We start from the raw sequence: 65,019 nt of genomic DNA, 5'->3' as shown, positions 1-65,019 counted from the left end.
GATGTTAGCCTATTATAAAATGTTTGTCTAAATGTAGGCTTATCTGATTTAGAACATGCCGTTGCACAAACAACATGCTGACCTACACCACCACTGGTAACAACCTGTATTAAAGTTAACGTTTGCTTTGCCTTAGCTAGTGCATTTAGCTAAATGGCATTTAGTTAGACAGCTAGCTAGTTAGTGATTTGCTTTAGCGATTTGCATTATTTTAGGCACATGCCAGCTTCCTTAGACTAACTAACTTGTGTTTTTCAGAGAGCAAGATACACAAACTAATAGTATAATAGAGAAAACATGTTGATTTGTATTTAGAAGCAACGTGGAAAGGACCATCGTTCTTGTTTTGGAAGAATCTGTTCAGTGAATTGACAACATAATGAGATACTAAACAGCATGGAGGAACTGTGTGCTAGAGGGCTTCACGGATCTACACAAACCCGATTACCAGAGACCTGACGGGCTCTGCAGATCCTCTCAAGCTCTGTCAGGTTGGATGGGGAGCGTCGCTGCACAGCTATTTTCATGTCTCTCCAGAGATGTTAAATCGGGTTCAAGTCCGGGCTCTGGCCGGGCCACTCAAGGACATTCAGAGACTTGTCCTGAAGCCACTCCTGCATTGTCTTGGCTGTGTGCTTAGGGTTGTTGTCCTGTTGGAAAGTGAACCTTCGCCCCAGTGTGAGGTCCTGAGTGCTCTGGAGCAGGTTTTCATCAAGGATCTCTCTTTACTTTTCTCCGTTCATCTTTCCCTCGATCCTGACTAGTCTCCCAGTCCCTGCCGCTGAAAAACATCCCCACAGCATGATGCTGCTAACCACCATGCTTCACCGTAGGGATGGTGCCAGGTTTCCTTCAGACGTGAGGCTTGGCATTCAGGCCAAAGAGTTCAATCTTGGTTTCATCAGACCAGAGAATCTTGTTTCTCATGGTCTGAGAATCCTTTAGGTGCCTTTTGGCAAACTCCAAGTGGGCTGTCATGTTCCTTTTACTGAGGAGTGGCTTCTGTCTGGCCACTCTACCATAAAGGCCTGATTGGTGGAGTGCTGCAGAGATGGTTGTTCTTCTGAAAGGTTCTCCCATCTCCACAGAGGAGCTCTGGAGCTCTGTCAGAGTGACCATCGGATTCTTGGTCACCTCCCTGACAAAGGCCCTTCTCCCCCGATTGCCCAGTTTGGCCGGGCGGCCAGCTCTAGAAAGAGTCTTGGTGGTTCAAACTTCTTCCATTTAAGAATGATGGAGGCCACTGTGTTCTTGGGGACCTTCAATGCTGCAGAAATTTTTTGGTGCCCTTCCCCAGATCTGTGCCTTGACACAATCCTATCTTGGAGCTCTACGGACAATTCCTTCGACCTTGGCTTTTGCTCTGACATGCACTGTCAATTGTGGGACCTTATATAGACAGGTGTGTGCCTTTCCAAATCATGTCTAATCAATTGAATTTACCACAGGTGGACTCAAATCAAGTTGTAGAAACATCTCAAGGATGATCAATCTAAACAGGACGCACCTGAGCTCAATTTCGAGTCTCATAGCAAAGGGTCTGAATACTTATGTAAATAAGGTATTTCTGTTTTTTATTTTTAATACATTTACTAAAATTTCGAAAAACCTGTTTTCGCTTTGCATTACGGGGTATTGTGTGAAGATTAATGAGGAATAAAAGTATTTAATCCAATAAGGCTGTAACGTAATAAAATGTTGAAAAAGTGAAGGGGTCTGAATACTTTCCGAATGCACTGTATATATATGTATATATATATATATATATATATATATATATATATATATATATATGTTTAGTTGCACTGGTGCTCCCAAAATAAAAACCCAGGTCGAACAGGAAAATATTTGGTTGCATGTGAGCGGTGAGTCGTTCAAAACTAACAACGTTGCATAGTGCTGAGTAATGTTGAATAGTGTTCAGTAATGTTAGGTAGTACTTAGTCATGTTGAGTAATGTTAGGTATTATTTGGTCATGTTAGGTATTATTGAGTAATGTTAGGTAGTATTGAGTAATGTTAGATAGTATTGGGTAATTTTAAGTAGTATTGAGTAATGTTAGATAGTATTGGGTAATATTAAGTAGTATTGCATAATGTTAGGTAGTATTGAGTAATGTTAAGTCGTTTTGGATAATGTTGAGTAATGTTAGGTAGTATTGAGTACGGTAATGTTAGGTAGTATTGGATAATGTTGAGTAATGATAGGTAGTATTGAGTAATGTTAGGTAGTATTGAGTAATGTTAGATAGTATTGTGTAATTTTAAGTAGTATTGAGTAATGTTAGGTAGTATTGGGTAATGTTGAGAAATGTTAGGTAGTATTGGGTAATGTTGAGTAGTAGTACTCACAGCGTTGTTGCTGAACTTATCCTGGGCATTGTTGCTGAGCTCATTCTGCTGGTCCAGGTGGGAGGGGCGAGAGGGCGGGGGATAAGTGCTCTCCACTGGCCGAGGGGGGGAGCTACCCATGGTACTGATGGAGTTCTCTGTGAGACAGACAGATAGACACATTACATTACATAATGTGTGTGTGTGTGTTCACATCCGTGCATGAGAGCGAGTGTGTGTCTGAGTGTTTAACTATTTGACAGATTGATGGATTTAAGTGTCAAGTAGTAAATTGATTGCTTGCCTTATGTAAAGTGCATTGATTGATTGGTCTGACAGTTGATTGATTGACATATGTACTCATATGGGTGACGAACAGACTAACCCAGACATGCGTTGTTGGTGAACATGTGCTGGATCCTCAAGCAGTCCTGCCATTGGTTGCCACTGCCCTTGCAGTTGCACCACAGGGCCACGTCCACAGTGCTGTTGCTAACGTAGTTGGGGGTCATGATGGTGCCTGGAGGAAGGGGTCAAAGGTTACCAAAATCAACTCCTACTGTTTAAGATCCTAAGGCTGGCACACTGACACACCCCTGACACGACCCGCTAACATCCTCTCTGTCATCTTAATCACTCTCTATTCTCTTTATTCTCTCAAGGCCTCCCTCATCTCACCCCTCTCCATCGTTCATATTTCGCTGCATCCCCCTTTCTCCTCAAGCCTTGTGAAACCAGACTGACTTCTGCATTTAAGGCTATTTCACCCCTCCTCTCCCCTCCCTCTCTCACTCTCTCTCTTACCGATGAGTCCGGCGTAGGATTTGAGGCACACAGCTCCACTCTCTCTGATACAGACGGAAGTGGAATGGCCGGAGGGCTGGCAGTTATGCTGGAAATCAGCCAGTCTGGACCTGAGACACAGACACACACACACGAATGAGAGTGCTTCTAAGAGCAAAAAGGTGTGTGTGTGTTTTGTGTGTGTACATATTGTGTGTCTGACCTGCAGAGTTCATCCCTCCTGCAGAAGCTCTGCAGATGCAGACAGTTGGGCTGTATCATGTCTCTCTCCTGGTAGGAACAGGAGGGGACGATGGTCTTCCTGCGTCTCTCCCCACACAGTTTGTCAGTACAGGGGCAGAACAGCAACCCCAGGCTGTACTCCTCCGGGACGCGCTCCAGGAAGCGCCGCAGCGCCCGGTGGCACTTCTGCCTGTTGCAGTGGTCCAAGCCTGGGGCACGCTTGGTGCAGGCAAGGACGTACTCAGACCTCAGGGAACCACATTTCTCATACAGACCACAGTCCTGGGCTGCCTTCAGACATACGTTATGTCCATCTAGAAGAAGAGAGGAGGCTGAGAGAGAGGGGGATGGGGAAAGAAAGAGATAGATAGATATAGAGACAGGTATGGGGACAGAGAGAGAGAGAAGGGGAGAGGGAGAGAGAGAAAGGGGAGAGAAAGTGAACACCTGGTCACTTGAGGGCTGTAGAGATGAGTTGATTGATTGGTGATAGGGTTTAGTAGTGTTTTGATCAGGAGTGCCTGAGGGTGTTAATGTAATAAATGATTGTGCTGTAGGCTACCTGCTGCCACTAAGGAGGCCATTCGAGAAGTCTCCACTGGCGATTCCTCATAGGGAGACTCCTCAAAGTCATCATAACCTTCATGATCACAGAGGAGAACATCACATTACAACCTAATCATAATAACATGGGAGATTACGTCATATTACAACCAAACATCCTGATATCACATCGCAACCTAACAATAACAAATGCAGGAGAGATCACCACATAATCTGAAAATAACATGACAGTAGACCGAATCGCATCATAATCTCCCAACACCACAGGAGACAGAATCACAACATAACCAAACACACAGGGAAGCATCACATCATAACAGAGACTCAAAGCACTCAGCCAACATTTCATTAAAACATCACATCACACACCTGCTACCAACATCATAATAACACCTAGTCTAAATTCCATCATGGGTATATTTACTGTTCATGAGGGTCAGGTGACCCATCAGGTGACCAATTACCTGACCATATAAAGATGGCTGTGCTCCCCATACTGTACTGCAGGGTTCCCCAACTGGCGGTGGTTTTATTTGGCCCCCCAAGTTTTCTGAGCAATTAGTTTATATTGTTGGACATAAATGACTGTAAAAACACCAGGAAATGAGCGCCAAGTTATTTTATTTTAAGAAATCTGCTCCCAAGTATTCCCATGCACAATATACACATGATTGTATACAAATGTAAGCAAGGTTTGAAATGATTATGTTTTAGTCAAACATTATATCTGTTTGGGCTTCTTGCAGTCAACAATTTTTTTCTAATTATAAACTGCGTGGTTTGAGCCCTGAATGCTGATTGGCTGACAGCCGTGGTATATCAGACCATATACCACGGATATGACAAAACATTTATTTTTACAGTTCTAATTACGTTGGTAACCAGTTTATAATAGCAATATGGCACCTCAGGGGTTTGTGGTATATTGGCCATATACCACACCCCCTCGGGCCTTATTGCTTGATTATATTCCGGCACCCCCGACCATCCACTTAGAAAAAAAACAGCCCACGGCTGAATCTAGTTGATGATCCCTGCTGTACTGCCTTTAGTCATCCTTTTAGCTAGCCTGCCTAAGTATGCTGCAGAGCTGTCTGACAATAATTTGACTAGTTCTTCAAAGTAGATAAGGTATACTTTCACAAATGGTCTCTGTCCCTCTCATCATTGTGTACATCCCTCTCTCATGCAGTCTGTGTATCTAACCTAACGTGGCAGGCGTAAAAGTGTATCCATCCAGAGATCTGTATATAATGACGAGATGCTCATGTCTCTGCCCTAACAATGGGAGTCATTGTCCCAAACGCGGGAAGATAGGCGACAAGCATAGGTCCAAAATATGCCTATAGAAACACATTGGGCTTATTTTGGACTGATTTTGGCGAGTGAAACATCTCGCTTCAACTTTTCCTCTCTGAGCCAGAAAAAACTGATGCAATGGATTTTGGTAATTATAGTTAACCCACTACAGTCTAAGCCCTGTCTAAGCAATATGGAATTGTTTTAAGAAGGCCATACCAAGGATCAATTAGCTCTTTGATTTTGAATTGTAAGAAAATAAAAAATAAATAATATCGGACCTAGGCAGCTACATGCCTATAGCACAGCAGGGCTAAAGGCCAGCAGACAGCACACAACTAATCACTAGTGCAGGCAAGCGAATCTATGTGCCCAGTCCAGAAACCCCCGCTCAGCCCGATAGCACTAACAATGCTACCCAGGGAGAAAGGGATGGACAAGAACTGCCATTGGCTTTCCAAGACAAAGTACCTTACAAACTCAGTAGCCAAGGTGACCCCTTCGATTCAGACACCCAGTCTCAAGCCTCATTGCAATGTCTGAAACCACCAAGAGACTCCGAGCTCAGCACGGAAGCTGAGCCCCTCAACCCAAGCGACGAAGACAAGCTTCAATCTCAACAAGTGAGAACCTCTGCTCCAGGTTCCCTTAAGGCAGCAGCAGACCAACTGAAGTCTAGGGCAGCTATCTCTGCAAGTCAAGTACAAGCCTATTCACGCAGCTCCAACCAGTCATCCCCAGAAGGAGATATAACTGCGGACCAGCTGTGACTGCTACCACAACCCTTGAGCTCAGTATGCAGGCCAGCAGCTCAGCTAGTTTGCCCTCAGCTCTTTCCAGGTCTAGCACCGGCCTACTCCCAGTCCCTGGGTGCTCAGGGTCCAGCGGCTACAGGTCTAGATCAACCGGCCTACTCCCAGTTCCTAGGAGCTCCCAGTACCTTTCAGACCTCAACTGCTCTGGACTCGGCTCAGGCAATCTACCCCCCGCTAATACCTGACCTGTATCCAGCTCTACCTACCCAACCATGGCCCCCAGAAAAGGAGCCAACAGTCCCTTACTCCAGCCATCAAAGATCTTCTCATGGGGCGGCCAGAGCCGTTCATGCCCCAAGGAGCATGAGTTCGGGAGTGGACGGGGCGGCCAAGATGGTCACTTTCTCTGCCAACCAGTAACCGTGGTCAACTCCTGCCTCCCCGAGCTGCAACAGTCAGCCACAAGAGCTCAGCCAGGACATGGCCTTAGAGCAAGTCATCTGTCCATACAGCCCCAGGAAGTGCTACAGATTACTCAAATCCGATGGGAATAATTCATTAGCTGCACTACTGCGTGGGCGGCTGTTCATGAATTATTCGAAGTGAGCACTCTAGATGGCCAAGATTGCCTCCTATAAAGATGGCTGCCGAGCACACAAAATAGTCTTTGTTTGGCAGCCATCAGAGGACTCTCATCCAGTATGCGTTCATTACCAAGTGAGTGTATTACCTGTGCCATTTGACATGTTATGCTATTGTTTTTTGTTTTTTTATTGTTTTCTTTATGGGGTAGATCACCTTTAATATTGTAGATAGATTGTAACTTCTATCAATGTAATTGTCTGCATCACTTCCAATCCCCCATATGTTTTTTTTCTCTCGCAAATATATATACATACATACATACATACATACATACATACATACATACAGTATACAGTTGAAGTCGGAAGTTTACATACACTTAGGTTGGAGTCATTAAAACTAGTTTTTCAACCACTCCACAAATGTCTTGTTAACAAACTATAGTTTTGGCAAGTCGGTTAGGACATCTACTTTGTGCATGACACAAGTAATTTTTCCAACAATTGTTTACAGACAGATTATTTCACTTATAATTCACTGTATCACAATTCCAGTGGGTCAGAAGTTTACACACACTAAATTGACTGTGCCTTTAAACAGCTTGGAAAATTCCAGAAAATGATGTCATGGCTTTAGAAGCTTCTGATAGTCTAATTGACATCATTTGAGTCAATTGGAGGTGTACCTGTGGATGTATTTCAAGGCCTACCTTCAAACTCAGTGCCTCTTTGCTTGACATCATGGGAAAATCAAAAGAAATCAGCCAAGACATCAGAAAAAAAATGGTAGAGCTCTACAAGTCTTGTTGATCCTTTGGAGCAATTTCCAAACGCCTGAAGGTACCACGTTCATCTGTACAAACAGTAGTACGCAGGTATAAACACCATGGGACCACGCAGTCGTCATACCGCTCAGGAAGGAGACGCGTTCTGTCTCCTAGAGATTAACGTACTTTGGTGTGAAAAGTGCAAATCAATCCCAGAACAACAGCAAAGGACCTTGTGAAGATGCTGGAGGAAACAGGTACAAAAGTATCTATATCCACAGTAAAACGAGTCCTATATCGACATAACCTGAAAGGCCGTTCAGCAAAGAAGAAGCCACTGCTCCAAAACTGCCATAAAAAAGCCAGACTACGGTTTGCAACTGCACATGGGGACAAAGATTGTACTTTTTGGAGCAATGTCCTCTGGTCTGATGAAACAAAAATAGAACTGTTTGGCCATAATGACCATTGTTATGTTTGGAGGAAAAAGGGGGATGCTTGCATCATCCCAACCAACACCATCCCAACCGTGAAGCACGGGGGTGGCAGCATCATGCTGTGGGGGTGCTTTGCTGCAGGAGGGATTCGTGCACTTCACAAAATAGATGGCATCATGAGGAAGGAAAATGATGTGGATATATTGAAGCAACATCTCAAGACATCAGTCAGGAAGTTAAAGCTTGGTCGCAAATGGGTCTTCCAAATGGACAATGACCCCAAGCATACTTCCAAAGTTGTGGCAAATTGGCTTAAGGACAACAAAATCAAGGTATCGGAGTGGCCATCACAAAGCCCTGACCTCAATCCTATAGAAAATGTGTGGGCAGAACTGAAAAAGCGTGTGCGAGCAAGGAGGCCTACAAACCTGACTCAGTTACACCAGCTCTGTCATGAGGAATGGGCCAAAATTCACCCAACTTATTGTGGAAAGCTTGTGGAAGGCTACCCGAAACGTTTAACCCAAATGAAACAATTTAAAGGCAATGCTACCAAATACTAATTGAGTGTATGTAAACTTCTGACCCATTGGGAATGTGATGAAAGAAATAAAAGCTGAAATAAATCATTCTCTCTACTATTATTCTGACATTTCACATTCTTAAAATAAAGTGGTGATCCTAACTGACCTAAGACAGGGAATTTTTACTAGGATTAAATGTCAAGAATTGTGAAAAACTTAGTTTAAATGTATTTTTGCTAAGGTGTATGTAAACTTCCGACTTCAACTGTATATACATACATATATACATACACATACATACACATATACATATCCTTTAAAAAATATATATTTCCCTTTATTACTTTCCAACCCCACCACCCCTTCCCTAATTGGAGTAAACTAGTGAACAACAATGCTTAGGCCTCTACTTCCAGCTTATACATACTATATACATTTTATGGACACGGTCAATTTTACAATAATTATATTTTGTTTGTTTTTACTCCTGAACCTTCTCTACCCTCAACCTCTCCGATCATTTTCATAATGTCCATCCGGTTTGCTTCTATATGACATATCTTTCTAACTGTGCTCTTTCACAAAAGCTCTCAACCTATAACCTATATACAGTGAGGGAAAAAAGTATTTGATCCCCTGCTGATTGTGTACGTTTGCCCACTGACAAAGAAATGATCAGTCTATAATTTTAATGGTAGGTTTATTTGAACAGTGAGAGACAGAATAACAACAAAAAAATCCAGAAAAACGCATGTCAAAAATGTTCTAAATTGATTTGCATTTTAATTAGGGAAATAAGTATTTGACCCCTCTGCAAAACATGACTTAGTACTTGGTGGCAAAACCCTTGTTGGCAATCACAGAGGTCAGACGTTTCTTGTAGTTGGCCACCAGGTTTGTACACATCTCAGGAGGGATTTTTTTCCACTCCTCTTTGCAGATCTTCTCCAAGTCATTAAGGTTTCGAGGCTGACATTTGGCAACTCGAACCTTCAGCTCCCTCCACAGATTTTCTATGGGATTAAGGTCTGGAGACTGGCTAGGCCACTCCAGGACCTTAATGTGCTTCTTCTTGAGCCACTCCTTTGTTGCCTTGGCCGTGTGTTTTGGGTCATTGTCATGCTGGAATATCCATCCATGAACAATTTTCAATGCCCTGGCTGAGGGAAGGAGGTTCTCACCCAAGATTTGACGGTACATGGCCCTGTCCATCGTCCCTTTGATGCGGTGAAGTTGTCCTGTCCCCTTAGCAGAAAAACACCCCCAAAGCATAATGTCTCTCAATGTTCAAATAAACCTACCATTACAATTATAGACTGATCATGTCTTTGTCAGTGGGCAAACGTACAAAATCAGCAGGGGATCAAATACTTTTTTCCCTCACTGTACTTATTATGGACACAGTATGCTTACATTATTAGTTATCTTGTTGTTATTAGTTGTTGTTAGTTGTTATTAGTCCCATCCTTCAACTCCATTCAACACCACCCATCTATCTCTTAACACCATCCATATTGGATTTCTATTTGCCATGTATTTTTCAACTGTACTGTGATGTTTTACAAAAGTTCTGTACCTTTCTATTCTCATTGTTTCTACAGATTGTACATTGAAAATAAACATTTTTGCTAAAAGTATTATTATATTATTTATCGATTGACTATGACTTTTCAGATCACCCAGTAATGCTATCTGCAGGGTTAGCTCCAGGTAAATATTGTAATCCTTTAGCCATTCCTGGACCTGTGTCCAAAAAAAAGCTACAAATGGTCAGTACCAAAACAAATTATCTAATGATTCTGTCTCTTCGCAGCAAAATCTGCAGAGCTGGGAAGATTGTATCCCCCATATAAATAACATTCTATTGGTAGCAAGAATTGTATATAATAATTTAAATTGAAAAATTATAGGTTTTGAATCCGGCGTCGTTTTGCGTATCAGTTCATAAACACTATGCCATGGAATCGGTACGTCAAAAATCTCTTTCCAACTATTTTGCAATCTATATGGGACGGCTGTCAATCCTTTGGTACTTAAATTAAACTGGTATACTTTTTTATTTATCATAGTTTTCTTTAACCAATTATGTTCTTTAATGCAAGGCCGACAGACAAGTTCCTTACTTTTTCCCCCTTCCACTTTCCTCTTCCATTTTTGTGGTAATGCTGCAATTATTTGGTTGTAATTTTGGGTAGAGCAGACATTTCCATATGTTTTTGTTAGCTGCATGTGTGACATAACTCCACCAGTCCTACCGATGATATCATTTACGAAGATTATACCTTTTTCAAAAAAAACATTTTGTCAAAAAAAATGGTTTTTATCAATTTGTATATTTGAGTTTAACCACAATATTTGTTGAATTATTTGTTCTGTCGTTTCTGGAGGATTAAATTGAAATTAAACATGTTATGCTATTGTTTACTTTGTAAATTCACAGTATGTAATCATTTATTATTTTATGCTAATTAGGTTCCATTGATGTTTGTGAACACTAATACTTGTCTCTGTCTGTTGCAGAAACCATACTTTTACCAGTCCTCATTCATGCGTTTGCCATCTGTGCTAGAACGGTTTTGGTGCTACAATAAATGGTAAAATGTTAATTGGAGTCTTGTCCACCTCAATCTCTAACGGGAAGTGCTAACCGCTGAATTGGCTGTTAGCATCCACCCACAACTTAGTCTTTAGTCTCGCTACACTACAACTCTACTCTAGTGTGGTCTTACAAGCCACTTCAGCAGCGTATTTCTTTCATTTACCTAATTATAGGCATGCTCCAGATTTGAACTAATTACATGGTATGAGTACAACCTAACTACACTGAACAAAAATATGAACGCAACATGTAAAGTGTTGGTCCTATGTTTCATGAGCTGAAATAAAAGATCCCAGAAATGTTCCATATGCACAAAAAGCTTATTTCTCTCAAATTTTGTGCACAAATTTGTTTACATCCCTGTTAGTGAGCATTTCTCATTTGCCAAGATAATCCATCCACCTGACAGGTGTGGCATATCAAGAAGCGGATTGAACAGCATGATCATTACACAGGTGCACCTTGTGCTGGGGCCAATAAAAGGCCACTCTAAAATGTGCAGTTTTGTCACACAACACAATGCCACAGATGTCTCAAGCTTTGAGGGAGTGTGCAATTGGCAAGCTGACTGTAGCAATGTCCACCAGAGCTGTTGCCAGAGTATTTAATGTTAATTTCTCTACCATAAGCCTCCTCCAACGTCATTTTAGAGTATTTGGCAGAACGTCCAACCGGCCTCACAACCTCAGACCACGTGTAAAATGAAACGGAGGAATATTTTTGTCTGTAATAAAGCCCTTTTGTGGGGAAAAACTCCTTCTGATTGGCTGCGTCCTTGCCCAGTCATGTGAAATCCGTAGATTAGGGCCTAATTTATTTATTTCAATTGACTGATTTCCTTATATGAACTGTAACACAGTAAAAATCATTAAAATGGTTGCATGTTGCGTTTATATATTTGTTCAGTATTTAAATCTACTAATCTGTTCATGTAAATCCCTGTGTACTGTTTTCCTTAATGACACAGTAAGGGAGAGCACTCTCTGTTCTGTGTTAGAGTAGAGTGCTGTGTAATTACCGTATGCATGGTGACTAACAGAGCATGGGGGATAGCTCCATTAGCTGTCATTAATTCTCACTGACGGTGAGTCCAAAATGGCACCCAATTCCATATATATATATATATATATATATATATTAGTGCACTACTTTTGACCAGGACCTATGGAGAATAGCGTGCACATTATGTAGGGAATAGGGTGCCATTTGGGACGCAACCTGATAGTCAGATGCGGCAAAACACGGTGGCTATAGGGATGTGTCACAGAGGATGGCCAGGGGTCTAACGTAGTGTTGGCCAAATGGTGGGTCAAGAACCAATGGTACTAGAAATCCACACTGCCCCCTTCCCTCTATAAGCTAGTAATCAAACATACACACTTTGTCACAAGCACTACACCTACCACATTTTTTTATAAACTCATACACACGCGTGCGGACACACACTCACCCTGCAGGATCCTGATGCTCCAGTAGACGCGGAGGCAGTGCTCTTCTCTGCGTGCGCCGCGCTGACACTTGCAGGCCAACAGGGGGAGGTAGTGCAGGGCGCTCAGGGCCTCCAGGCACTCTATCCCGGCCTTTTCCCCCGGAGCCACCGCCTCCTCGGATGCACAGTACTCCAGGGTCATGTACAGCTCCTTACACTGGGTGTCTTCCTTACACCCCCTCTCTGCCTCCACACAATCTACAAAGCCCAAGGGGAGGGGCGGCAAGGAGGGGACCACACCTTCAGAAATGAGGGCGGAGAAGACAGAGAGGAGGGGGAGAATAGTCAGCCATCGTATCGGGATGATTCTAAATGGTCCACTCAATATGGCGGCCAGGGGGAACCCACCACGGAATGTTGCTTTGAAAGAGCATGTCCATTCTAGTATCTCTTATGACTCCCATACAAGTACTATCACTCTGTGCACCCATTGATTTGTATTTGGGCTGAATGCACTGACATTAAATATTAAAAGCCAATACTGGATGTGTGAGTCCTTCTCTACAGTATCTCATTTCCATGGACGTGAAGGCATTTTCATTGAGTGAATCAAAAGCCAGAGCTTACAGTGTGAGGTTTCATATTTGGGAAATACCTTCTATTTTACCCAGAAATGTTCTGCGTGATATTTTGGCTGCTCTCGACTGTTATTTGTAAACCAATACAAAATTCTCCCTTGGTAAAATTCAATGGTTCACGCACAGACCTACAGACACACTAACGTTTTCCGATTACAGTCATTTAAAAACTAATCGGAGAGAGAGAGCGAGCGAGAGAGAGAGAAACACCGTTTGGCGACACACACCAATCAGAACCTTGCTGGCTAGGACACACTCACAGTATGAGCTGCAATCAGCATACCCTGAAAACACACGCACACACCCTGAGAGGGAGCCTTTTATGTCGGACTCATGCTGTGAGGGGGACTGTGGGGCACGGAGTCTATCATTATTACAAAAACACAATACCACACATCCACAGGAGGGGGTAGAGCAATCTGTCTATGACACACACACACACCCCGCCACACACTAGATCAGGGTTTCCCAAACTCGGTCCTAGGGCCCCACCTGGGTGCACGTTTTTTTTTTTGCCCTAGCACTACACAGCGGAGTTGGTTATTTGAATCAGCTGTGTTTGGGAAACCCTGCACCAGATGGCTGAAGTGGTAGAGCAAAAAAGAGCTTAATATTCATCAGAGCAGCATATTTTAATCGAATATGTTGAGTTTCATGAAATAGACTACCCGAGACTCTAGGCACAACATAGATCAATGGGAGAACGCAAATTGACTAAATAAGGCACAGTTGGGTGTATGTACACTTAAAGGGGCAATCAGCATTTGCTGCATCCATTTTTGGACTTATAAATTAATGATATGTACCCGTTGATTCTTGAAGAATATAACTTATAAATGCCTCATGAGCTTAGTTCAACTGTCGTACCCCATCAGAACCCAAAATATAAGCTTGTTTTACTCCAAAGTTTGTAAACAAAGAAAATGTCAACAAACACTATATAGCCTTAAAACATGGTTAGCACTATAATTTTGATATCATGGTTGGTCAATCCTTGCATCCATAGCTATGTCTATAACTTTGAGAGTGATTACATTTCTCCAGCCTTCAGCTTTTTACTGAACCAGGGGCGGGGAGGCCGCTTTGTTATTGTTTCTACTGCTGATTGACACTTTAAACACCAGAGTACCAACTAGAGGTAAAGGAAGAAGACAAATTACCCATGTCACATAAAAACCAGGAAGCTCAGACTTTCCCCCTAAACTAGTGACACGTTGCCATACACATACCAGGCGAATCCCTCACTATCACATGATGTCACATTTACCTTATCACCTTTTGAAAGGAGAATCTGAGGGGGCCAGTATGTATGTGGTTTATAGGACATTATAAATGGTCAAAAACATTTTTACAGCAAGTTATAAAGCATTACACCTGTAAGTAAAGTGTTACCATTTTACATGTAACTGATCCTGGGCCAGTTCTGATGTGTTGTTCATTAATGGTTAGGGATATGTCAAGGATTGGGAGAGCTGGCTCAAGATCAGTGGTTATGGGTGCAGTGCAGTGGAGCGCAATCTCACAGTTCATATGAGGGAGCAGTGAGGTTTGATGTCATGCAGTCCCCATGGGTACAGCAGAATGGGCATATGAAAGAGTTTCAGTGAAGACACACACACACACACACACACACACACACACACACAAACAGGGTGAATCTCCCAGCCAAGGAGGCAAAAGCCCAACACACCATCTGTTCCTCTTGTGTTTGAGTTCCAAATCCTAGTTATCAACAAAAACACACATACGACCCCTAGCTACCCCTGGTGGCACACAACCCCTAGACGCTCACACACACACACACACACACCTTCTTGACTTGCCCTGTCCCCATCTGCACACACAATCCGTATTCCAAACAAATCCTATGTACTATCAACCCTATCACCAAATCAAAGTTGATTGGTCACGTACACAGTTTAGCAGATGTTATAGCGGGTGCAGTGAAATGCTTGTGTTACCAGCTCCTAACGGTGCAATAAAATGTCAAACAAGTACACAAATAATAAATAATCAAAAACTAGAAAGAAAAAATCAAGAATGTCAGAATTAATCCAGTTAATAACACAAATAATACTATCAGTAATCCAAATGCAATCTATGTGTATATACACCAAAAATATATAGTAAGAATGATACACTACATGACCAAAAGTATGTGGACACCTGCTTGTCAAACATCTCATTCCAAAATCATGGGCATTAATATGGAGTTGGTCCCCACTTTGCTGCTATAACAGCCTCCACTCTTCTGGGAAGGCTTTCCACTAGATGTTGGAACATTGCCGCGGGGACTTGCTTCCATTCAGCCAAAAGAGCATTAGTGAGGTCAGGCACTGATGTTGGGCAATTAGGCCTGGCTCGTAGTCGGCCTTCTAATTCAACCTAAAGGTGTTCGATGGGGTTGAGATCAGGCCTCAGTGCAGGCCAGTCAAGTTCTTCCACACCAATCTCGACAAATCATTTCTGTATGGACCTCGCTTTGTGCATGGGGGAATTGTCATGCTGAAACAAGAAAGGGCCTTCCCTAAACTGTTGCCACAAAGTTGGAAGCACAGAATCGTCTAGAATGTCATTGTATGCTGTAGCGTTATGATTTCCCTTCACTGGAACTAAGGGGCCTAGCCCTAACCATGAAAAACAGCCCCAGACCATTATTCCTCCTCCACCAAACTTTACAGTTGACACTATACACTGGGGCAGGTAGCGTTCTCCTGTCCTCCTGGCACCCAGATTCGTCCGTCGGACTGCCAGATGGGGAAGCGGGATTTGTCACTCCAGAGAACGCGTTTCCACTGCTCCAGAGTCCAATGGCGGCATGCTTGGCATTGTGCATGGTGATCTTAGGCTTGTGTGCGGCTGCTCGGCCATGGAAACCCAAACAGTTATTGTGCTGACGTTGCTTCCAGAGGAGGTTTGGAATTTGGCAGTGAGTGTTGCAACCGAGGACAGACAAATTTTACTTACAGTTGATCGGGGCAGCTCTAGTAGGGCAGAAATTTGACGAACTGACTTGTTGGATGCCACATTGAAAGTCCCTGAGCTTTTCAGTAAGGCCATTCTACAGCCAATGTTTGTCTATGGAGATTGCATGGCTGTGTGCTCGATTTTAGACACCTGTCAGCAATGGTGTGGCTGAAATAGCTGAATCCACTAATTTGGAGGGTTGTCCACATACTTTTGTATATATAGTGTATGTTCATGTTAGTGTCACTGATTCTTTTTTTTTATATCGCCTACTGTAGTTGCTAGTAGAATAACGTTACAATTCAAATGTCATATGTAAAATAGTTTGTCATTTTGGAACTAAACCTCCCTTCCACTGCTTTGTAACACCTTTGCATAGTTGTTTCGGTGGCCTGGCCCTCATCATCTGCTCTGTAAGCAAAGTATTCCCATAGTTCGCTTCTGAGCCAGTTTTGTCAATAAACTGCGGTCTGGAGGTATGATGTTTTCGTTAGAAGAAGCCATGCTGTCGGCATTTTAACTCTCTTGCTTGCTTCTCAAAATTGTCTTGCGCTGTGTCAGCAGCATGCTGCAAGTAGCCTGGCTAATTTACTACTGCCCCCTTGAGAACATTCAGACAAATTACTAGACAGACTCGTCATCTCAATCCGTAGGCTATGACATGAGACACATTTGACAGAAGTAGGCCTACCGAAATTAACAAAAATTCTAGTACCGAACCATTTTTCATGTTATAGTATCGAAAGAGTAGCCTAGCCTACCGAAGTTTCGTTATAGGCCTTCCGTGCAATTCGAAACGGGCAGAGAATGTGTTAAATTTGTCTAGGAGTGAAGCATCGGTGTCGTGAAGCACGAGATGCATGCGGCATCGGTGGCTGCTTTTCCCTTCATAATCCGTGATTGTCTGGAGTCCCTGCCACATGCATCTCGTGTCTGAGCCGTTGAATTACGACTCCACTTTGTCCCTGTCTGTTTGCCTATTTGATTAATTTACGGGGGTCGTAGTTGGTCAAATCTTTACATTGATGTGTACCTTTTCATTTCTCATGCATGTTCTTTTCTTTCCCTTGCCGTCATCTTTTTCCATGAGGAAATTATAAAGGAGTTTACAGCTAGCTCTCTGTTTATCTCTCGTTGACCTTTTCCAAAGCCCTGCTGTTCAACCCCAGCCTCTCGATGTGCAGTAAAATCACCTCTGATGGAGACACCTGTCACCTGTGTGTGTGTGTGACCCAGGGGGCTGTCAAAACATAATGCGCACCCCGCCGTGTGGCGCCCCCTTCCCCGTGTCTGTCTCCGCGGCTACTCAAACACACCTGGACGCACATCTGGCGGCCAAACGCACCTGCGCGCGGATAAGACGTCAACCACGATTCCGCTGTTTGCACACAGGCGTCGGTTGAGTGAGCTTCCTCATTGAACAACAACTTTACCATTTATTCTGATGTGCGTTTGGAGGTGAGGTGAATTTATATTTTAAAAAATGTTTTAACGAAAGAGACCTGCAAGCCACGCTCACTCGGGCGAGGGAGAGAGAGAGAGAGAGGGAGAAACAGACAATTTACTGATGATATACGATGCGACCCCTGGGACTGTCGCTTACACCAGCACACCAAACACCCGATCATTAACACCGCTAATAAATCAAACTGTCGATCCGCGGGGAAATTATTCGCGTAGCCTATGCATCCGGCGGCACCAACTCACAGAATATCAATTTCAGAATATCAAAAACGAGTGGTTGTAGAGATCATCAGCCTTTGTCCCAAGACTGGAATTAATGTCTTAAGTACTTTCATTAATCCAAAATGTAAATTCAAGTGGTTTCCAAGTGGTTCCTAAAGTCTCTCCTTTTACCAAATATTAACGTTGTCATAAAATGTTTATTAAGAGCAGTTCAGGTAGCCTAGAAGATCAAGGAATAGGCTTAATACATTCCTTGCATAGAGCATATTTGTGGAACTATGTGGAAAATTAGAAGCCATGCCTGCATCCAAGGCTCACTGAAAACGTGCATTTGAACCATCATGTAAAAGGTAAATCAAAGAATTGGTGTTATGGGGGCAATTAGCCTTATTACGAATTCAAATAATCAAATACTTCAATTAGATGAGTAAGGTGTCATGATTGCCTGTAAAACCAAGGTGCTAAAAACTAATTTTAAGGTCCGAGTAGACTAGCATATAGCCTGAATGACTGACGACAAAAATTGATGTAACAGAATGGATACCTTCCTGCATTTTACCTCGTATGAAGATGTTGAGCAGTATTCCGAGGAGCAACATCTCCGTTATGAGGCGGGCAGAGGCACCTGGACACGGGAAGGGAGATTCAATTGGACGTCTTGCGTTTGGTCCGCCACCGCTCTATACGACCGCACACCGACCCGCGCCACTCCACTCAACGTTACATCCACCGGGAGTCACGCGCCACCGTTCTGGGAACAAGTTGCAAGTGTATAGTCCTGTATAACAATTAATTCATTAGATTGCACTGGCGGAGAACCCAGCTCGGAAAGCTTAACTGTCACCACAGCCAAAGAGCGCAGCGTGTAGCGCGTGCCCTGTAGACTGAACACAATGAACCAAGACTCCAAAACTATTTACAGCTGTGAAACATCAGGTTACTCTGCATCCAAAGATAGATGTTCTCGAATTTTGACACTTTCTCACGCCATTTCTCTCTCGGCCGTGGCAAGATAGGAGCCCGTCTACATGCTGCCTTAGACCGTGAAGATGACGGATCCCTCCTCCTCGCGCTCGTCAGTTCACTGTACAACAGTGGGTTAAATATCAGTCAGAGCTTGAGCCGAGGCTTTCACAGACACAGATGCGTACTGAAGAAGAAATGCTCAGACAGGTCGACGGGGGGCATATAGTTAGGGGGGTAACCCTACTGTAGTAGGCTGGGCATATTCGAATTTGCCCATAGTTTCAAACTAAATAGGATTTCATGGTCGTTTGTATTTCATGTGCCGTATTCCAACATACATTATTGAATGCAGGTGCCCCTTATACTCTGATGACATACCCTGGTGTTTACTCATGTCAAGCCAATCAGGTGGGATGTCAACGTAAATATTGCCCTTTCGACATAATGGACTTTCATGTCAACAAACCCTCACTGTTGCGAAAGATTTTGGCTACAGCACAGGCTATGCTAGCATGGTCCCAGATCTGTTTGTGCTCTTGCCAACTCCATTGCTTATTGTCAAGCCAAACGCTAAATTTTTATTGCCAGACAAACTATTTTATTCTATGTATTCTATTGATGCCATGCAGTGCCATTCTATTATGCAGTCTATTCTATGTTGTTATATTCTTTGTATTTTGTTCTATTCAGGGGGTGAGCTGTGTCATGTGTAAGTGGAGAAGAGGCTCAGGGAGGTTTATGGCTGGGCAGCCATAAATAATCATGACAGAAGCGATGAGAGGAGGATCATGAGTTTATTTTATTTAACCTTATTTTTAACTAGGCAAGTCAGTTAAGAACAAATTCTTATTTACAATGAAGGCCTACCAAAAGGCAAAAGGCCTCCTGCGGGGACAGGGGCTGGGATTAAAAATACAAAATAAAATAAAAATATAGGACAAACCACACATCATGACAAGAGAGACACCACAACACTACATAAAGAGAGACCTAAGACAACAACATAGCATGGCAGCAACACATGACAACACAGCATGGTAGCAACACCACATGACAACAACATGGTAGCAACACAACATGGCAGCAGCACAACATGGTAGCAGCACAAAACATGGTACAAACATTATTAGGAACAGACAACAGCACAAAGGGCAAGAAGGTAAAGACAATAATACATCACACGAAGCAGCCACAACTGTCAGTAAGAGTGTCCATGATTGAGTCTTTGAATGAAGAGAACGAGATAAAACTGTCCAGTTTGAGTCTTTAAATTATTCATACAATTTCATAATTGGCAAACTCTCTGGCTGGACACCTGTGTGAGTTTCCGAGCTAAAATCTGCATATTCTAATGAGGCCAACCTGTCAGGATGTCACTGATTAGTAAAGACAATGGAACAAGAAAACAATGGGGACACTTAGGAAAAACATTGTCACTGGTTTCTTGTACAACAATGATCAGAATATTCAACTTAAATCTTTAAGACTGAGAGAGAGATTAACAAAACCTGGATGACTTATTCTACTGTTGCTGGTATTTGCAACCAGTATTCCTGGTTTGTTATTTTAACCTCAATTGCAAATTACAAAAAGAAATCATCAGTGAGCCATTTTAATGATGACGCACACATACAGTGGGGAAAAAAAGGATTTAGTCAGCCACCAATTGTGCAAGTTCTCCCACTTAAAAAGATGAGAGAGGCCTGTAATTTTCATCATAGGTACACGTCAACTATGACAGACAAAATGAGAAAAAAAAATCCAGAAAATCACATTGTAGGATTTTTAATGAATTTATTTGCAAATTATGGTGGAAAATAAGTATTTGGTCAATAACAAAAGTTTCTCAATACTTTGTTATATACCCTTTGTTGGCAATGACACAGGTCAAACGTTTTCTGTAAGTCTTTACAAGGTTTTCACACACTGTTGCTGGTATTTTGGCCCATTCCTCCATGCAGATCTCCTCTAGAGCAGTGATGTTTTGGGGCTGTCGCTGGGCAACACGGACTTTCAACTCCCTCCAAAGATTTTCTATGGGGTTGAGATCTGGAGACTGGCTAGGCCACTCCAGGACCTTGAAATGCTTCTTACGAAGCCACTCCTTCGTTGCCTGGGCAGTGTGTTTGGGATCATTGTCATGCTGAAAGACCCAGCCACGTTTCATCTTCAATGCCCTTGCTGATGGAAGGAGGTTTTCACTCAAAATCTCACAATACATGGCCCCATTCATTCTTTCCTTTACACGGATCAGTCGTCCTGGTCCATTTGCAGAAAAACAGCCCCAAAGCATGACGTTTCCACCCCCATGCTTCACAGTAGGTATGGTGTTCTTTGGATGCAACTCAGCATTCTTTGTCCTCCAAACACGACGAGTTGAGTTTTTACCAAAAAGTTATATTTTGGTTTCATCTGACCATATGACATTCTCCCAATCCTCTTCTGGATCCTCCAAATGCACTCTAGCAAACTTCAGATGGGCCTGGACATGTACTGGCTTAAGCAGGGGGACACGTCTGGCACTGCAGGATTTGAGTCCCTGGCAGCGTAGTGTGTTACTGATGGTAGGCTTTGTTACTTTGGTCCCAGCTCTCTGCAGGTCATTCACTAGGTCCCCCCGTGTGGTTCTGGGATTTTTGCTCACCGTTCTTGTGATCATTTTGACCCCACGGGGTGAGATCTTGCGTGGAGCCCCAGATCGAGGGAGATTATCAGTGGTCTTGTATGTCTTCCATTTCCTAATAATTGCTCCCACAGTTGATTTCTTCAAACCAAGCTTCTTACCTATTGCAGATTCAGTCTTCCCAGCCTGGTGCAGGTCTACAATTTTGTTTCTGGTGTCCTTTGACAGCTCTTTGGTCTTGGCCATAGTGGAGTTTGGAGTGTGACTGTTTGAGGTTGTGGACAGGTGTCTTTTATACTGATAACAAGTTCAAACAGGTGCCATTAATACAGGTAACGAGTGGAGGACAGAGGAGCCTCTTAAAGAAGAAGTTACAGGTCTGTGAGAGCCAGAAATCTTGCTTGTTTGTAGGTGACCAAATACTTATTTTCCACCATAATTTGCAAATAAATTCATTAAAAATCCTACAATGTGATTTTCTGGAAAAAAAATTCTCAATTTGTCTGTTATAGTTGACGTGTACCTATGTAAAAATGAGGCCTCTCTCATCTTTTTAAGTGGGAGAACTTGCACAATTGGTGGCTGACTAAATACTTTTTTCCCCCACTGTACACCCACACGTTATGGCCTTGTCCCATCACACAAATTATATGCCTCTGTGTTTTCACCCCAGAGGTCATATAACCCCACAGCCTGCTGAGGGACCAATCCACCAGGACCAATCCATTCAGCTAATCGGGAAGAGCTCTGGGACAACATGTGACAACACAGTCACCCTTAGCGGCTTTGGCAAAAAGCGGATGTTTTCAGGGATACAATATTTTCAACCTAACTTCCGTTTCCCCTGAAAAACAGGAGTGGGGACTACGCTCAGGCGTCTTTCTACGCATGCTACGTTAGGTTACAACACAATAGAACTGCTCCGCAACCTTCTGGGGTTCCATCTGGCTGGAACTACTGTTCCACCTGCGTTCTACCTTTTCTCAACTCTCTCGCTCTCTCTCTTTCTACCTTTTTCTCTATTCTCTCTTTCACCACCCTTCTCAAGGTTTACAAACAGTTTATCTCATACTCAACCTTTCTCTCTCTTCCCCAGTTATTTTTCACGCTAGTACTGCTAAACTGCTGTCTACTACAATAATACCATACTGTACACTAATACCATTATCCTAAATCAGACCTGATTTATAGACATTTGTCATGAAACAACACAAAGATAATTACAGTGCATTCGTAAAGTATTCAGACCCCTTCACTTTTTCCACATTTTGTTATGTTGTTACAGTCTTATTCTAAAATAGATTAAATTATTTTTTCCCCTCATCAATCTACACACAATACGCCATAATCACAAAGCGAAAACAGGTTTTTAGAATAAGTTCCTCTGTGGAGATGGGGGAACCCTCCAGAAGGACAACCATCTCTGCAGCACTCCACCAATCAGGCCTTTATGGTAGAGTGGCCAGCCTGCTTGGAGTTTGCCAAAAGGCACCTAAAGGACTCTCAGACCATGACAAACAAGATTCTCTGGTCGGATGAAACCAGCGGAGGAAACCTGGCACCATCCCTACGGTGAAGCATGGTGGTGGCAGCATCATGCTGTGGGGATGTTGTTCAGCGGCAGGGACTGGGAGACTAGTCAGGATCGAGGCAAAGATGAACGGAGCAAAGTACAGAGAGATCCTTCATGAAAACCTCCTCCGGTGCGCTCAGGAACTCAGACTGGGGCGAAGGTTCACCTTCCAACAGGACAATGACCCTAAGCACACAGCCAAGAAAACGCAGGAATGGCTTCGGGACAAGCCTCTGAATGTCCTTGAGTGGCCCTTGAACCCAGTCGAACATCTCTGGAGAGACCTGAAAATAGCTGTGCAGCGACACTCTCCATTCAACCTGACAGAGCTTGAGAGGATCTGCAGAGAATGGGAGAAACTCCCCAAATACAGGTGTGCCAAGCTTGTAACGTCATACCCAAGAAGACTCAAGGCTGTAATCGCTGCCAAAGGTGCTTCAACAAAGTACTGAGTAAAGGGTCTGAATTCTTATGTAAATGTGATATGCGTTTTTTATTTCTAATAAATGTGCAAACAGTTCTAAAAACCTGTTTTTGCTTTGTCATTATGGGGTATTGTGTGTAGATTGATCAGGGGAAAAAACGATTTAATCAATTTTAGAATAAGGCTTACATAACTAAATACTTTCCAAATGCACTGTATGTATGTGTACTCTGCTTTCGCATCAACATCTATTTAAAGAGGAGAGACTGAGGAGAGGAGGGTGAGTATCCACACAGGCATGTAATACCCAGATATTATTACAAAATCTCACAAACAATTTCACATGCAAATTCTCTCTCTCCAGTTTTATGCTTTTTAGTTCCACTTGAAATGGCAAATGACAAGCAATCCAAATCAATGAGGCGGTAGTTTACCAGCTCACAGAACCAGGAAGACAAAACAAACAAGACATTCAGTGAAAACTACACAATGCAGGATCCCTGTGATCATGCTATACACCATATACACTTAAGTGATAATGCCTGACCAGCAGGTGTTTGGAGGATATATTGGCACAGGTGTTGTTCAAACCGTGCCAATATATCTTCCAAACACCGGCTTCGAGGGCATTATCAGGTTACCAACATATTCAAATAATGATTGACATATTTTCATTAAAAACGTTATTTTTATGAATTTATTCATACTATTTCATCCTTCCACATGATATAGTCCCGACACAAATCTAGGGTAGCTAGAGACGCGACCCAGTCGTTCAGTTTTTTTGTTCTGTATCTATGGACGCAACCCAGTCGTTCAGTCTTTTTGTTCTGTATCTATGGACGCGACCCAGTCGTTCAGTCTTTTTGTTCTGTATCTATGGACGCGACCCAGTCGTTCGTTCTTAATGTTCCATTGCCATACTGGCTTGCAACGTTCTTATCCCTTGCTTGCAAGCCAGCCAACTACGGCTAATTTACAGTCACGTCAAAACGTGCAGCTTGAATAACAGCAAAGTAGCTGCATTTGCATTTGTTTGAGCTGTTTTCCAGTGACATTTATTTGGATACATCCATAACAATGAGTAGGGCGGCAGGTGGCTTAGTGGTTAAGAGCGTTGTGCCAGTAACCGAAAGGGCGCTGGTTCTAATCCCCGAGCCGACTAGGTGAAACATCTGTCGATGTGCTCTTGAGCAAGGCACTTAACCCTAATTGCTTCTGTAAATCGCTGTGGATAAGAGCGTCTGCTAAATGACGTAAATGTTAATGAGGCGCGATTTCGCCTGGCATAGAAAATGTGCTCACTCGTCAAGGACACTGTGGTTCAGAGGAGCTAGCCAGTAACACAATCACTTCAAACTGAAGCTGGAAAGACGACAAATTAGCTGCGTTTCGTTGTACCTTTTTTCAATAGATTTTTTTGGTATATATCCAGAAAAATTATGCCAGCTGATTCATGATTTTGACTGGTTGAGAAACGCTGCCTGCCTGTCTGTCTGTCTCATCCCGACTCCCGACACTTTCATTACTATGGGACAGCAGGAGATCGAATTTGAATATTGAAACAATGTTACAAATGTCGGCGAGACAGACAGCAAGGTTTATACAAATCTCCGCTGTTGAAAACGAAATGTTAGTCTAAAAGAAATGTGAGATAATGTCTAGATGCTTTTTATAGTGGAGATTAAGTTTAGAAATTGCCTGGCTGGGCTGATTAGACAGTGGATTGCCAATCAGATGGAACAGAGTAAATATGCATTTTAACACCATAGATTTAGCCGGTGGCAACTTGTGGAATAGACACCATCTGGAATGCGGTTTTAACCAATCAGCATTCAGGATTAAACCCACCCTTTGTATAAAACGATATAGACACTCCTGTGCATGAACAAACACACACACACCAAATTATATACAAATGAATGCAAAAAGTTTCCCTATAGGTTTAGTTGAAAGTCTAATCTATATTACAGGCACACTGAGATGGTCAAGTTTAAACTCAGTTCTACTGCACGTTGCTCAACACACTTCCTTATTAAACATTTATTTGTATTTATTTTTTATTGCAACAATAATAACAATATTACACATCAATACAGGGACATTCCTGTGAATACAATGAAAAAATAAAATAAGAAAACCCCAGGCGAATAATTCAGGACATAATTTATATGTGACAAGGCATGGGTGGCAGTGTTTTATTGTTGTCACAGTACATAGATATATGTCTCTCCTGGTAAGTGACCGCTTGGTTCCACGCATATCACTATCAGGAATATCGGAGGGGCGGGAGGGGGTTGTGGGGGATGATTTGTTGTTTACATTTTTTACTTATCTATTTTTTACTTAACACTTATTTTTCTTAAAACTGCATTGTTGGTTAAGGGCTTGTAAGTCAGCATTTCACTGTAAGGTCTACACCTGTTGTATTCGGCGCATTTGGCATTTTTTGTTGTTGATTTGATTTGATTTGAGAGGGAAGGAGAGCAAACACATCCCTTTGAGAAAGAGCCTCCAGAGCTAATATTGACCAACACGCTAGACTACACACAGCAGGACAAATTAGCTACAGTACCGACGGCTGCATAAAGGACCCATGACACATGTTATCACCTGCCTGAATTAGGCCCGTTTGCCACTGATCAGCAGTGCCCAGACACAAATCGAGAGAGATATCTTTCACAACTGAGAGACACGCACACACAAAAAAAACATGACTGCACACTGTATACTTATAACTATCATTGATTCTAGTACTCTGGCTCTATACATAGGGGCCATAAAAACAAACAAAAACATTCTCACAGCATCTAAAGTTTTCTTTTGGAGACCAATTCCCAAACACATAAATAAAATGCTGATATATATGCTGATAAATGCTGCCGACATCACAGTCTTAAAAATACATGAACAAAGTCCTGAGTAAGAGAAGACCCTGATAACCTTCAGCACCAGCTTCAAATAGCTGAAAATACAATATTTTTGGTTATTGAAAATATATTTCACAGTGGTTTAGATGGTACAATGATTCTCTAGACATTTCTTGTTTTGTCACAAACTGAAATTAGGATAACTATTACAATTTTAGCAACCAGGAAATGGCGGAGCGATTTCTGCATATTGCACCTTTAAAAGTTTGTTTCAAAGTCTTGAAGACTTGTTGGGAGTTGTGTAACGGCAGAGCAGAGCTGAGGAGATGCAGGGTGAAAGGGAACAGATTGATGCTGCCTGGGGCACACCCTCAGGTTAGACTGGGGAAAGAGCTCACTCCCTCCCCCTGATTTTTAGGTGAGAGAGGCGGGGACACAGCTGTGTGTGTGTGTGTGTGTGATGCCAAGGCCCTACGGCTCAGAATCTGCTGTCGCTATGCAGCTGACATGTCTTAGCAACAGAGTGACAGTCTCCGTGACTAATTTGACTCTGAATACTACGCGGGAGAAGATATTCTGGAAAGTTCACCTCTACTTAAAATGTACCTGCCAGCTTTTAAAACTAAGAAAGATACACAGCTGGAAATTACCCAAAGGCAGCAGCATAAAATAGCAGAAGCCAACTCAGTTTTAAATGCTTTTTCTATTGAGAAGACATTACATTACACAGTTGCCATCAATTTCACAGTAATAAAACGCACTTTCAATGGTCAGACAGTCCCCTGTGGCTCCCTGCTACTGCCATGTATCTGTCTCCTAACCAAGGCCAATGTGGCAGGCAGCAGTCGTGCTAGCAGTGCTGTAACAATTTACAGCACTAAATCATATAATTTGTTTTGTATAGACTAATAAACACATTAATGTGTGATACAGTGCCCTGTAACCACTCAATGGCCCTGTGCTGTTGTGTGTACTGTGGGTGTGTTCCTTTGTCGCACACGTCAACAATTTATTTTGCAGTCAATCACCACAGCCTATCATGGTAAGACACACAAACACACACAGGATGGTGCAGAGAGAAGGGAGGGAACCTCCAAACCAGCACAAAGGGGGAAACACATTCATCTACTGTATATCCACCTCAGCATTATGTCCAGAAACCATGGTCAATAAAAATTTACCTTGATGTAAATCTCATTACCCTGAAGCAGGGCTCTTATTTGGAAGTCTAGATATAGTAATTCACTTTGTTTCATAGAGATACTTCAGATAAAGCACTCTACAGGGCACAGTCAAAGAGGAGGAAAGAGTGTCCCCCTCTCCTTCTTCTTCAAATTTCCATCTCGCCTTTCTTTGGCAGAGGGAAACGAACAAGCTGCTCCAAAAGGCATAATCAAAAATCCATAAAAGTAATCTGAGGGTGCAATGCAGTGCACCACCGCAAAGACATGGCCAAAATACTCCACAGTAGTCAATTCACTATTCACGTTGTTTTGTACCCAAACAGACAGCTCCTGCTATCACACAGTGGCTCACAGAGAAAGCAGATTGAGGATGTTTACAGCCCGTTTTTATTCCCCTCAGCCTCAAACGAACGCCTCTAATTACCAATGGTTTGTGGCATGGCGCTCCACATACACAGACCCCCGACCCAACCACCCACACATAGTTGGTCTTGAGTAAAACATTTGAGACATGAGTAAAACTCATTTTTACAGAATGAAAAATGGATGTTACAGAGAGAGAGAGGGAGAGAGAGAGAGAGAGAGAGAGAAGACCTTGATGTGCAGGTGTAGTTGGTGTGATGGAGAGTTGCTAGCAGCAAATCAAATCAAATCAAATTTTATTGGCCACATGCGCCGAATACAACAGGTGCAGACATTACAGTGAAATGCTTACTTACAGCCCTTAACCAACAGTGCATTTATTTTTAATTTAAAAAAAGTAAAATAAAACAACAACAAAAAAGTGTTGAGAAAAAAAAGAGCAGAAGTAAAATAAAATAACAGTAGGGAGGCTATATTTACAGGGGGGTACCGGTGCAGAGTCAATGTGCGGGGGCACCGGCTAGTTGAGGTAGTTGAAGTAATATGTACATGTGGGTAGAGTTAAAGTGACTATGCATAAATAATTAACAGAGTAGCAGCAGCGTAAAAAGATGGGGTGGGGAGTGGGGGGCAGTGCAAATAGTCCGGGTAGCCATGATTAGCTGTTCAGGAGTCTTATTGCTTGGGGGTAGAAGCTGTTGAGAAGTCTTTTGGACCTAGACTTGGCACTCCGGTACCGCTTGCCGTGCGGTAGCAGAGAGAACAGTCTATGACTAGGGTGGCTGGAGTCTTTGACAATTTTGAGGGCCTTCCTCTGACACCGCCTGGTATAGAGGTCCTGGATGGCAGGAAGCTTGGCCCCAGTGATGTACTGGGCCGTACGCACTACCCTCTGTAGTGCCTTGCGGTCGGAGGCCAAGCAGTTGCCATACCAGGCGGTGATGCAACCAGTCAGGATGCTCTCGATGGTGCAGCTGTATAATTTTTTGAGGATCTGAGGACCCATGCCAAATCTTTTCAGTCTCCTGAGGGGGAATAGGCTTTGTCGTGCCCTCTTCACGACTGTCTTGGTGTGTTTGGACCATGATAGTTCGTTGGTGATGTGGACACCAAGGAACTTGAAGCTCTCAACCTGTTCCACTACAGCCCCGTCGATGAGAATGGGGGCGTGCTCAGTCCTCTTTTTTCTCCTGTAGTCCACAATCATCTCCTTTGTCTTGGTCACGTTGAAGGAGAGGTTGTTATCCTGGCACCACACGGCCAGGTCTCTGACCTCCTCCCTATAGGCTGTCTCATCGTTGTCGGTGATCAGGCCTACCACTGTTGTGTCGTCGGCAAACTTAATGATGGTGTTGGAGTCGTGCCTGGCCATGCAGTCATGGGTGAACAGGGAGTACAGGAGGGGACTGAGCACGCACCCCTGAGGGGCCCCTGTGTTGAGGATCAGTGTGGCAGATGTGTTATTACCTACCCTTACCACCTGGGGGTGGCCCGTCAGGAAGTCCATGATCCAGTTGCAGAGGAAGGTGTTTAGTCCCAGGATCCTTAGCTTAGTGATGAGCTTTGAGGGCACTATGGTGTTGAATGCTGAGCTGTAGTCAATGAATAGCATTCTCACGTAGGTGTTCCTCTTGTCCAGGTGTGAAAGGGCAGTGTGGAGTGCAATAGAGATTGCATCATCTGTGGATCTGTTGGGGCGGTATGCAAATTGGAGTGGGTCTAGGGTTTCTGGGATAATGGTGTTGATGTGAGCCACTTCATGGCTACAGACGTCAGTGCTACGGGTCGGTAGTCATTTAGGCAGGTTAGCTTAGTGTCCTTGGGCACTGGGACTATGGTGGTCTGCTTGAAACATGTTGGTATTACAGACTCAGTCAGGGACATGTTGAAAATGTCAGTGAAGACACTTGCCTGTTGGTCAGCACATGCTCGGAGTACACGTCCTGGTAATCCGTCTGGCCCTGCGGCCTTGTGAATGTTGACCTGCTTAAAAGTCTTACTCACATCGGCTACGGAGAGCGTGATCGCATAGTCATCCGGAACAGCTGGTGCTCTCATGCATGCTTCAGTGTTGCTTGCCTCGAAGCGAGCATAGTAGTGCTTTAGCTCGTCTGGAAGTCTTGTGTTACTGGGCAGCTCGCGGCTGTGCTTCCCTTTGTAGTCTGTAATAGTTTTCAAGCCCTGCCACATCCGACAAGCATCAGAGCCGGTGTAGTACGATTCAATCTTAGTCCTGTATTGACTCTTTGCCTGTTTAATGGTTCGTCGGAGGTCATAGCTGGACTTCTTATAAGCGTCCGGTTTAGAGTCCCGCTCCTTGAAAGCGGCAGCTCTACCCTTTAGCTCAGTGCAGATGTTTCCTGTAATCCATGGCTTCTGGTCCAGCAGGAAGGAAACACTCATTTAATGCCAGACAGACACAGGGGCCCAAGAGATGCCTGGCTACATCACACTACAAAGCAGAATCACACCAAACCCAGTTAAGCAAGCCTAACCCCATGTGCCCATCCAGCCACATACTCTACAAAATACTACAGAACCCCATTCACCCTCCCCTCATGTACCTCCATTACATGCCATAGGCCTACAGATTAGTTACAAACACAACACCACCTCGGGGGAAAAACACCTTTGTGCACAATCCAGAGACACTGGCTGTGTGCAAACTGTGCGTTTGAGGATGTGGTCGATGCGTGTGTACTCAGAAGTTCAAGGTGACAAGGTCCTATTGAGAGCATGATTATGATTATGATGACACATTCGTAGGCCTGTGTACAGCAGACCTCGGGAGAGGCTGACATCTTGTGAGAGAAAAGTGTAGTTGCGTCCCTTGCCATAAGGGACCACAGTCATCCTTTGAACCGTTTAGTTTCGTTTAAATGTTTCATTCAACGATGAAAATGATACAGCTGTGGAATAGCCAAGGGTGAAGAATGAACCTGTTGGAAATGCACCTATATCTACCTGTCGAAACCCGGTGCAGTTCAAATACTTTGAGGTTTCTTCTCTAAATGACTTTCAACATGTATTGCTCCAAATGCCCAACCGTCACCCTCGTCTTCAAACGTGACTAATTTAATACGCTTTTGCACACGCCCCCGACCTCATCAGTGATCCAATCGCTTTTTACCTGTCACGGGATTTCACCGTGGTACCACTAATGACTAACAATCTGATCCTGTAATTTGGACTACTTTTTCGAGAGCTGGGATGATGGAGGAGCGTTCAAGTCAGGTAAACTAAAATGGCATAACACCGTTTTTGTTTTTAAGCATTGTTTATTAACATAACTCCGATAACTTGCCATGGACGTGTTTCTAAAGCAGTTCACTAGTTTTTCTGGCCTTCATGTAATATGATTAACACACTGGACAATGGTGTGCAATTAATGCCTTATGCAAGTGAAGTTCGCAAAATGTTGCTTGTTTCACTGAAAACATTTTCTCATACAATTCAACACCCTTAGCCTACTTATTTGTCCGTATCACCCAAAGTGTGTCTAGTTTTAAATAAGAGCGCCGTTCTCGGGTATTATGAAGGTCGCAAAATGTTAGAAACTTTGATTCTGTAGGTTTGTGTGCAAAAGCAGCTAATTGGTTAGTATTGATCTACAAGACTCCCACATGTCTCAAGTACAGAGGCTTTGATCAACCGCCCACTCCGTTGGATAACAAAAAAGCACATTTTCAAAATTGGACTATATATTGACAGATTAATAATTCACTCGCACACCGACGCGTATTCATAAAGTAGATCGAAAAGACACGTCTCAATCTTTCTGTCCCAGCAGGTGTTGAACCCGGAGCGACTAAAGGCGCTGGAGAAGTGGCTGCAGGAGACTGAAGTCAAGCTGACCCAGGTCAATGGCCAGAGGAAATATGGAGGTCCGCCTGATTGTGAGTATGTATGATTGGAACCAAAAGGCCTATGGCGCTGTAAATGCTCTCCTGTTTTCAGTGGTAGGCATCAGACAGCTTATGTTGTTGAGGTATCCAGTGGTGTAAAGTAAAAAATACTTTCAAGTACCACTTAAGTAGTTTTTTTGGGTATCTGTACTTTACTTTACTATATATATATTTTTGACAACTTTTACTTAACTACATTCCTAAAGAAAATGTACTTTTTACTCTACATTTTCCCAGACACCCAAAAGTACTCGTTACATTTTTTATGCTTAGCAGGAAAGGAAAATTGTCAAATTCACGCACTTATCAATTGAACATCCATGGTATTCTCTACTGCCTCTGATCTGGTCGGACTCACTAAACACAAATGCTTTGTATGTAAATAATGTCTGAGTGTTGGAGTGTGCCCCTGGCTATCCGTAAAAAAAAAAAATTAGAAAATTGTGCCATCTGGTTTGCTTAATATAAGGAATTTGAAAATATTTATACTTTTACTTTGATACTTAAGTATCAAAAGTAAATGTAATTGCTAAAATATACTTAAGTATATTTAAAACCAAATACTTTTACTCAAGTAGTATTTTACTGGGTTACTTTTACTTGTCATTTTCTATTAAGGTATCTTTACCTTTACTCAAGTATGGCAATTGGGTACTTTTTCCACCACTGGAGCTATCCATTCTTCAATGTATGAAGAACTGTAGACTTGTGGATAATATTTGCGAAATCTCCTGTAAGAAGATATGCCTACTAGAATAGCCATTTACTTCATCACACCCTAATGACACACACCTGTTGGTGATGAAGCGATCAGCTCACACATGGAGAACTAACTCATCTACAGGGAACAGATTGGCAAGCTAATTGGAATTAAGGCAAATTCACCAGGGGCGTATTCATTACGGAACCGTTTAGTTTCAGAACCAAACGGAAGCAAACAGTTTCTATTGAACATTCAGGTAGGTCCCTCACTGTTCCAATTGCTTCCGTTTAAGAAACGTTTTACAACAGAATCTGCGTAATGAATACGCCCCTGGGCACCTCCGATGTTTGCAGATCTGTAAAGTGGAAAAAATATGGAAGTTCCTCCACTACACTGCTTATACCTATCCATACCCTTCAGATCTGTAAACATCAGAAGGTTAGGGGAAAGGCTAGCGAGAGAAAATAACTTGCAAGTCAAAGCCAATCTAATGAAGCCACTCCTGACTCCACTGCTCCCTCTGGTGATTAGACTGGCTTGGTGCCCCCCCTGGGCCGGGCTGTGAGGTGTTCATCAGCCAGATCCCGCGGGACGTCTTTGAGGACCAGCTGATTCCGCTGTTCCGTGCAGTGGGCCCGCTCTGGGAGTTCCGCCTCATGATGAACTTCAGCGGACAGAACCGTGGCTTCGCCTACGCCAAGTACGGCAGCCCTGCCTCGGCCGCCGCCGCCATCCGCTCGTTGCACGGCCGCGCCCTAGAGCCAGGGGCACGCCTCAGTGTACGGCGCAGCACGGAGAAACGTCAGCTCTGCCTTGGGGAGCTGCCCATCTGCACAGGGAGGGAGCAACTGCTGCAGGTCAGGAGGGAAGAGGGAGTGAGGGTGGGGGTGGGGTTGGGGGCGTTGGTACAGGTGGAGGGACGTGTGGGGTAGGAATGATGCATGTAGAAACAGAATATTACAAAAATAGCTGAATTTACAGTTTTCTGGGCATGTTTGGTCTGTGTGTGTGTGTAATTATTGTGTCCCACCTGCAGGTGCTGCGGGACTTCTCTGAGGGGGTGGAGGGAGTGTCCCTGAGAGCGGGGCCTGGGGAACAGGGGGTGTCTGCACTGGTGGTCTACGCCTCCCACCATGCAGCTTCCATGGCCAAGAAGGTGCTTATTGAAGGTAGGCCAGGGACCTCATGGAGATTCAGTGTACTGATCAGAGTACACAAAGCTTTCTGTTAGCAGCTCTTTTACATTTGAAATGCTCCCATCTGACCTTTAATCATTCCGTCTGCCTTTCCTCCTCTCTCTCTTTCTCTGCAGCCTTTCAGAAACGCTTCGGGCTGGCCATCACTTTGAAGTGGCAGTCCTCTGCTAGGCCCAAGCACGATGAGCCTCCCAGATCCCCCAAAACCCGTCCCTCCTCTCCTCCCAAACCTCCCGGCCGCTCCCTCCTCGACAGCCACCGGCCTCCCCTGCTGCCCCCGCGCCTCGCCCAGCGTCAGCTCCCTGCCTTCTCCCGGGCTGTGGGGGCGCCCTCTCCCATGGTGCACGCTGCTCCTGGTTCCCCCAGGGGGGCGTCGTCCATGTTGCCTCCTGTGGATGCAGCAGCACTGCTCCAGTGTGTGTGTGAGGTATACGGGCAGGGGAAGCCCCTCTATGACCTGCAGTACCGCCACATGGGGCCTGATGGGTTCCTGTGCTTCAGCTACCGGGTGTATGTGCCAGGGCTGGCCACACCCTTCACTGGGATGGTGCAGACTCTGCCCGGCCCCAACCCTGGAGCCATACAGGAGGAGGCTCGCAGAGCTACAGCCCAGCAGGTCCTCAGCGCTCTGTACAGCGCCTGATATACAGGGATGGGAGTGATGAGGCACAGATCCTCTACTTTTCATGTTTTATGTTTTAATTATGAAAATACTTAATGTTTTGCAGTCTTTTATATGTAGTAAGTAGATGCATGATTTTACTTTCCTTTTGAACCACTTTTGCATGTTTCTGCACCATTGTATGTTTCTCATTGTAATTAAATGAGATATTTGTCAAATGTCTAGCAGTTGTCTGTAATATGCAGTTGGGTGGTATACAGTGCATTCGGAAAGTATTCAGAACCCGTGACTTTTTACACATTTTGTTACGTTAGACTCCCCCCCAAATCAACACACAATACCTCATAATGACAAAGCAAAAACAGGCTTTTAGAAATGTTAGCAAATTTATAAAAAACAGAAATCACATTTACTTAACTATTCAGACCCTTTACTCAGTACTTTGTTGAAGCACCTTTGGCAGCGATTACAGCCTCGAGTCTTCTTGCGTATGACGCTACAAGCTTGGCACACCTGTATTTGGGGAGTTTCTCCCATTCTTCTCTGCAGATCCTCCCAAGCTCTGTCAGGTTCTTTTCAGCTATTTTCAGGTCTCTCCAGAGATGTTCAAGTCCTGGCTCTGGCTGGGCCACGCAAGGACATTCAGAGACTTGTCCTGAAGCCACTCCTTTGTTGTCTTGGCTGTGTGCTTAGGGTCGTTATCCTGTTGGAAGGTGAACCTTAGCCCCAGTCTGAGGTCCTGAGCGCTCTGCAGCAGGTTTTTATCAAGGATCTCTCTATACTTTGCTCCGTTCCTCTTTCCCTTGATCCTGTCTAGTCTCCCAATCCCTCCCGCTGAAAAACTTCACCACAGCATGATGCTGCCACCAACATGCTTCACCGTAGGGATGGTGCCAGGTTTCCTCCAGACATGACACTTGGGATTCAGGCCAAAGATTTCAATCTTGGTTTCATCAGACTAGAGAATCTTATTTCTCATGGTCTGAGAGTCTTTAGGTGCCTTTTGGCAAACTCCCAAGCGGGCGGTCATGTGCCTTTTACTGAGGAGTGGCTTCCGTCTGGCCACTCTACCATAAAGGCCTGATTGGTGGAGTGCTGCAGAGATGGTTGTTCTTCTGGAAGTTTCTCCCATCTCTAGAGAGGAGCTCTGTCACTGACTGTGGTCCTCTGTAGCTCAGCTGGTAGAGCACGGCGCTTGTAACGCCAAGGTAGTGGGTTCGATCCCCGGGACCACCCATACACAAAAAAAAATGTATGCACGCACGACTGTAAGTCGCTTTGGATAAAAGCGTCTGCTAAATGGCATATTATATTATACTGACCATCGGGGTCTTGGTCACCTCCCTGACCATGGCCCTTCTCCCCCGATTGCTCAGTTTGGCTGGGCGACCAGATCTGGGAAGAGTCTTGGTGATTCCAAACGTCTTCTATTTAAGAATTATGGTAATGTTTTGGTACCCTTCACCAGATCTGTGCCTCGACACAATCCTGTCTCGGAGCTCTACGGACAATTCCTTCGATCTCGTGGTTTGGGTTTTGCTCTGACATGCACTGTCAACTGTGGGACCTTATATAGACAGGTGTGTGCCTTTCCAAATCATGTCCAGTCAATGGAATTTACCACAGGTCGACTCCAATCAAGTTGTAGAAACAGGATGCACCTGAGCTCAATTTCAAGTCTGATAGCAAAGGGTCTCTATACTTATGTAAATAAAAACCTGTTTTCACTGTCATTATGGGGAATTGTGTGTAGATTAATGATAAATGCTTTATTTAATCAATTTTAGAATAAGGCTAACGTAACAAGATGTGGAAAAAGTCAAGGGGTCTGGTTACTTTCCGAATGCACTTTACATCTGAAATATCCCCATGTATTCCATACATGTACATTTGTTGAACTGAACAGTTAATCAAGCAAATATCAGATGAATCAGTTTATTGGTGGGTTAATAGAACAGACATTTTATTGTCCTTATATAGGCAGATAGGTTAACCTTTAGTGCTCAGACTGAAGCTGTAATGCAGTGACTTACAACATTGCCTCTGATAAATGTACATAAGACAATAGCATGCCAAAGTTCCTCGTCCTTGAGGCTATGCAGGTGTCTGGGTAGTCGGCATGAAACCACTGCTTTTTCTTAAGACCATTAATATGAGAGGCCTGGACAAGTGAAACTATTGGGGAATCAGGACAAATTCAACAGTTGAGAATGTTGACGTCTTGGTTGGTGTGTGGAGGGCTTTGGGTGGTCAGCGATGAGACCTGTTTACCTGTGGTAAACAAACAACTGTTTTTGGGCCAATCAGGTGATGAGACGGGGTGCTGTTGTCAGGCAGAACCATGACTTAGACATCTGAGGTCCTTTTCTTGATCGCCTCCACTAGCTCTGCTCTTGACACGTCAACCTGAGAACCAGACCAGAGAGAAACGTGTGAGGGGTGGTGTTGTATTTAAAAGTGTGTGTTTACCAACAGATAGTGTGTGAATCTCACCTCTTCTCGGCTGTGGACCGTTCGGAGCTTCACCACCCCGTCCTTGAGCTCCTGCTCCCCCAGGATCGCCACCAGGGGGATCCCAGAGTCCTCACAGTGCTGCAGCTGGCTCAGCAGCTTGGGGTTCTTCTTATACATCACTTCTGCCTGACAACACACACACGGTCATATCAGTGCTATAAAAGGTTCCTCTTATGAATAGCCACTACCCACACTCAGCCTTTTCAGCAGTGGAAATCATCTACACGCTCATCTCTCACTTACTGTAATCAATCTTAGATCGAACACACACCTTGATCCCAGCGTTCCACAGTTCAGCGGTCAGTCTGAGTCTCTCCTCCAGAAGGTTTTTCTGTGCCGAGGCCACCATGACCTGAGTTTCTGTGGTGCGCACCTTCTCCGCCGACGCCTGCGGAGCCAGACCCCAACACACCAGTCAGAAACAGTCTCTCTCTGGCAATAAACCAGCCTGTGTGGAGAGCTGGCAGCAAATATCAGACAGTGTTTGATAATGCCCTGTCCCCCTTCCTTACCTCAGCCTTCTGCTCCATGATGGAGAAAACCCTCTCGATGCCGATGCTGACCCCCACACACGGCACCTTCCTGCCCTTGGGGTCGAACATGCCCACCAGGCCGTCATAGCGCCCGCCGCCCGCCACGCTGCCCACGCTCACACCCTCCTCAGCCTTCTGGGCCGCCACCACAGGGACCGGGCCTGTCTGGGTCAGAATGGCCTCATAGATCACTCCTGTGTAGTAGTCCAACCCACGGGCCAGACTTAGGTCAAACACCACCTGGGAGAGGGGGAGGAGAGGAGGGGGACACGGGAGGAAGGACCACAAGATTAATGATATGGCAAAAGGGACTGCAACCTCTCTGGCTAATTTCAGCTGATCATATCGTGACACCCATCTGTATAACCACTGACCCCCAAAAAACTATTTATGTTAAACTAAATGCTTCTACAGAGTAAGCTGTTGATGGACAGATTACCTCAGTCATATCACCTTGGTCACTAGACGACCTCTCACCTTGTCTGTGACCTGGAAGAGCTGTAGGTAGCTGAAGAGCTGCTTCATGTCTGTGAGGCCAGCACACGCCTGCTTGCTCTGCGACATCTTAGCGTCCTGCAGCAGGCGCTCAGCTAGGTCCATCCCCCCTGGAACACACACCAACCAACCAGTCAGACAGGGGAAAGGTCAAAGGTCAGTCTGCGTGTGTGATCTGTCCTCACCCTGCATACTGACATACTGTCCGATCTGATCGGCTGCCTCCTCAGACAGACCCTTCTCCTTCACCATCTCACTCCTCACATCCTCCCACGACATCTACCGAGAGAGAGAAAGAGGGATTAAAGGAACATTTTATCCTTATTTACTTGGTTTGCATATTAAAACATTGTTCAGGCTTATTGTTAAGCATTCAATTTCCTTAACCACATAAGAGTTGGGTTGGGTGCAGTGGGTTTACCTTGTCGAGTTTATCCACTGTGGAGCAGATGGTACGGAACTTATCATCTGGAACGCCACAAACTGCAAACATTCCATCTAGAATACGTCTGTCGTTCACCTGCACAGAGAGGATATTATGGTGGGGAGAAGAGTTGTAAGTCTACAAATACACACACCTCTCATGAATTCCTTGCTTCATATTGCATCTCATGATGTTTGACCGTGGGTGCTGTGTGTGTGGATGCGTCTCTGATCTACCTTGATGCGGAAATCTCCCAGCTCCAGCTCACTCAGGATCTCGTGGACAATCTTCAGGCACTCAGCGTCTGGGATCATGGGGTCATACTGGCCTGCAATGTCAAAATCCTGGGAGGGGAATAGACACACACACAGAGCTAGAAAATGGGTCTCCACAAACACCTGCATGTAGCAGAAACCAAGAAGTATTCCAATGTTATAGTTGATGTTGAAAGTCTAACACCAGGGTTTGCGTTTCACCCATTAACTAATCGCTCTGATGCTTACACACTGATAGAACTCCCTGTAGCGACCCCGTGTCATGGCAGGGTTGTCACGGCGATAGACCTTGGCGATGTGGTAGCGCTTGATGTTGGTGATCTTGTTCATGGCCAGGTAACGGGCGAAGGGCACCTGGGAGGGGGCGAGGTCAAGGACTAGTAGACACCTGATTGGCTCACAACGTGGATAAAACCCACAAGGGGACATATCGTTGGTTTGCTTTAGAGGCATGATTATGAAAAACTTTGGGAATTAACTGACCAACCTGCAGGCTATCCCACTTAGTAATATATGCATCATGACTAATACAAGGATACAGTGAGATCATATCTAAGGGACAGCAGCTCTCCTCCTTGGTCCTTCAGGTCGTAGATGAGCTTAGAGTCCTCCCCATACTTTCCCGTCAACGTTTCCTACAAAACCACAGATGGGAGAAAATGGTCAACCTAAGTACATTTGCATTAAAATCCAGGGGCTAGTTCATCTCTTTCTATTCTTCATCAACTGTGTGTTTTGTGTGTGTGTGTGCCACCCACACACACCTTCAGCTCAAAGACGGGCGTGTCAATGGTCTCGGCTCCGTGGCGTTTGAAACAGCGGATGATGGTGTTGAAGACTTTCTCTCTGATGGCCATCTGCTTAGGGTTATAGTCCCTGGTGCCCTGAGAGAGAGGAGAGGGAGATGAAGAGGGAAAGAGAGAGAGAAAAAGAGTGCATAAACAATCCATCACCTGGTGATTTGGACTTTCAATAAAGACAAGTAGTAAACATATTACACAACAAGTTATCTTAATGATCATCCACTGCCTGTGAGGTGCACTCTCCATGGTGGCAGTCTATACCTTGGCAGTCTTGAGCGTGAATTGGTGTTTGCCTTCATCTCCTCCAATCTGAGCCTTCAGCTCCAACAATTTGGCCACTTCCTCATCGATCTAGGAAAGAAACAAACAAACACGGTTAAATCAGTGTTCATCAGGACCTTGAACAGATCCTCCCCCACCCCCATCCCACCCTCCAGAATCTGGGTCCTACCTGAGACACAGTCATCCCAGAGAGGGTGCGTAGAGAGCGGACACACAATCCAGACCGACGGCCCGCCAACCCCGCACACAGACGCAGGGACGCCATAACCAGGGTATTCATCGCAGCAGGAAAAGCAACCAAAAAACAACAACCAAAATGGCCGTTCAGGAGTGCGGTATCACAGCCGCAGTACAGTCCAATAGCAAAATCCACCAAGCCAGGTGAGGGATTATCCAATTCAAAAGCAGGGTTATCCAGGAATATCCAGTGGAAGTGTTTGGATCCCAAGTAGTGACATGTGGAGGAGGTAGATGAAGATTTGGCCCCAGCAGTGGTTGGCATCGAGCAGGAAGAACAGGAGAAAAGTGGTGAGCAACCCTATCACTAGGGAGGAGGGCGGGCATGACGCATCATCACAACATGGAGGACAAAACATGAGAGGCAGGGGTCAATCAAACCAACAAGCCTATCACAGCACAGAGACATGGTGGGTGCGGGACTTCACTGACCCCTGGAATCAGAACTAGGCCTACCTCTGGACCAGACAAGCACTGGGCCGTGTATAGGATGCACAAATCAGGATATATAAACAAAATAATTAAACTGTGTGTCCTACTGAACATGACCCTGGCCTGGTGATGTAGGAAGGTCTGAAGAGAGTCAGTGAGATCCAGCCCCCTGGCATACACAAACAGGTAAATGAAAAAGATATAGAAACACAGAAAGAGTGTGAGAGAGAGAAAGAGAGGCAGAGAGAAACGGGTAGAGAGAGAACTATACAGTTGAGGATAGAGACTAAAGGTTGGGACAGACTCTTTGAGATAGTGCAAGAAGCTCATCATTCTGCCATTGAAAGGAACCATGTATTCACACAGGCAGGAAAACAAATGTACAACTAATGACCAGTCCACGAACAATTGTGCATGCCAAGACAGCTATCTTGCTACTATTATGCCAAATAACAGGAGATTGCATCAACTGTGATGCCTGATAGCTATTGTTTGCTGTATAATTTGGGCCACTATTATTAGCTACCTTAACCACATGCATCAGAATATCATTCATTATTTACTTCGCAATGGCCATAATATGAATGCCACTTCTAATTGAGTTAGCTATGTTGCGATTCATTCATCTGATAGTGGCCGGTGTTATGGCATTGCTACCGCTAGTTTATCGCATATGGCACGAGTGTGTTTCCACCGCATGTCAATAAAACGGAACATCGTGATTGGCCGTGAATACTGACCTGTTCTTTGCTTGCTTTTTCTGTCTTTAGTTTCCGCACGACTTCTCCTTGTGTTTTAATCGCATCTTGTATCTGCGCTTTATCGGCCATGGTGTTGTATTTAATGTCAAGGAAACTAGAAGGGCTATCTATGTGCTACTGCTGCTAACTCGTCCTCGAAGACCGGAAGCTGAGATCCTGATGGTATACCTCCACGTACCACACAGTGGCAGTATATTCAAGTCGGCGTTTGTCAGAGCGAAACAATGTTAATGTTCGGGTTTTATGGGGGACTACATCCAAAAGTTGTATTGCCGCCACCAACTGGACAATTTGAAACCAATAAATAAATATAAATAAATAAATAAATCCATACTTAATAGTGATTCTAACAATCCACCCTAATAAAAATAGTACATTGCCAAAACAAACAAAACTGCCACTTCTTCCTTCTTTTAGTTCTCCATATCTCCCTTCTCAGGCTCTAGGATCTGAGAAGGTGGTACGGCTTTTGCTAATAACTCCTTTGCTGTGAAATCTTTCAGCCCCAGGAACCGCTCTGCCGCAATCACAATGATTTCAATCTTTCTAGATCTTTTATCCACCTTGGCAGTGCCATTCATCACCATTGTACATGTCTGAGAATTGATTATATTGCTATACATGAGGCCATGCATGAAGAATGTCTTAAATGTATATGGTTGAGAATGGATTATGGACCTGCCATGTTTAAAACCATATTTAAGTATTGATTGATATGTTTTATAATGTGTTATGGGTTAGATTGGATGTTTTATGTGCAAATGTATTTGTGTCTGGAGACTTTGTGTGCAGAGGGGGCCTATCTCTGAAACTGGGGAACTGCAACAGGCTGCAGGAGTGTGCACTTCCTAATCTCAAGGTTTCTCCTGACTGATAAGAGATGGCTGTTTTTTTTGCATGAGAAAGCTTAGTCCTGCCACTATTGTTTCCAAGTCTGAATGCATAGGAGGAGGAGAAGTCAGATTTCGCCATTATCATAAATTAAGAGAGTGGCGGAGCGGTCAAAGGATGAAGATTTGGAGACAATGGTGGAAGAACTAAACATGGAGGGATTAGGCTAAAAAGTATGTAAAATGTGTAGGAATAGAACTGTATATAAACTGAGGACCGAGTGTTGGGAATTCAGATGCTCTGCAGACCACCTCGGCTTGATCTAATTGTAATAAAGTCTATCTTAATTCCACAAAAACTCTGGAAATACTTTGTTTTTTATTAAGAATAAGGACATTTTCTCCACATAATATGATATTTTGTACATCTAAGCTTCTCCCTTCTGCAAACACTTTCTACATGACCCAAAGCTTTACAATAATATGCCATTTAGCAGAAGCTTTTATCCAAAGCGACTTAGAGTCATGTGTGCATACATTTTTACGGGGATCGAACTCACTACCCTACCCTGGCGTTACAAGCGCCATGCTCTACCAATTGAGCTACAGAGGACCACAATGTTAGCACTGCATTGTTCTTTGGATAAATGCTCTAACTCTGTAGTAAATGTACCCTAACCGCACTTTATTAGGGAGAGACTCCATTAAAAAAAAGAACAGATAAATTCTTCACTTTTTCCCCATTCACCACTAGATTCATCCGACGTGCTTCAATCACTCCAGGAATATTTTTCATCTCTTCCAAATCAACTTCCCACAAAACGCCAGATATAACCTCCTTAAGGGGTGCCCTGTTCCGAAGCGACACACACAACACTTCAAACGTATCAAATGGAATAAGACTCAAATGGAATAACGCACGTTCCTTCTGTTCCGCAGAATCACAAAAAATCAAAACAAGCCCGCCTCTCCTGATTTTCACTTTAACCAGCGCCCTCTCCACCAGTTTGGATAACTCAAATGGTTTCTTCAAGATTGGTACTCTACTCAGCAGCTCCTTATTAACAAACCGGTCATTCTCATCACTGTACCCTACTTTGCTCCGTTTTCCAATCTTTTGAACAATACTCCAATTCTCCTTGATTCTCCCGCCATTGTATTCAGATTCCATTTTATCAGCCGCTTCCGCCACCTTCCGTGAATGTCGGGTTTGAAACATTGAGCCTTGACGAAACAATGTAGCAATTTAGCACAAGTAAGTAGTACATGCCAGATACATTGTAACACTCATGTTTTAGTAGCAAGACATGGAAGGAAACGAAGGCACTTGCAATAAAAAGGTGCAAGGAGTTTCACGCATCATACGCTGACTATTAACTTTATTTTATACTGAACTATAAATCTCAGATATCATACAGTATAAGTAGTGTGCTTTTCATCAACCCCATAGGTAGGGGATGTAGCTCAGTGGTAGAGCGCATGCTTTGCATGTATGAGGCCCCGGGTTCAATCCCCGGCATCTCCACTCCTTTTTAACATAGAAATGTTTTCTGTTGTTAAAATTGTATTTAAATCAAATCAAATAAAAATGTATTTGTCACATGCGCCGAATACAACATTACAGTGAAATGCTTAGGCCTACTTACAAGCCTTTAACCAACAATGCAATTTTAAGAAAAAATAAGTGTTAAGAAAGTATTTACTAAATAAACTAAAGTAAACAATAAAAAAAGAAGGGGAAAAAATAAAGATGAAAATAGAAAAATAACAAATTATTAAAGAGCAACAATAAAATAACAGTAAGGAGGCTATCAAGCAGATCAAGTTGACTATAATGCACCATATACCCGGATATATGAAGAAATACACCAATCAACAAACAGTGTTTCTGGAGAAAAAAAAATAGGTTTATTAAGAGCCTTAATTTTATGGATTTCTTTTGGATTTTTTTTTCTCCTAGTAGGCTATTATTTGTCATCTACGTTCTCAGTAACCCAAGTGCATTCAAGAACAACTCAGATTAAGAGTGGAGAGCCCAGTACTACTAGCATTAAGAGTGGAGAGCCCTGTACTGCTAGCATTAAGAGTGGAGAGCCCAGTACTGCTAGCATTAAGAGTGGAGAGCCCAGTACTACTAGCATTAAGAGTGGAGAGCCCAGTGGAGAGCCCTGTACTGCTAGCATTAAGAGTGTAGAGCCCAGTACTGCTAGCATTAAGAGTGGAGAGCCCAGTACTGCTAGCATTAAGAGTGGAGAGCCCAGTACTGCTGGCATTAAGAGTGGAGAGCCCAGTACATCTGGCATAAAAAATTGATAGCCCAGTACTGCTGGCATTAAGAGTGGAGAGATCAGTACTGCTGGCATTAAGAGTGGAGAGCCCAGTACTGCTTGCATTAAGAGTGGAGAGCCCAGTACTGTTAGCATTAAGAGTGGAGAGCCCAGTACTGCTATAATTAAGAGTGGAGAGCCCAGTACTGCTAGCATTAAGAGTGGAGAGCCCTGTGCTGCTAGCATTAAGAGTGGAGAGCCCAGTACTGCTTGCATTAAGAGTGGAGAGACCAGTACTGCTAGCATTAAGAGTGGAGAGCTCAGTACTGCTAAAATTAAGAGTGGAGAGCCCAGTACTGCTAGCATTAAGAGTGGAGAGCCCTGTGCTGCTAGCATTAAGAGTGGAGAGCCCAGTACTACTAGCATTAAGAGTGGAGAGCCCAGTACTGCTAGAATTAAGAGTGGAGAGCCCAGTACTGCAAGCATTAAGAGTGGAGAGCCCAGTACTGCTAGCATTAAGAGTGGAGAGCCCAGTAATCCTTCTACCCCACCCCCCAAAAAACATAAATAATAATAATAATAATAAAAATAAATAAAATAAAAAACAATATATATATATTTAAAAAATTAAAATTAAAAATATACTCTAAAAATTTAAAACACATTTTTTGGAAAAAATATATTTTAAAAAATGTGTAAAGTCGTTGTCCCACTGGCTATCATAAGGTGAATGCACCAATTTGTAAGTCGCTCTGGATAAGAGCGTCTGCTAAATGACGTAAATGTAAATGTAAATATACATGGCATTGGTTTAGCCTAATAGCCTAACTTAGTATATAGTATATTATATATTATATATATATTATATTATATATTCATAGTATATTCTGTAGGCCTATTTTTCATCAATATATCACGTTCTGTTACTTTTTACTACTTTTATTTATATAGTATTTGTATTCACTTGTAGTTTGTTTACTTTTTACATTGCGCTGTTGAGGAAGCTTGCTAGTAAGAATTTCACCGTTTATACTGTATCCTGTGCATATGACCAATCAACTTTAATTTGATTTGATTTGATAACATTGTCATGCCCATTTTATTATGTGATAGTCAAGGATTTGTGCTGCACTTATTCTTACGAACAAATGTCAACAGACAGTCTGACGTTGAGTAGTCTAGTCTCAGCTTTCTGCATGTGCTCACTGACAATGTTTTGAAACAAACATCAGTGTTTTGGTGTGAACCCTGATGTATTTTATTGTTTAGAATGTCTCTCTGAAGGCATGAACATGTCTACTACAGGTTAGGTTACGCTTCTAATGTGTAGATTGTCAGTAATACAGTGGGGAAAAATAGTATTTAGTCAGCCACCAATTGTGCAAGTTCTCCCACTTAAAAAGATGAGAGAGGCCTGTAATTTTTATCATAGGTACACGTCAACTATGACAGACAAAATGAGATTTTTCTTTCTCCAGAAAATCACAATGTATGATTTTTTATGAATTTATTTGCAAATTATGGTGGAAAATAAGTATTTGGTCAATAATAAAAGTTTCTCAATACTTTGTTATATACCCTTTGTTGGCAATGACACAGGTCAAACGTTTTCTGTAAGTCTTCACAAGGTTTTCACACACTGTTGCTGGTATTTTGGCCCATTCCTCCATGCAGATCTCCTCTAGAGCAGTGATGTTTTGGGGCTGTCGCTGGGCAACACGGACTTTCAACTCCCTCCAAAGATTTTCTATGGGGTTGAGATCTGGAGACTGGCTAGGCCATTCCAGGACCTTGAAATGCTTCTTACGAAGCCACTCATTGTCATGCTGAAAGACCCAGCCACGTTTCATCTTCAATGCCCTTGCTGATGGAAGGAGGTTTTCACTCAAAATCTCACGATACATGGCCCCATTCATTCTTTCCTTTACACGGATCAGTCGTCCTGGTCCCTTTGCAGAAAAACAGCCCCAAAGCATGATGTTTCCACCCCCATGCTTCACAGTAGGTATGGTGTTCTTTGGATGCAACTCAGCATTCTTTGTCCTCCAAACATGACGAGTTGAGTTTTTTTGGTTTCATCTGACCATATGACATTCTCCCAATCCTCTTCTGGATCATCCAAATACACTCTAGCAAACTTCAGACGGGCCTGGACATGTACTGGCTTAAGCAGGGGGACACGTCTGGCACTGCAGGATTTGAGTCACTGGTTGCGTAGTGTGTTACTGATGGTAGGCTTTGTTACTTTGGTCCCAGCTCTCTGCAGGTCATTCACTAGGTCCCCCGTGTGGTTCTGGGATTTTTGCTCACCGTTCTTGTGATCATTTTGACCCCATGGGGTGAGATCTTGCGTGGAGCCCCAGATCGAGGGAGATTATCAGTGGTCTTGTATGTCTTCCATTTCCTAATAATTGCTCCCACAGTTGATTTCTTCAAACCAAGCTGCTTACCTATTGCATATTCAGTCTTCCCAGCCTGGTGCAGGTCTACAATTTTGTTTCTGGTGTCCTTTGACAGCTCTTTGGTCTTGGCCATAGTGGAGTTTGGAGTGTGACTGTTTGAGGTTGTGGACAGGTGTCTTTTATCCTGATAACAAGTTCAAACAGGTGCCATTAATACAGGTAAGTGGAGGACAGAGGAGCCTCTTAAAGAAGAAGTTACAGGTCTGTGAGAGCCAGAAATCTTGCTTGTTTGTAGGTGACCAAATACTTATTTTCCACCATAATTAGCAAATAAATTCATAAAAAATCCTACAATGTGATTTTCTGGAAAATTTTTTCTCAATTTGTCTGTCATAGTTGACGTGTACCTATGATGAAAATGACAGGCCTCTCTCATCTTTTTAAGTGGGAGAACTTGCACAATTGGTGGCTGACTAAATACTTTTTTCCCCACTGTAGAATACCCTATTTTAGCCACACACACACTTCTCACTAGCAGTGGTGTCTGTGCAACATCCGATGATTCTGCTTCCTTTAGACATCTAGTTAACAGGGGAATGTTGGAGGCACAGTAGGCACATTGTGACCTACAATACCCAGCTAACAGTAGGACCTACACAATCACAGTATTGATCTGTATTGTCCTCCAAGTGATATATGGAGTTGGCCTCACTTGATGCCAGTTACTGTAAGTCTAATGCCAGTTGTCCTAGACATGATACCAGTCTGTTTCAGCACTGAGATGCCTGCCTGGTTGCCAATTTACTATACTAGTTTTACTTTAATTTAATTAAAGAGTGAAAAATGAAATCAATCAGATGGTGTCAGTTGATGATCTGGTGATTTCAACAACCTTCCCAACCCTGTTCTTGTCATTTGAGCAGACTGGCATCATGCAATGAACACCTTTCCTTCTAGAACTACAGGTATGTGACAGGATGTTACAATTAGCGCAGTGAGAACTCATATATCCTCCATGTTCGATAGTGTAAAAAAACAGGACATCTGAAAGATGTCAGTTGTGAGGTATGCTACATGTTGAGTGAACAACAAAGACTCCATGCAATGCTGAGTGCCCAAAAAGTTTCTCAGTTGCCTGGGGAACCACAAGTTCAGCTCCACAATTGGGGCATTAGTAGATTCCCAGACACACAACCCCATTCACACATTCAACCTTATACCCCCTTCCCTGTTTCAGGGGTCCAAAAATACAGCCTCCATGCATTAACCATCTCCCCCTCCAGCACATCACCTTTGACCCCGCCCAACCACCGCATACACTTATGGTCGGCCCCGTTGTCAAGACAGCAGGGTGAACTACTTTCTATTTTCTCCACTTAGTTTGGCAGCCAACTCTTTAGATTTAAGGAATTTGAATATTGTCAGTGGAGTTAAACCACAGACGAATGGGGTCAGTTGGTGACGTTGTGTTGAGTGGTTGAGGTTCAGAATTAGGGGTTTAAACGAAGAGTGGTGGTGATAATTTTGCTGTTAGGTCTGTATTTTATCCCGTTTTGTCTCTGCTTTGACAGGTTCTGGTTAAAGATTAGGGGCAGATCAGGGGGATCACGTTTCCTTGTAAAAACAGGGAGTCCTATCTATGTGTGCTTTTTCAATCATACCTTTTCCCCTGAGATATAGAGAATGAAGGAGAAAGAGAGAGACGGATGCATCTATACTGGTGCATCTGGAAAAGTACTCTGTTCTCTAATTTTGTCTCTGTATCGCGTCGTAGCTCAGTTGGTAGAGCATTGCGCTTGTAATGCCAGGGTAGTGGGTTTGATTCCTGGGACCACCCATATGTATGCATGCATGACTGTAAGTTGCTTTAGATAAAAGCGTCTGCCAAATGGCATATATTATTTCTCTGTGATTGTATTTAGAATTGTCTGTCTAAAATCAGTATTATTTCCAGAAGGAGGTCAGTAGGCTTCAATAATACCCCTGTAGAGGGAAATAGAGAGCCAGAGAGCGAGATCTGTTCAAATCTTTGTCTTTAATTTTTTTAATCCTGTCATTAAGAGGATTTCATCAAAATGTTACTAACCCGCCTCCTCACTACACACAGTCAAACATGTGGACACACACACACAACATTTATGCTGTCTCATTCTCACTAATCCAACAGAGATAAGCTTTAGTTACACATACAATTAATTGTTATACACAGTGCCAAACATCTTTCTGAGCCTAATTGTTTTATTTTTAAAAACATAGATTCATTCAAATTGTGCTGTCATATTGAATTTGCAATAGGCTACATATTAACTTCTCACAATTAATTAGGAGCTGAACAGTTGGAAAGCATTGGCTGCCATATGCTGTGAGTGAGTGATGGAGAGAGAAAGGGAAACTGTCAATCTTCTTGCAGGATGGAAAGAGGCTTTTTCTCCATTGATACACACCACACGTACAAAAACCCGCACACAGATTGTGTTGTAGGGGTGGTGGGGGCAGTATGTAGGAAACTATTGTGAGAGATCCGAAACATGAAGGGGGATGGGGGGGTAGCAGGAGGGATGATAGAGGGACACATCTGTTCAGATTGAGTGCGAGTGAGAGAAGAGAGATCAGCGAATGAAGGACATACAAGTCAGGGAAGAAGAGCTGGTAAGCATAGGATAAACTGCATTTTATCTTGTTTTATCTAATGCTGCTCTGTCAATCATTAACAGTCGTATGTGTGTACACACTTTGTTTGTGTGTATGCACTATTTCATGAGTGTGCAAACTAGTGCATACAGCATGCATTCATGTTGCACTATGTCATGTTTCCAGTAACGGTGTACAGATGTATTTAGCTTTAACAGATCATATATTTTTCGCACTCCCTCTTCATTAGTAGATTAGCAGCATGTATATTAGCACGTACAGTATATGCTTTTTAGCTACTGTGATTGTCTGACAGAGGGTGTTAGAACCATTTGTGCGTGATGCACATGCACTGAACCAGATGGCGGGTCCAGGTCCAGAGTGTGTGTTTGGAACCCAACATAATTAAAGAATCCATTCATTAACACCCATTGACCCTCACTGCACTTTCATTACTCAACCATCACATGCCACCCTCCACCCATCTTACTCTACCCCTTTCTTTCTTTCTTTCTTTCTTTCTTTCTTTCTTTCTTTCTTTCTTTCTTTCTTTCTTTCTTTCTTTCTTTCTTTCTTTCTTTCTTTCTTTATCCTTGAAACGAAGGCGGAGACACCACAGCTTTTATTTCCTCCCTTTCTCCTTCTATCCGTCCCTTGAGAAAAGGACTGAACCCCCATTCCACTTTATCTCATTACTTTACAACTGTCCTCCACCATCCCTCCATCCATCCTTCCATCCCTCCCTCTTTGCCCCCCTTCTTTAACTAAATGACACCCGCTAATTTCATTAAAGCACCACGTCCTTCTCAGCCCCCCTTACTCCCAACCCCATCCCATACACACTTTCCCTCTGCATTTAAATCCAGTGTCTTCTTGTACACACTAACACACCCCTCCCCTATTTATTTTATGCAAATGTTCTTCCACCTCCTGATTAGATATTTCTTGATTCATCTGCCTATCGAACATGTATGTAGCCTACATCTCCTGACTATCTTCATTGACATTTTCATTCATCATTATTTTCAGGATAATATTGTACCTCTGCATGATATAGGCTACATATTATTTACATTTTCTCAATGATAAAGAAGGAGATTTACTCACTTTTATGCTGAGTAAAAAACTAGGCTATACAGCTTTGTTGCGATAGTGCTGACCTATTATAATAATGTATATACCTCTGCATGTTTGAAGGATTTGCGACATATGGTGCAAAGGGCAAGCTTGGTAAAGCCATTTAAAGCCTTTAACATAAAGTGTGTCATGTAATGACAGCATGATCAGAGATAGCATAAACGTTTTCTTTGGCAACAACAGCAGAAAACGAACATGTAAACTGGTGCTCTCCCATCTCCAGAGCGTTTTACCAGCAGTGCCAAAACGTCCGGAGAAGCACTGGTCCTGTCACGGCTTATCTTCACTCCTCACCGTCAACCCAACCATGAAGGACGGATGACACCTCGGAGACCTGGACCCGTCGCTTGGATGAACTGACCTAAGGCGATAAATGTTCACTCCAACTTTGTTTTCCGAGTTTCATTGGAATATGTGAACGCCAGCAGGATGAAGGCAGCAGCGTGGAGTGTTCTCCTCCTGTGCGCATGCACGCAAACCGTGTCCGTGTCCGGGGTCCAAGGCTCGGCAGTTGCCCCAACGGACACAACAGCATCCACCTCCTCTGCTCCTGTTACCCCCACTGACGACCAAAGCACTGGACTGGTGGTGAGGAAAAATGCGGAGGCATATAATACCCTAGGGCTATTTTATTATTCATCCAGCATGGATTATTTATTCCAGCAAGTTGCTGTCATTTATGGATGGCCTCTGAAATGAAAATTGTGAATCGAAAGAATTGTGAATGCAAATTCACTACCAAAAGTCATAAATCATATGCCTTTATCTGATTTTGTATCATAATTTTTTTTTCACTTGACATCGTTGCCTGCAAGGCCAGTGTTGCGCAAGCTTATATTTTTTATTGTGAAACTGGGCTCACATGGATATGGACCTGTACCTTCACAGGATTAGTTTAGATACTGTACATAGACACACTTTGAAGAGCAGTCAAACTCTGATTTTCACTTATCTAATCTTCACTTAGTTTAGTGATCTCTTTACCCTCTCAAAATGTCCACTTCTGCTACCCAACATATGTCTCTATGCAGCACACATTTTATGACTGACCTACTATAATGCCTCTCAATCCAATGCCTCTGTTTCCTGTCCCAGGATTGGCTGACCAGGTATGGCTACCTCCCGCCCTCAGACCCCTCTACTGGACAGCTACAGGCCTGGACAGCTGTCACTCATGCTGTTAGAGCCATGCAGAGGTTCGCAGGCCTGGAGGAGACAGGAGTTGCAGGTGAGAAAATAGAAATAGGGTTGGGACAATTAGGTTGATTATATCCATCCTCTCTGTGTTGCTCTCGCTCCTTCTCCGTCTCTGTCTCTTTCTCTTTTTCTCTCCCGATCTCTCTCTCCCTCTCTCTCTCATTCACTCCTGTATTACTGACCTATTGTTGACCTCCTCTCTCTCTGTCCTCTCTCAGATGAGGAGACACTGGCTCTGATGCGAGCCCCACGATGTTCACTGCCAGACGAAGGGGAGGAGCCAAGACCACTGGCCAATCAGCTCCAGGAGGGGCAGAGCCTGAGGAGAAAGAGGGCTGTGACCACATGGACACGAAGGAACATCAACTGGAGGTTCTTTAGACTACTGCTCACTATTCCTCCTTCTTCATCTCTGTATCTTCACTCTCAATCCCTCTCTAATTCTCCCTAGGTTGCGTTCATACCCCACCTCCTCCTCCCTCTCCCGTGAGACGATTCGCTCCCTGGTGTTCTACGCCCTGAGGGTGTGGGCGGACCCAACCCCGCTGGAGTTCCACGAGGTCAGTCTCTTTCCCTGGATGTGTTAGTTGAATACAAATATATTCTCTCTCGCTCTCGCGCTCTCGCGCGCTCTCGCGCTCTCTCGCTCTCTCTCTCTTCACTTCCTGTTTCTCCTGTTGCCAGGTGGGAGGCTCAGAAGGGGCAGACATGCAGGTGGACTTCCTCCACGGTTTCCATGGTGATGGATACCCCTTTGACGGGGCTGGGGGAGCTGTTGGCCACGCCTTTTTCCCATCTGACCCTGCTAGAGCAGGCGGAGTACACCTGGACGCCGAGGAGGAGTGGGCGTTCCGTCAGCCAGGTGAGTGACAACCAAAAGAACCAGAGACAGCAGAGAGAGGTACTGGGTGATTCAAGGGCCCAATTCCAAGTCAAACAGTAGATCAGAAAATTAAGGATAGTATTCGTATTACACTGATAGCTCCGTGTAGCCCTCTGGTAGGTGGAATTTAAGTTTGAGTCTCCACTGAGGTTCACAATAGAAATGGGTTTGGATGTAAGTTTTCAATTTGGAGAATGTTATGGACACAGTCAACACACTACTAACAGTCACCCTAACCCCCCCCCGCCTCACCCCAGCCTCTGAGGGTACTGACCTGTTCACGGTCCTGGTGCATGAGTTTGGCCATGCCCTGGGTTTGTCCCACTCGTCTGCCAGGCGCTCTGTGATGAGACCCTACTACCAGGGCCCCGTAGGAGACCCTCTACACTACCGCCTGGGCCCCCACGACCTGGAGCACATCACCAGGCTCTACGGTCAGTCTCTGTGTGTTTGTGTGTGTATGTGTATATGTGTGGGTGTGTGATGGGTTCTGAAACGACGGTGTTGTGTTTGCAGGTAATAGAAATCACTTCATGGTCACAGACGTTCCCCGGTTGGCTCCTGAACCTCAGCTGCGGCATCGCGACAGGCACGGACACCGACACAGACACAGGTACTGACACACTTCAGACACAAGGACACAGAGAGGGAAACAAAAGAGGATAAGGCTTAGCCACTCAACAAATAACTCTCTCCCCCATCTCGGCATTCCCTCCCTCCCTTTCACTCCTCCTCTCTGTTGCTCTCTCCTTCTCTTTCAGCCATTTTGTAGACCGCTGTAACACTAGCTTTGATGCAGTGGCCAACATTAGGGGAGAGACGTTCTTCTTTAAAGGTGAGTGTGGTGTAGATAGGCTCCCTATTGGTTAGCTGCTGTGACTATTGTCCCCAGGTTCCCTCATTATTCTAGTGGCATGATCGCCCCCTAGTGGATATATCCACAATTGCAGGACTGTGTACTGAACTGAACTCTCTCTCACCTCTCTTCATCTTTCCTTCACCCCATACTCCTTTCTCTCTTTCTACCCTTCCTACCGTGCCTTCCTCCTCTCTGTTCCTCACTTCTCTCCCACCCTCTTTCACCTTCTACATTATTCTCTTTTCCTTTCTCATCTGTCACCTCCTCACCTCCCTCCTCTCTCTCTGGCAGGGCTGAGTATGTGGCGGGTCAGTACTGGGGGGCTGGTGTCGGGCCGGGGGGCCTCGGTGAGGAGGTTGTGGGGGGGTCTGCCCCCTAACCTGCCCCCTCTGCAGGCTGTGTTGGAGAGACACTCAGACCACGCCATCATCTTCATCACTGGTAGGTAACCTCTGACCCCAGTCACCCCACACACTCCACCTGCACACAGATAGCTCTGGGTAGAAGTTGCCCTTAGGCACAGATCTGGGATCAGCATTCCATCCCTGACTCCTAACCTTAACCATTTTTAGAGGGGAAATTATAAACTGACCTTAGATTAGAGTCTGGAGGTTATTCTACTCCACATAGTATCACAATGCAGAAGTGACACATTATCAACAACAGTGGAGAATTAGTGCTACTCAACTGACTAAACTGTTAGAGTTTTTATCAATTGCTTGAGAACATTTGTCCAAACAGAATTCACTTTTTCAAAACAATTAACAAAATGCAAAAAGAGACTCAAAACATTAGATACATTACACAAAATCAAACATACAGCCTCTTTTTTATGTCTGTGACATTGGTTGATACTATAATTATATAGTAAAAAATATAATATATTATTTTTTCCTAAAAGGATGTTACCAAAGATGACCAATGCAGAAACAATGTCACTCAAGAGCATGAATATCCAGAAACAAAAGGCTTTATTTGACCTTTTTCCATTTGAACTGAGAGCTGAACTATCTTCCTCTATGGGCCCCTCTACCGCTCCTTTGTCCTTGCCCTCAGCCTCTTACTTGGTCCATGCTTGCATACAGCTACTCAGAGGTGACCTCTTTTATGCATGAATAAGGACTGATTGCAGATTGAAGAATTGTGCAAAGAAGTTTTGCACACGTGCAGAAGAGGTGCACATTCATGGGAGTAATTTGTATCAGCTGTGACTAATTTTGTTTGTCATGATTTACTCAACTGAGTTTTGCGTCTTTTGTAGAGAGTTGCGTTTACTGTTTTGCAAAAATGTGCTTAGCTTTTGCATTGTGTGTGAAAGCAATGAGAAATTACTTAAAGCTTTGCAAAAAAGAATACTGTTGTGCTCATTAGGTTATGATGGAGATCAAGTGGACCCCAGTTTCATTAAAAGTGTCGTAGCAATCTAGAAAAACTGTAGCAGTATGATTCTAGCCTCTCTCTCCGCCCCTATTCATACAGTGCATTCGTAAAGTATTCAGACCTGTTGACTTTTTCCACATTTTGTTACGTTACAGCCTTACTCTAAAATTGATTGAAAAAAATCTCATCAATCTACACACAATACCCCATAATGACAAAGTGAAAAAAGGTTTTTAGAATTTTTGCAAATGTATTACAAATAAAAAACAGAAATACCTTATTTACATAAATATTCAGACCCTTTGCTATGAGACTCAAAATTGAGCTGAGGTGCATCCTGTTTCCACTGATCATCCTTGAGATGTTTCTACAACTTGATTGGAGTCGACCTGTGGTAAATTCAATAGATTGGACATGATTTGGAAAGGCACACACCTGTCTATATAAGGTCCCACAGTTGACATTGCATAACAGAACAAAAACCAAGCCATGAGGTCGAAGGAATTGTCCATAGAGCTCAGAGACAGGATTGTGTCGAGGCACAGATCTGGGGAAGGGTACCCAAAAATGTCTGCAGCATTGAAGGTCCCCAGCATTGAAGGTCCCCAAGAACACAATGGCCTCCATCATTCTTAAATGGAAGAAGTTTGGAACCATCATGTCTCTTCCTAGAGCTGGCCGCCCAGCCAAACTGAGCAATCGGGGGAGAAGGGCCTTGGTCAGGGAGGTGACCAAGAACCCGATGGTCACTCTGACAGAGCTCCAGAGTTCCTCTGTGGAGATGGGAGAAACTTACAGTTACTCCACCAATTAAGCCTTTATGGTAGAGTGGCCAGACAGAAGCCACTCCTCAGTAAAAGGCACATGACAGCCCGCTTGGAATTTGGCAAAAGGCACCTAAAGGCTCTCAGACCATGAGAAACAAGATTCTCTGGTTTGATGAAACCAAGATTGAACTCTTTGACCTGAAAGCGAAGCGTCACATCAGGAGGAAACCTGGCACCATCCCTACGGTGAAGCATGGTGGTGGCAGCATCATGCTGTGGGGATGTTTTTCAGCGGCAGGGACTGGGAGAGTAGTCAGGATCGAGGTAAAGATGAACGGAGCAAAGTACAGAGAGATCCTTGATGAAAACCTGCTCCAGAGCTCTCAGGACATCAGACTGGGGCGAAGGTTCACCTTTTAACAGGTCAATGACCCTAAGCACACAGCCAAGACAACGCAGGAGTGGCTTCGGGACAAGTCTCTGAATGACCTTGAGTGACCCAGCCAGAGCCGGACTTGAACCCGATTGAACATCTCTGGAGAGACCTGAAAATAGCTGTGCAGCGACACTCCCCATCCAACCTGACAGAGCTTGAGAGGATCTGCAGAGAAGAATGGGAGAAACTCCCCAAATACAGGTGTGCCAAGCTTGTAGCGTCATACCCAAGAAGACTTGAGGCTGAACTGCCAAAGGTGCTTGAACAAAGTACTGAGTAAAGGGTCTGAATACTTATGTGAAAACCTGTTTTAGCTTTGTCATTTTGGGGTATTATGTATAGATTGATGGGGGATAAAAACAATTTAATCCATTTTAGAATAAGGCAGTAACGTAACAAAATGCGGAAAAGGTCAAGGGGTCTGAATACTTTCCGAATGCACTGTATACCCTTATGAATTGAAAACCAAACCTCAACCTTGAGGAGACGCTTTATAGCCTCTTTCTGTTTTATGTTTTAGGGTCCCAGTTTTGGCTGTTCAAGGACCTCTCTCTCCAGGAGGGCTACCCCCGCCCCCTCTCAGCCCTGACGAAACGGGGAGAGACAGAAGGAAAGGGAGGAGAGGAGGAGCAGGGCATGATGTGGGACCCAGAGGAAGGACCAGTGTGGGGGGACATTGGAGAGGGGGAAGCAGGAGGAGAGGAAGAAGAGAGTGACACCTGGACCGAGCTCATCAGAGGAGGAGTGAACGGAATTACCACAGAGCGAGATGGTGAGAGAGAGTGAGAGAGAGAGCAACGAGGAAAGCAGAGACTGGGATTCTATGAGAAGGACTATGTAAAAGATGATATGTTAGAGACACCTCACATAATGTACAATACATGTGTGAATGTATGTCAACAAACATTAAGCCCCATGCTATATCACTTCAAATACATGTGTATTTATTTTAATGTATATTTGAGTATTTTCAAATGCACAGCCCAAACAAATACTTTTATTTTGCAAAAACCAAATAGTATACCAAATTGTATTTTCAAATACTTATTTCAAATACTATTTATACTGTATTTCCAAATACATTTCACATGTTGTCAAATAAAGGTTATCAGAATACTTGTTTTGAAATGTAATGAAAAGTAATTGAAATACTAGGTCTGATCACTTCCTCAGGCTCCATCTACCTCTTCAAAGGAGATTTATATTGGAAGTTCCCCCACCCAGCCTCCGTCCCAGAGGCAGGATACCCTCGATCCCTGGCCACCGATTGGTTGGACTGCCCTCACCCCTCCACACCTGTCCTAGACGACTTCTCTCTCTCTCTGTCTCCCCCTACTGGACGACAGGAGCTCCTCGAGAGGAGGAAGGAGGAGAGGGAGAGAGAAGAGAGCGGAGGCCAGAGGAGGGGCCATGGCCTGGACAGAGACACCGACAGAGACACAGACAGAGAGGGACTGCAGCACTGGCCCTGCACTTGCCTGAATGGAGCGAAAGTTGGCAGCGTGAGCGTGACTTTGTTCATAAGTGCCCTGCTGTTGACTCTCCTCCCCCTGATAACTGTGTGATGTTGGGCTACGTCCCAATACTCTCGACGGCGTCCCCCTCTCACCCCCTTCTATCCCATGGCTACGTCCCAATACTCAACAATGGCCTCCCCCTTTCTCACCCCCTCCATTCCCTCCAGGTTGTGGCTGCTGTTGTCAATGGTGCTAGGCCCTTTCTCACCTTCCACTATGACAAAGTTTGCCATGCACCCTTACAATCCATTCTACATACCTACCCTTAGGGCTGTGGGATAGGGGTTGGGTTAGGAGAAGGTGGGAATTTGGGACACAACCAAGAAGTCCCTACACCCCAAAGGAGGAATATTTGTCCTGGACATTTCAGATTAATTATGAAGTTATCTGCTGCTGGTGTACCTCTATGTCTATCTGTGAAATGTATCCCTTAGCACCTTGTTGTACAGCCTACACTTGATGATTTCAGAACATTTTATGTGACCAAATACAATAAAACTCTATTGTCATCAGTTTTCATTGTTAAACCATAAACTCAGATGTCTAATTTATATTTTGATACTAATAGTAATAGAAGTCACCATTAGGTTCATGGTCACTGTCAACATGTGTCTTTTGGGGTGCTGCCATAAAGTCCCCTGACCAAACCAAACAAACTAGAAATAACTGATAGTTGTAGAGGTCCAATTGTTTAATCTTGCTGTCACTGGGGTCGTTTTGGAATTTCCCTGCGTCCTAGAGTTCAACCACATGCTGATTTGGGTAACTTCAGTATTGCATAACTTGGAGAGAAACATTATCTTAAAACACTCCACGTCTTACCTCTGTATAAATTGAAGGTGTTTTCAGCTCATTGACAACCAAGGCTTCCTTCTTGCTAAGACTTACTTCTCTGAAGGCTCAGTTTACCTTGATCTACACGATGTGTGTCCTCTACTTGGCCCCTCTACTTGCTCTGTTGTCAGTGGGAACAGCAGCACCGGCACCAGAGGATTGTGGACATCTGGTGAAACTGCTCGCACCGGAAGACCAACATACTGTGAGTACATCACCTATCTATAGAGTGGACCTCTATGAAGGCCCACAGTGGTGTTGTGGTATGTTAGAAATAGTGATGATTTCCAATTTGTGAACTGTATTGTATTTAATCTAAAGGAGTTTAAAAGGTATTTGACTCCAACTTATAGTTTAAAAGGCATTTGACTCCAACTTATAGGCAGAATACAGCCTCTGCCATCAGGCACTATGCTTCACAGACAAATAGTGATATAAAACGGAATTGTATGACATGAAATGACAGACCAATACATTTTCCCACAGATCTTTGGTAAGTGGATCTTCATCGAGGGTTTCTCGGACCATGAGCTGTTCAATGCAATACTGAGAAAGACCAACAGCACATGGATTGAAATCTTCACACAATGAGACGGTCCTTTTGAACCAGGGAAACTTGATGTAAGTGATAGTAACTCTCTACAGCCTTGTCTCTATCCACTTGTGTCATGTATCGTTAGACACAGTAGCTCTGCTATGTGAATAGACATTCTACAGCTCTAAGAAAAGTATCTTTCTAATGATCATCTAATTTCCTCTGCCAGTGATGGAAAATGCCTTAACTCCTCTGTCAACATGAGCTTTTCCAAAAACAGTTTGCAAGTCACACGTAAGTCAAACATTATTGACTGGCTGGCCATTCTAGGCTAGATTATCAGATAGAAAAGATGCTGTTAAATTACTCTGAGAGTTACTGTGTGTTTTTTTCTTACATAGAGAATAATGTGACTTCCACTGGACACTTCCTACAAACCTGCCCTGACTGTCTCATCATGCACTTCAGTAGCACTATGGCCGGAGTGCATGTCCGATCTCTCTATATCTTTGGTAGGTGTGTGTGTGTGTGCGTGTGTGTGTGTGTGTGCTTTTGAGATCCCTCCAATGGCCAGAACCAACATTTACCCAAAAGATTTTGGAAACCTTGAACCTTGGTCAATCAAGTCATGGAATCAACCAGTTTCTTTCTTCTTCTGTTTCCAGGGAAGACCAGGACACTGCCGGAGTCAGAGTTGAAGCCGTTCCGGAAGCAAGCAGAATGCCTCCAGTATCCTCAGCCTGCACAGTATTCCTACGATGGAGTTACAGGTCATTATTAACCCTAACCTACTCATAAAAAGGACACCAGGCAACATTTAGTATTAGGGTGGTAGGGTTAGGGGAAAATAATAAAGAAGAAAAATATATAAAAAATATATATACACTGCTCAAAAAAATAAAGGGAACACTTAAACAACACAATGTAACTCCAAGTCAATCACACTTCTGTGAAATCAAACTGTCCACTTCGGATGCAACACTGATTGGCAATAAATTTCACATGCTGTTGTGCAAATGGAATAGACAACAGGTGGAAATTATAGGCAATTAACAAGACACCCCCAATAAAGAAGTGGTTCTGCAGGTGGTGACCACAGACCACTTCTCAGTTCCTATGCTTCCTGGCTGATGTTTTGGTCACTTTTGAATGCTGGCGGTGCTTTCACTCTAGTGGTAGCATGAGACGGAGTCTACAACCCACACAAGTGGCTCAGGTAGTGCAGCTCATCCAGGATGGCACATCAATGCGAGCTGTGGCAAGAAGGTTTGCTGTGTCTATCAGCGTAGTGTCCAGAGCATGGAGGCGCTACCAGGAGACAGGCCAGTACATCAGGAGACGTGGAGGAGGCCGTAGGAGGGCAACAACCCAGCAGCAGGGCCGCTACCTCCGCCTTTGTGCAAGGAGGAGCAGGAGGAGCACTGCCAGAGCCCTGCAAAATGACCTCCAGCAGGCCACAAATGTGCATGTGTCTGCTCAAACGGTCAGAAACAGACTCCATGAGGGTGGTATGAGGGCCGACGTCCACAGGTGGGGGTTGTGCTTACAGCCCAACACCGTGCAGGACGTTTGGCATTTGCCAGAGAACACCAAGATTGGCAAATTCGCCACTGGCGCCCTGTGCTCTTCACAGATGAAAGCAGGTTCACACTGAACACGTGACAGACGTGACAGAGTCTGGAGACGCCGTGGAGAACATTCTGCTGCCTGCAACATCCTACAGCATGACCGGTTTGGCGGTGGGTCAGTCATGGTGTGGGGTGGCATTTCTTTGGGGGGCCGCACAGCCCTCCATGTGCTCGCCAGAGGTAGCCTGACTGCCATTAGGTACCGAGATGAGATCCTCAGACCCCTTGTGAGACCATATGCTGGTGCGGTTGGCCCTGGGTTCCTCCTAATGCAAGACAATGCTAGACCTCATGTGGCTGGAGTGTGTCAGCAGTTCCTGCAAGAGGAAGGCATTGATGCTATGGACTGGCCCGCCCGTTCCCCAGACCTGAATCCAATTGAGCACATCTGGGACATCATGTCTCGCTCCATCCACCAACGCCACGTTGCACCACAGACTGTCCAGGAGTTGGCGGACACTTTAGTCCAGGTCTGGGAGGAGATCCCTCAGGAGACCATCCGCCACCTCATCAGGAGCATGCCCAGGCGTTGTAGGGAGGTCATACAGGCACGTGGATGCCACACACACTACTGAGACTCATTTTGACTTGTTTTAAGGACATTACATTAAAGGTGGATCAGCCTGTAGTGTGGTTTTCCACTTTAATTTTGAGGGTGACTCCAAATCCAGACCTCCATGGGTTGATAAATTTGATTTCCATTGATAATTTTTGTGTGATTTTGTTGTCAGCACATTCAACTATGTAAAGAAAAAAGTATTTAATAAGATTATTTCATTCATTCAGATCTAGGATGTGTTGTTTAAGTGTTCCCTTTATTTTTTTGAGCAGTGTATTTCAAATAATATATATATATTTACAAAAAAATCTATACAGTGGGGAAAAAAAGTATTTAGTCAGCCACCAATTGTGCAAGTTCTCCCATTTAAAAAGATGAGAGAGGTCTGTAATTTTCATCATAGGTACACGTCAACTATGACAGACAAATTGAGGGAAAAAAATCCAGGAAATCACATTGTAGGATTTTTTATGATTTTATTTGCAAATTATGGTGGAAAATAAGTATTTGGTCACCTACAAACAAGCAAGATTTCTGGCTCTCACAGACCTGTAACTTCTTCTTTAAGAGGCACCTCTATCCACCACTCGTTACCTGTATTAATGGCACCTGTTTGAACTTGTTATCAGTATAAAAGACACCTGTCCACAACCTCAAACAGTCACACTCCAAACTCCACTATGGCCAAGACCAAAGAGCTGTCAAAGGACACCAGAAACAAAATTGTAGACCTGCACCAGGCTGGGAAGACTGAATCTGCAATAGGTAAGCAGCTTGGTTTGAAGAAATCAACTGTGGGAGCAATTATTAGGAAATGGAAGACATACAAGACCACTGATAATCTCCCTCGATCTGGGGCTCCATGCAAGGTCTCACCCCGTGGGGTCAAAATGATCACAAGAACGGTGAGCAAAAATCCCAGAACCACACGGGGGGACCTAGTGAATGACCTGCAGAGAGCTGGGACCAAAGTAACAAAGCCTACCATCAGTAACACACTACGCCGCCAGGGACTCAAATCCTGCAGTGCCAGACGTGTCCCCCTGCTTAAGCCAGTACATGACCAGGCCCGTCTGAAGTTTGCTAGAGTGCATTTGGATGATCCAGAAGAGGATTGGGAGAATGTCATATGGTCAGATGAAACCAAAATATAACTTTTTGGTAAAAACTCAACTCGTCGTGTTTGGAGGACAAAGAATGCTGAGTTGCATCCAAAGAACACCATACCTACTGTGAAGCATGGGGGTAGAAACATCATGCTTTGGGGCTGTTTTTCTGCAAAGGGACCAGGACGACTGATCCGTGAAAAGGAAAGAATGAATGGGGCCATGTATTGTGAGATTTTGAGTGAAAACCTCCTTCCATCAGCAAGGGCATTGAAGATGAAACGTGGCTGGGTCTTTCAGCATGACAATGATCCCAAACACACCGCCCGGGCAACGAAGGAGTGGCTTCGAAAGAAGCATTTCAAGGTCCTGGAGTGGCCTAGCCAGTCTCCAGATCTCAACCCCATAGAAAATCTTTGGAGGGAGTTGAAAGTCCGTGTTGCCCAGCGACAGCCCCAAAACATCCCTGCTCTAGAGGAGATCTGCATGGAGGAATGGGCCAAAATACCAGCAACAGTGTGTGAAAACCTTGTGAAGACTTACAGAAAACGTTTGACCTGTGTCATTGCCAACAAAGGGTATATAACAAAGTATTGAGAAACTTTTGTTATTGACCAAATACTTATTTTCCACCATAATTTGCAAATAAATTCATTAAAAATCCTACAATGTGATTGTCTGGATTTTTTTTCCTCATTTTGTCTGTCATAGTTGACGTGTACCTATGATGAAAATTACAGGCCTCTCTCATCTTTTTAAGTGGGAGAACTTGCACAATTGGTGGCTGACTAAATACTTTTTTCCCCCACTGTATATAGGGGATTGGAAATTATGCAAACAATTACATTGATAGAAGCCACATTGCAATATTAAAGCTGCTAAATAAAAATGTAAAATAATTATAATAATTGTATTAATTTATAATGTTGTCATTATAGAATAGATCCCTGTTGGCTGAGTCCTGTGTTCATTTAAACCTTGTCCAAGTTCTCATTAACGTCTCCTCTCTTCTCTCTGCAGAGTTTTGCGCTGAGAAAAAGGAGAGCTCGCACGATGTTGAGTCACAAGATGAAAAGGATGGTTCACAGTGATATGGCTACTGATGATGGAATGGTTGCATGAATACAATTATTTGTACTCTAATACGATGTTTGTGTTTCCTGAATGATTGTTTTGAAATGCATCCTCATCCATAAACACACTAAGGCACACACACAAACAGACAGGCAGACAGACAGACAGACAGACAGACAGACAGACAGAGAGGACAGACAAACAGTAGGTTGTTCACAGTGAGGTTGTTCACAAGATTATGGTATTCACATTAAGGCCAAAGCTAAATCCAAAGCTAAATGTATATACACTACCATTCAAAAGTTTGGGGTCACTTAGAAATGTCCTTGTTTTCGAAAGAAAAGCATTTTTTTGTCCATTAAAATAACATCAAATTGATCAGAAATACAGTGTAGACATTGTTAATGTTGTAAATGGCTATTGTTGCTGGAAATGGCTGATTTTTAATGGAATATCTACATAGGCGTACAGAGGCCCATTATCAGCAACCATCAGTCCTGTGTTCCAATGGCACGTTGTGTTTGCTAATCCAAGTTTATCATTTTAAAAGGCTAATTGATCATTAGAAAACCCCTTTGCAATTATGTTAGCACAGCTGAAAACTGTTGTGTTGATTAAAGAAGCAATAAAACTGGCCTTCTTGAGACTAGTTGAGTATCTGGAGCATCAGCAATTGTGGGTTCGATTACAGGCTCAAAATGGCCAGAAACAAATAACTTTCTTCCGTCTATTCTTGTTCTGAGAAATTAAGGCTATTCCATGCAAGAAATTGCCAAGAAACTGAAGATCTCCTACAACGTTGTGTACTACTCCCTTCACAGAACAGCGCAAACTGGCTCTAACCAGAATAGAAAGAGGAGTGGGAAGCCCCGGTGCACAACTGAGCAAGAGGACAAATACATTAGAGTGTCAGGGTTTGAGAAACAGACGCCTCACAGGTCCTCAACTGGCAGCTTTATTAAATAGTACCTGCAAAACACCAGTCTCAACGTCAATAGTGAAGAGGTTACTCCGGGATGCTGACCTTCTAGGCAGAGTTGCAAAGAAAAAGCCATATCTCAGATTGGCCAATAAAAATAAAAGATTAAGATGGGCAAAAGAACACAGACACTGGACAGAGGAAGATTGGAAAAAAGTGTTATGGGCAGACAAATTGAAGTTTGAGGTGTTCGGATCACAAAGACGAACATTTGTGAGACGCAGACCAAACGAAAAGATGCTGGAGGAGTGCTTGATGCCATCTGTCAAGCATGGTGGAGGCAATGTGATGGTCTGGGGGTGCGTTGGTGGTGGTAAAGTGGGAGATTTGTACAGGGTAAAAGGGATCTTGATGAAGGAAGGCTATCACTCCATTTTGCAACGCTATGCCATACCCTGTGGATGGCGCTTGATTGGAGCCAATTACCTCCTACAACAGGACAATGACCCAAAGCACAGCTCCAAACTATGCAATAACTATTTAGGGAAGAAGCAGTCAGCTGGTATTCTGTCAATAATGGAGTGGCCAGCACAGTCACTGGATCTCAAACCTATTGAGCTGTTGTGGGAGCAGCTTGACCGTATGGTACATAAGAAGTGCCCATCAAGCCAATCCAACTTGTGGGAGATGCTTCAGGAAGCATGGGGTGAACTCTCTTCAGATTACCTCAACAAATTGACAACTAGAATGCCAAAGGTCTGCAAGGCTGTAATTGCTGCAAATGGGGGATACTTTGACGAAAGCAAAGTTTGAAGGACACAATTATTATTTCAATTAAAAATCATTATTTCTAACCTTGTCAATGACCACATTCATTTTGCTAAATTTCCTATTCAAACTCATTTCATGTATGTTTTCATGGAAAACAAGGATATTTCTAAGTGACCCCATACTTTTGAACGTAGTGTACATAACCTTATACTATGGCCCATTACATAAACCAAAAACACAGAGACAGAACACAGCAGCTCTAGGTTTAAATAAATGTATCAATAATTATCAAAGCTAAAAGTTGTCAGTGTGCCTGTCACGACTACCGCCGAGGCTGCCTCCCCTCCTTGTTCGGGCAGGTTTCGGTGTTCGGCGTCACCGGCTTACTAGCTACTGCCGATCCATTTATCATCACTCCATTTGTCTTGTCTTCAATCACACACACCTGGTCCTTATTCCCTCATTAGTCATGGTGTAAGTGTTCCCTCTGCTTCCT

The 65,019-nt window shown here is 43.8% G+C and overlaps 5 protein-coding genes and 1 non-coding gene across 11 annotated transcripts in view; 4 read left to right on the top strand and 2 right to left on the bottom strand.

The window, feature by feature from the left end:
• The window catches only part of LOC121542636 (GDNF family receptor alpha-4), a 26,442-nt gene extending 7,544 nt beyond the window's left edge, over window positions 1-18,898 (bottom strand). For all 3 annotated transcript variants that reach the window (XM_041852111.1, XM_041852095.1, XM_041852103.2), the window contains exons 1-7: window positions 18,166-18,898; window positions 12,337-12,615; window positions 3,920-3,997; window positions 3,338-3,689; window positions 3,136-3,245; window positions 2,717-2,851; window positions 2,353-2,489 (exon numbers count right to left, since the gene is read on the bottom strand). In XM_041852111.1, coding sequence (XP_041708045.1) covers window positions 2,353-2,489; window positions 2,717-2,851; window positions 3,136-3,245; window positions 3,338-3,689; window positions 3,920-3,997; window positions 12,337-12,615; window positions 18,166-18,205 — 1,131 coding nt within the window. In that variant the 5' untranslated portion in view covers window positions 18,206-18,898. The remainder of the gene's footprint in view (window positions 1-2,352; window positions 2,490-2,716; window positions 2,852-3,135; window positions 3,246-3,337; window positions 3,690-3,919; window positions 3,998-12,336; window positions 12,616-18,165) is intronic.
• Window positions 18,899-30,714: 11,816 nt separating this feature from the next.
• Window positions 30,715-34,202, top strand: dnd1 (DND microRNA-mediated repression inhibitor 1). The gene is made up of 5 exons (XM_041852125.2): window positions 30,715-30,843; window positions 31,400-31,505; window positions 32,749-33,074; window positions 33,254-33,386; window positions 33,530-34,202. Exons 1-5 carry the CDS (start codon window positions 30,820-30,822, stop codon window positions 34,054-34,056), a joined length of 1,116 nt encoding a protein of 371 aa, XP_041708059.1. The 5' UTR covers window positions 30,715-30,819; the 3' UTR covers window positions 34,057-34,202.
• A 1,754-nt stretch (window positions 34,203-35,956) lies between these two features.
• Window positions 35,957-40,953, bottom strand: LOC121542629 (histidine--tRNA ligase). 2 transcript variants are annotated; one of them, XM_041852071.2, is made up of 14 exons: window positions 40,771-40,859; window positions 39,531-39,905; window positions 39,341-39,430; window positions 39,041-39,160; window positions 38,816-38,911; window positions 38,505-38,630; window positions 38,238-38,345; window positions 37,999-38,097; window positions 37,763-37,856; window positions 37,560-37,687; window positions 37,062-37,322; window positions 36,821-36,937; window positions 36,529-36,675; window positions 35,957-36,441 (listed from the first exon to the last, which is right to left on the bottom strand). In XM_041852071.2, the coding sequence occupies exons 2-14, from the start codon at window positions 39,861-39,863 to the stop codon at window positions 36,382-36,384; spliced, it is 1,779 nt and encodes a 592-aa protein (XP_041708005.2). In that variant the 5' UTR covers window positions 39,864-39,905; window positions 40,771-40,859; the 3' UTR covers window positions 35,957-36,381. The 2 variants fall into 2 exon arrangements, with proteins under 2 accessions (XP_041708005.2, XP_041708016.2); XM_041852082.2 differs by lacking the exon at window positions 39,531-39,905 and having other exon boundaries at window positions 40,771-40,953.
• Window positions 40,954-43,074: 2,121 nt separating this feature from the next.
• On the top strand, window positions 43,075-43,146 carry trnaa-ugc. Its single transcript has one exon. It is a non-coding gene; the product is annotated as a tRNA-Ala (tRNA).
• Window positions 43,147-48,857: 5,711 nt separating this feature from the next.
• Window positions 48,858-57,609, top strand: mmp17b (matrix metallopeptidase 17b). The gene is made up of 12 exons (XM_041852060.2): window positions 48,858-48,939; window positions 50,282-50,646; window positions 51,154-51,286; window positions 51,474-51,627; window positions 51,707-51,815; window positions 51,940-52,117; window positions 52,396-52,572; window positions 52,655-52,751; window positions 52,900-52,973; window positions 53,289-53,438; window positions 56,101-56,352; window positions 56,754-57,609. Exons 2-12 carry the CDS (start codon window positions 50,488-50,490, stop codon window positions 57,143-57,145), a joined length of 1,875 nt encoding a protein of 624 aa, XP_041707994.2. The 5' UTR covers window positions 48,858-48,939; window positions 50,282-50,487; the 3' UTR covers window positions 57,146-57,609.
• A 188-nt stretch (window positions 57,610-57,797) lies between these two features.
• Window positions 57,798-62,902, top strand: LOC121542738 (saxitoxin and tetrodotoxin-binding protein 2-like). 3 transcript variants are annotated; one of them, XM_041852263.2, is made up of 6 exons: window positions 57,800-58,136; window positions 58,418-58,552; window positions 58,696-58,760; window positions 58,868-58,978; window positions 59,132-59,236; window positions 62,780-62,902. In XM_041852263.2, the coding sequence occupies exons 3-6, from the start codon at window positions 58,727-58,729 to the stop codon at window positions 62,848-62,850; spliced, it is 321 nt and encodes a 106-aa protein (XP_041708197.1). In that variant the 5' UTR covers window positions 57,800-58,136; window positions 58,418-58,552; window positions 58,696-58,726; the 3' UTR covers window positions 62,851-62,902. The 3 variants fall into 3 exon arrangements, with proteins under 3 accessions (XP_041708205.1, XP_041708197.1, XP_041708187.1); XM_041852271.2 differs by having other exon boundaries at window positions 57,798-58,136; window positions 58,418-58,760; XM_041852253.1 differs by lacking the exons at window positions 57,800-58,136; window positions 58,418-58,552; window positions 58,696-58,760 and having other exon boundaries at window positions 58,771-58,978.
• Window positions 62,903-65,019: the final 2,117 nt, after the last annotated feature.

Source organism: Coregonus clupeaformis, chromosome 3, assembly GCF_020615455.1.
Source record: "Coregonus clupeaformis isolate EN_2021a chromosome 3, ASM2061545v1, whole genome shotgun sequence".
Classification (NCBI taxonomy): domain Eukaryota; kingdom Metazoa; phylum Chordata; class Actinopteri; order Salmoniformes; family Salmonidae; genus Coregonus; species Coregonus clupeaformis.
Note: the sequence above shows the minus strand (reverse complement) of the source record. Positions and strands in the feature narration are given on the sequence as shown.

What these genes read in the sequence shown, in the direction of transcription:
- LOC121542629 (XM_041852071.2), bottom strand. Translation starts at nt 39,863, where the DNA reads ATGCCAACCACTGCTGGGGCCAAATCTTCATCTACCTCCTCCACATGT. An exon ending in CCCTTAGATATGATCTCACT is followed by an intron (nt 38,631 to 38,815) that starts GTATCCTTGTAT and finishes GCCCCCTCCCAG; the next exon opens with GTGCCCTTCGCCCGTTACCT. An exon ending in ACAGGGAGTTCTATCAGTGT is followed by an intron (nt 38,346 to 38,504) that starts GTAAGCATCAGA and finishes TTCCCCTCCCAG; the next exon opens with GATTTTGACATTGCAGGCCA.
- LOC121542738 (XM_041852253.1), top strand. Translation starts at nt 58,819, where the DNA reads ATGCTGTTAAATTACTCTGAGAGTTACTGTGTGTTTTTTTCTTACATA. An exon ending in CCGATCTCTCTATATCTTTG is followed by an intron (nt 58,979 to 59,131) that starts GTAGGTGTGTGT and finishes TTCTGTTTCCAG; the next exon opens with GGAAGACCAGGACACTGCCG. An exon ending in TTCCTACGATGGAGTTACAG is followed by an intron (nt 59,237 to 62,779) that starts GTCATTATTAAC and finishes TTCTCTCTGCAG; the next exon opens with AGTTTTGCGCTGAGAAAAAG.
- dnd1 (XM_041852125.2), top strand. Translation starts at nt 30,820, where the DNA reads ATGATGGAGGAGCGTTCAAGTCAG. An exon ending in ATATGGAGGTCCGCCTGATT is followed by an intron (nt 31,506 to 32,748) that starts GTGAGTATGTAT and finishes TCTGGTGATTAG; the next exon opens with ACTGGCTTGGTGCCCCCCCT. An exon ending in GGAGGGAGCAACTGCTGCAG is followed by an intron (nt 33,075 to 33,253) that starts GTCAGGAGGGAA and finishes TCCCACCTGCAG; the next exon opens with GTGCTGCGGGACTTCTCTGA.
- mmp17b (XM_041852060.2), top strand. Translation starts at nt 50,488, where the DNA reads ATGAAGGCAGCAGCGTGGAGTGTTCTCCTCCTGTGCGCATGCACGCAA. An exon ending in CGAAGGAACATCAACTGGAG is followed by an intron (nt 51,628 to 51,706) that starts GTTCTTTAGACT and finishes AATTCTCCCTAG; the next exon opens with GTTGCGTTCATACCCCACCT. An exon ending in AGAGACGTTCTTCTTTAAAG is followed by an intron (nt 52,974 to 53,288) that starts GTGAGTGTGGTG and finishes TCTCTCTGGCAG; the next exon opens with GGCTGAGTATGTGGCGGGTC.